This window comes from Mytilus edulis, chromosome 11 (assembly GCF_963676685.1).
Source record: "Mytilus edulis chromosome 11, xbMytEdul2.2, whole genome shotgun sequence".
Classification (NCBI taxonomy): Eukaryota; Metazoa; Mollusca; class Bivalvia; order Mytilida; family Mytilidae; genus Mytilus; species Mytilus edulis.
The window spans coordinates 3,632,116-3,695,367 of NC_092354.1; the positions used below are offsets into that span (position 1 = coordinate 3,632,116).

A 63,252-nucleotide genomic window follows, 5' to 3' on the forward strand; every position below is an offset into this window, starting at 1 on the left:
AAGTTTGGATTAATTTGGCCCTGTAGTTTCAGAGGAGAAGATTTTTGTAAAAGATTACTTACATTTATGAAAAATGGTTAAAAATTGACTATAAAGGGCAATAACTCCTAAAGGGGTCAATTGACCATTTCGGTCATGTTGACTTATTTGTAAATCTAACTTTGCCGAACATTATTGCTGTTTACAGTTTATCTCTATCTATAATAATATTCAAGATAATAACCAAAAACAGCAAAATTTCCTCAAAATTACCAATTCAGGGGCAGCAACCCAACAACGGGTTGACCGATTCATCTGAAAATTTCAGGACAGATAGATCTTGACCTGATAAACATTTTTACCCCTGTCAGATTTCATCTAAATGCTTTGGTTTTTGAGTTATAAGCCAAAAACTGCATTTTACCCCTATGTTCTATTTTTAGCCGTGGCGGCCATCTTGGTTGGTTGACCGGGTCACGCCACACATTTTTTAAACTAGATACCCCAATGATGATTGTGGCCAAGTTTGGTTCAATTTGGATTAGTAGTTTCAGAGGAGAAGATTTTTGTAAAAGTTAACGACGACGGACGACGGACGACGGACGACAGACGACGGACGACGACGACGACGACGGACGCCGGACGCAAAGTGATGGGAAAAGCTCACTTGGCCCTTCGGGCCAGGTGAGCTAAAAAGTGCAATGCATGGAAATGCGATATAAACATGATAAAGTAAATCCCTTCTTGAGGGAGGGCAATAGGGGCAGGGGTGTGGAAATGCTATGCCCGACTCGCCTGACTCGTATATTTAACTGACTGGACAAGCAATTTTTTTTTGTGTCTTTGTTGCCTGTGTACAAGTAAAAAAATGATGCTTGACATTTTTTTTTTGATATAATCACATAAAAAGGTCCCCATAATCCATTCACAAAAGAAGAAAAATATCAAATAACAAGACGAAAACAACATGTTTTAGTAAAACTCCATCAATGATCAAGACAGATTGTTATCAAACAAACAAAAAAAGTATGCGGATCCGGGTTTCATTCATATTCTGTGATTTTTTCCCATTGATCAGGTATCATTGATCAGGTTATAGCAACGGTACACTATACACCGGAAATGGTCATCATTAATTTCGAAGACTTCCAGAATGAAAGCTAAATGACCGGTCGATATGGATAAGCATCTTAAGATAGGTCATCGCTCGGAAGTCAAGAAACGGATATCAAAGGCGGCAAAGCGCAAATATCATGAAAAAAAAAGAAATAGAGGATTTTAAAGTTCTATAAAATTTAGATTTTGCTTAGGTATCTAAAAATTATCTCAAATTTACAATTGGTCCACCAAAAGTGTTTTGAGGGTAAAAGGAGGGGGTGCAAACAACAATTTAATAATTCATCAATTATTTGGTTTCCATTCCTTCATTAACTTTAAAACTTCGCACTGGCTCACAGTGACGAAAATATAAACCATGATATAATCTCCCAGGTTCATGTAAGCTAGCATTGAAAAACATTGCAATATTGGCCTCTAGATTCTTTAATTTATAGCTGTTTTTTGGTTTTTTTTATAGCTCATAGTGGTCTATACTCCACTTATCTTTTTATCATTCTAATATACAAACAAAGACCTTGAATACCATTTTCATTGTGTTTCAAAACTGTTTGAGAAACATACACGTTTACAGTAAAATACATCTTCCACTTTCCAAATTCATTAAGAAATACGGGCAAGTAATTTTTCTTCCGGAAAAGTAAAATTTATAATTTCACTTGCCTGGGGACAAGTGGTCATAACAAATATTTCCACACCCCTGACTAGGGGTCAGTTAACATGTTAACAAAACCTCGATTATTTGACAAAAAATGCAGAAATGCAGTTGCTGATAACAGTTAACAAAATGGGTTGAAAACAGTTAACAACTTAAAATGATCTCAGATAACAGTTAACAGCACCTTGAAAAGGGCCAGGTTAACACAAAAAGGTATTGCCCCCCCCCTTTCTTGTTTGAACAATTAATATAAGATTCCTTATATCATCATGTCGATGTTGATACCAGGCTGAAGCTAGCGAACAATAGCTAGCGAACAATAAGCCAGCGAACAATAAGGCGATATATCGAGAAACCCCCCAAAAAACAGAATAAGACAACAACGGCCGTTACATAAAAAAAATATTCAAAAAGGCAGAAAATCCGTTAAAATATAGCAATGTTACCTCAATTTTCAAATGGTTTTTATCCCATCTATTGATAAAACAAGTCACATCTCTTTTTATGCTAATATTCAGTACCACAATAACTCTGCATCTATCAACAGATTATTTGTAGGGCCACCAATACACCCTCTTCAATTTAGAACGTATGAAGTATGTAAGAGTAGTCCTATCCTGTAAAATATAGCACCATTTATGTCATTGTTTAATTAAACTAAAATACTTCTAGAAAAAAACAATGAGGGGTGTCAAGTGCTATGACTATAAAGGTCTTGTAGAGGAGAAACAAGTGCTTCTTTTGCGCTAGGTAAAATGTGGTTAGTATATTAATTGGGCAGTAATAGTATTGCTATAAATATGTTTATCATTGTTTTCATAATAGACAAACGGAAATTTATAGGGTGCAAACGGACTTTTGGTAAGAACGTGTAGGGTGTGAAAGTGAAAGGGGGTGAATTTGAATCAGATCGATCATGTTTTAAGGTGAACGGACCCGGATTCCCGATTCGTATGGGATTATTGCGGTCCTGTACAAGACGTCATACTGACTGATTTGTTAATTTTCTGTGTGAGAAAATATACCAATTTACAAACGTTCCAGTTCTTCATAGGCGTACACTTTTTGGTCATTTTTAAAGACATAGAAACAAATTTAATTCCTAGTAAGATCAGTCTTATGATGTTATTTGTATATATCTTAGACTTTTGGCAAGGTGGAATTTTTAACAGGGTATAAAAAAAAATTTTTAAATGTTTTTACTTTTCAGAGAAAAGTGACCTTGCGTCAGACTATCGGGCTGTCGGATTATAGGACTGTCGGACTATCGGGCTGTCGGACTAAAGGACTGTCAGACTATCGGACTGTCGGATTATGGGACTGTCGGATTATAGGTCTGACCCCGAAATTAACTCATCAGGACAAAAATACAAGTGGACGTCGTGGCCGTGAACATACATCCCAACAACAAATAGACACTTTAAACATTTTAAAATTAAAGGAACAGATCTGTGAGCATGTTTTTGAATGAATTTTATATCTCTTTTAATGTACAAATGCAGTTTGCAACTATGTTTTCGTCCTTTCAGTATTTTAAGCATTTGCATAGTTATATATAATGTCATAATCTATGTTAAAAGTGTCGGACTATCGGGGTGTCGGACTATTGGGGTGTTGGACTAATTGGGTGTCGGACTATTTGGGTGTCAGACTAATGGGGTGTCAGACTAGCGGGGTTTTGGAATATCAGGGCGACCCCCATGATTATATGTCAAAGGGTAGATTATACCTGAATTGAGATATAATCCACCAATTAATGGCAATTACTGTTTGTATTGTATGCACAATTTTGATTCTAAATGCATTTACAAGCGTTAGCCTTTCAAAAAGGGCTATAGTCGAATCTTAGCTGATGAAAATGGAAAGTGCTCTCGCTTTGTAGATTAATTTATTTACTAGAATAGCCACGTGCATCAATCAACAAATTTCACCACCCACGTGAGGTCACACGTTATGAAGTAGTATATAGTTTAGCGTTGTTGTTTGTTTTTGATGCGTTTTGTTATTTGAATTCACCATGTGATTATGGACTTTCCCAATTGATCTTCCTCTAAGTTCAGTATTTTTTGTGATTTTACTTTTTACTCCAGAAGATTCGACTATTTATAGATAAAAGTTACCTGTGTAAAATCTAATTGCTAAAATAGAGAGGACAAATCCGATATTCTACGGGATTGAAGGACATTTACTAGGTTTGGATTGTTCTAACCAATCGATAAACTTTGATTATTCACGTCTCGTAATATCTTCCAATCAGGTAGCAAGAAAAATTCACGCACTTACTGTGCATCGTTCAATTCTTAATATCGACTCCTGGGAGTCGATAAAAAAGTCTAAATGAAACGATCACGACAAGCTTTTTATAAAAAAGATACTTGTCACAAAAAAAAGTGACAAACATCAGCGCCGCCTGGTGTCTAAAAACTCTTCAACAGTTCAAATGCAACGCACCAAGTTTTACTGTCTTTTAACTTTCAAATTTGGTTTCATAAATACTTTAACCTTAAGAAAATAAAAATACTCAGTCAAATGTTCAATTGAAAATTTCTTCTCAGTCATCATTTAGAAAGTTTCGTCCTAACGCAAAGAAGAAGAGATATGGAAACCCGAAAATGTGTCCATCTACCTGTTACCTGGTTACTGTGTTCAAAATGTTAATAATATTTCTAAAATGAGATAAAATTAGTAGGGCCTATGTCATTTCTTCACGTGAGTCAGATATAACAGAAATTTTTAAAACTTACCCTTTAAAGTCATTGAAATGACATCTTCTTGGTTAAAAATAACTGTTTGCAGTTTGACGATAGCAATCTAAATTACGAGAAGAGCAGGACGTTTTTGTCAAAACGAGACACTCAATGACGGGATTGGGACAAGTCGGACCAGGAAAACTCGGACCAGTTTTAAAGAAACTCGGATTAGATTGAAAGATCTGATCAGTTTGTAACACTGATTGGGCCCATTTAAGGGCGATTCTAAACATTTTCAAAGATAAATCGGAGCAATGTGAAACACTGATTGTCAAATCCTCTGTTTGCTAAGAATTTATCTCCTGGTAAAAGCTTCGTTAACAGTCGACAATTTTCAGTTATTTTCTTGTTACGAGATCATCCACCCTCGCGTGCACCCAACCTTAAAACAGTATATAAGAGGGTCTGGATGGGGTAAACAGAATAGAGAATAATGGGAGGAAAAATAAAGAATAGAGTAAAATGGGGAAAACAAAAATAAAAATAGAAAATAATCTATGAATAGGTGCTAAAATACAATGTATAATGAATAACTGCAAAATTTAAAGAATTGTGTAAAAATATACTGATTACAGAAGAGAAAAATGTCCAGAATCCACAAGTAATTGCAGAATAGTCATTATTGTTAAAGATAAAGAATAACGAGCGAAACAAATAAAGAAAACAGAAATGAACCGGGACTCCCATTCCACACCCTCATATAATGACACAGATAAACAATTCAAAAACTGAACAGTTACTTGACCAGGTCTCAGCACGGGCAAGTACATTCTAAGGTGTCTAACACAGTGAAAAACAATGTTACAAAAACTTACCCTGTCACAGAAATATGTTACTTTACGCTGTCACAAAAATATGTAACTTTGCGCTGTCACAGAAATATGTAACTTTACACTATCACAGAAACATGAAACTTTACGCTGTCACAGAAATATGTAACTTTACGCTGTTACAGAAATATGTAACTTTACACTATCACAGAAATATGTAACATTACGCTGTCACAGAAATATGTAACTTGACCCTGTCACAGAAATATGTAACTTTACCCTGTCACAGAAATATGTAACTTTACCCTGTCGCAGAAATATGTAACTTTACCCTATCACAGAAATATGTAACTTTACGCTGTCACAGAAATATGTAACTTTACCCTGTCACAGAAATATGTAAATTTATGCTGTCACATAAATATGAAACTTTACACTATCACATAAATATGTAACTTGACGCTGTCACAGAAAAATGAAACTTTACGCTGTCACAGAAATATGTAACTTTACGCTGGCACACAAATATATAACTTTACCCTGTCACAAAAATATGTAAATTTACCCTGTCACAGAAATATGTAACTTTACTCTGTCACAGAAATATGTAACCTTACCCTGTCACAGAAATATATAACTTTACCCTGTCACAAAAATATGTAAATTTACGCTGTCACAGAAATATGAAACTTTACACTATTACAGAAATATGTAACTTTATGCTGTCACAGAAATATGAAGCTTTACGCTGTTACAGAAATATGTAACTTTACCCTGTCACAGAAATATGTAACTTTACACTATCACAGAAATATGTAACTTTACGCTGTCACAGAAATATGAAACTTTACGCTGTTACAGAAATATATAACTTTACCCTGTCACAGAAATATGTAAATTTATGCTGTCACAGAAATATGAAACTTTACACTATCACCGAAATATGTAACTTTATGCTGTCACAGAAATATGAAACTTTACGCTGTTACAGAAATATGTAACTTTACCCTGTCACAGAAATATGTAACTTTACACTATCACAGAAATATGTAACTTTACGCTGTCACAGAAATATGAAACTTTACGCTGTTACAGAAATATATAACTTCACCCTGTCACAGAAATATGTAAATTTATGCTGTCACAGAAATATGAAACTTTACACTATCACAGAAATATGTAACTTTACGCTGTCACAGAAATATGTAACTTTACGCTGTCACAGAAATATGTAACTTTTCGCTGTCCCATAAATATGTAACTTTACGCTGTTACAGAAATATGAAACTTTACACTATCACAGAAATATGTAACTTTAAACTGTCACAGAAATATGTGTAACTTTACACTGTCACACAAATATAAAACTTTTCCTTGTCACAGATATATGTAAATTTACACTGTCACAGAAATATGTAACTTTACACTATCACAGAAATATGTAACTTTAAACTGTCACAGAAATGTGTAACTTTACACTGTCACACAAATATATAACTTTACCCTGTCACAGAAATATGTAAATTTACCCTGTCACAGAAATATGAAACTTTACGCTGTCACAGAAATATATGTACTTTACGCTGTTACAGAAATATATAACTTTACCCTGTCACAGAAATATGTAAATTTATGCTGTCACAGAAATATGAAACTTTACACTATCACAGAAATATGTAACTTTACGCTGTCACAGAAATATGTAACTTTTCGCTGTCCCATAAATATGTAGCTTTACGCTGTTACAGAAATATGAAACTTTACACTATCACAGAAATATGTTACTTTACCCTGTCACAGTAATATGTAACTTTACGCTGTCACAGAAATATGTAACTTTACACTGTCACAAAAATATGAAACTTTACAATATCACAGAAATATGTAACTTTATGCTGTCACAGAAATATGTAACTTTACGCTGTCACAGAAATATGTAACTTTTCGCTGTCACAGAAATATGTAACTTTACGCTGTCACAGAAATATGTGAGTTTACGCTGTCACAGAAATATGTAACTTTACGCTGTCACAGAAATATGTAACTTTACACTATCACAGAAATATGTAACTTTACACTGTCACACAAATATATAACTTTTCCTTGTCACAGATATATGTAAATTTACACTGTCACAAAAATATATAACTTTACACTATCACAGAAATATGTAACTTTACCCTGTCACAAAAATATGTAACTTTAAACTGTCACAGAAATATGTAACTTTACGCTGTCACAGAACTCAATCCTGTCACAGAAATATGTAACTTTACCCTGTCACAGAAATATGTAACTTTGCGCTGTCACAGAAATATGTAACTTTAACCTGTCACAGAAATTTGTAACTTTACCCTGTCACAGAAATTTGTAACTTTGCGGTGTCACAAAAAAAGGTAACTTTCTGCTGTGACAGAAATATGTAACTTTACGCTGTCACAGAAATATGTAACTTTCTGCTGTCCCATAAATATGTAACTTTACGCTGTTACAGAAATATGAAACTTTACACTATCACAGAAATATGTAACTTTACCCTGTCACAGAAATATGTAACTTTACTCTGTTACAGAAATATGTAACTTTGCGCTGTCACAAAAATATGTAACTTTCTGCTGTCACAGAAATATGTAACTTTACGCTGTCACAGAAATATGTAACTTTTCCCTGTCACAGAAATATGTAACTTTACTCTGTTACAGAAATATGTAACTTTGCGCTATCACAGAAATATGTAATTTTACGCTGTTACAGAAATATGTAAATTTACGCTGTCACAGAAATATGTAACTTTACCCTGTCACATAAATATGTAACTTTACCCTGTCACAGAAATATATAACTTTACCCTGTCACAGAAATATGTAACTTTACACTGTCACAGAAATATGTAACTTTACCCTGTCACAGAAATGTGTAGCTTTACGCTGTAACAGAAATATGTAACTTCATGCTGTCACAGAAATATGTAACTTTACGCTGTCACAAAAATATGTACTTAAATATCGAAATACGCTTGAGCATTGAGAAATAGTTGATTTTGAACAATGGAATGGACTGCTGCAACTCGTCAGCTCCTATTTAAGGAAAAAAATATGCACCAAAGTAACCCTTATTGACAGAGGAATACACTGAGTATAAAAGATATGTGCTGCAATGACCATTAGAGGCGTTACGGAGGACCTAAATGCCAAAATACGAGTGAAAATTAAGATATAGCCAATTTTGAATAATGAAATAGATATTTTGAATAATGGAATGCACTGCTGAGACCTTTAGCCCCTAATTATAGATATACCTTATACCTCATTCGAAACCTTATCGAAAGAGGAACAAAACGTATATAATCAACATGTTCCGCAACGCATATTAGAGATGTAAAGAAGGACCTTAATATCGAAATACGTCCGAAGACGTACAATCGATTGTAGTCGGAGCCATCAATGGCACAGAAAAAGGTTGTTCAGCAGCGTCGTCTTACCACAGCCCGATTTCCCAATGATCAACCCTCTGATCGATCGCTGCGGTAGGAGGTAGTGATTACTCATCGTTGGGGCGTTGGCACTGTAGGAAATATCTTGAACGTTCATTTATTAAAATTTAATTTTAAATAAAATAGCGATGATTTTCGTAGGAAGACGGACACAGTTAACACCAGCGAAGGAATGACCTGCATCGGGCGACAGAGAAAGGTTTGGAACTGCAAGATGACCGTGTATGTTCAATTCGAGGTATAATTCTAAAAATAAGGCAGAGTATGCCGTATCTGTTGTTTCGTTAATTTCTAGTTCTGGGGGATATATTAATGGAACCCAATCAGACAAGTTTGGATTGTTATTGGAAAGAACATTATCAATATATCTGAATGTAAAATTAAATGACCTGGTTCTTTGATCTTCTTTTTTTTGACAAGTGTCTGAAGGAACTCCGACTCATAAGAAAATAAGAAGAGGTACACAGTTCGTTCCCATAGGAATGCCGACAATTTGTTGAAAAAGTCTACCTCCAAATTCAACAAATATGTTGTCAATCAGAAATTCCAGCATACTGATCACTTGTTCCTCTGTGTGCAATGTTTTACATTTTTGTTCACTTGAAACAAAATATGCCATATGGTATCCCACAGTAATAAATTTATAGCATATGCTACCATTTTTATGTTGAAAAGCATTGTGGAATGTTTCTTTTAGACGATTTTTCAATTTCACATGGGGAATGGTGGTATACAGGGTTGAAAAATCAAAAGTTTTGATAGAAATAATTTAAAAAAAAATAACAACAAGATGATTGTCAGGCAGATAATTAAGTGTTATGACAGAAGAACTAGACTATGGTCAGGTAGGTTAGTCGGTATTATTCCAAAAGTACAAGACGAAGTTTAGGCAGATCATTGTTTAATGGCAGAGCAACAAGACCCAGCAAGATCATTTGGTTTCATTACATAAATACAATACGATGGTCAGTCATATCAGTTGGTTATATTACAGAACAACAATACCGTTTTCAGGCATATAATCTGGTTTTATTTCAGAACAAGACAATGGTTTTCGATATATTACTTAAAATACAAAGCTTTGAATACATGATTTTTTTTCACGTGAGTGCTTTAGAAAAAATAGTCAACTATACATTGCATGGTTTTGTCGTACGAATTCTATGTGTACATGTATGTTGTAATACATTGATATTTTTATATCTGTTACCACCAGAGACATATATATTATCTGGTGGTAGGTAGTGTTATCAAATTTTCGTTTATTTTATTATCAAAATCCTTGGATCTTACGAAAAGATCTACTTATACTAAGTATTTTACATGGTTGTTTATTTTATCCAATAAAATAATTCCTAACGAGTGTAACACATACATCATTCATCAAAAACCGGTTAAATGTTAAAATCATATTAAACAGAAAAGCTATTAATAGGAGGAGGTCAAAATATAGAACATAAATAACTGTTAATAAGGACAAACACATTTAGAATACAAAATTTGTTATATACTTGGATCTAAACACCAACTGCTTAGTTTTAAAAATAAAAATTTAAAAAAAAAACACTGTATGTCAGATTCTAAAGACACATTGTATATGCAAAATATTTTCAAAATTATGAATAGAAAATGGTACTTACCATATAAAATATTCAATCAAGAGTTTTCAAGTAATCCAAAATCAAAACCAATCTACATATAAGCACGGTCAATTACAATGGCCTGCAACAACCTGGAAAAACATATAGTAAAATGTAAGCTGGTCAAATCAACATAAATTGACATTTTATTCATTAAAAAAAAATATTTTACAAATAAATTGATGTTCACATTAAAAATGAATTTAAAGAAAATCTGTTTAGAAGTGATGGGACAAGCAATTCACATGAAGTGACAATATGGATAAAAGATACAACCACATTTAAATACATAGATGAACATAAAGATTAAGAAGGAAGAGTTATTGTACCTGCTAGATACAAAATATAACACTAAATCACCCAAACAATTTGATAAACCAGTAACAAATTAAAAATGTTTTGAGATAATTGATATTTTTAGAAACAAAAACAAAATTACGAGACAATTTACTTGGTGTACATTTTTGTAGGAACGATTGAACAAACATTACCATAATTGATTAATCTTCGTTTTTAAAGAAGTACAAAAAACTAAACAAGTTGTGATATTTGACCTATTGTCCAAAAAACAATTGAACCCAATACACATGATACAGTGTCACTAAAAGTAAATACTGAAAGTTTATATAAAGGGCGGGGTTATTGTTAAATGCTAGTATCACGAACAATGAATAATATGACTAAAGAAGATGAAGAATATAAAAAAAAAATAATAGTCTAAATGCAAAAAAGAATTAACCAACTGTGATGATTTGGATAAGGATAGAAAAAAGATCATGTGGATATTTTGCAAACTGTGTACAAACTCCTCTATGCACTGTTGGAAAGGACAATGTCTATAGTTTATCACTTTGACTTAAATATTCCAGTGAAGCTATAGCGACACTTAGAAACATTATTTGACAAATATTCAAAAACATCAAATATGAAGGTACAATGTACTGTTAGTGGATGGATTGAAAAGAAGCACGATACATATACACAGCAGTCGACAATAAAAACCCTTTTCCTTGTGAACATTTAAATGATTGTTTTACTCATAACTTTCTACATATTATCAATTACATGAGAAGATGTTCGCAAACAGTTTTCAGGTTGTGTTGTAAATGTTGTAAAGAAACAGCTAGAAGATTAAATTTTTGATACGATCATCATAGATCGAAAAGTTGAGTATTTTGCAAATAGCCACAAAACAAATGTATTGCTGTGCACTACAAAATGTGTTCACTACCGTTTCGACACCAGTTTATCTGTGATATCAATATGATCCATACGCAATATTTAGTCGGATGACATTACTTAGAATTATTATACTTCCTGTACGAATGTTCCTCTATGATAAAATTTTAAAAGAAATATATAGCGTTAACTGCACTATGCGAAAATAGTATGCCTTGCTGTTGTAACAGACTATTCATTTTCACGTCAATCATTTTCAATTTCACGTGCACGGTGGAGCTTAGTTGCTTTGACAAACATGTGGGTTGGATTTATATAGCCTGAAAATTAATTAACTATTACAATTGAACACTAAGGGGAAAATATAAGTTATTATTTAAATTTTTCTGACATTTTAAGAGACTTTAAAATACTATAGTTTCTGTTAGAACGTTTTTGTTCTTTGTTTACTTCTGCTTACTGCCGTTGAAGTTAAAATTGTTTGAATACTTAAGAAGTCATGTATTACAGATAAATAGTTATGATCACATCAAGTTGTAAGTTATTGAGTACTATAGAAAATATTAATGACAATGAAATGAAGGGTTGTGGAGTAAACCTTGTTTAGACAAAATTCAAAGTAATAAAAGCTATGACACGATGCCTTTCTGGTAACTTTTTCATCTTTGATTCAACATGAGTTCAGGCCTTCAACCATGAGCAAAATATAGGTACCTCATAGCAAGTTTAAGACATCCTCTAGAACCAGCTAAAGCAGAATTCAACTTGTGTAATTAGTCAAGAATGATTTATATTCAGATAGAGTTCAAATCAACAATTTCATGTCAAAACACATACTTTTGAATCTATTTATTTGTAACTCTTTCTAACAGTCAAGTAGACAAAATCAACTTTCTTTAAGACAGCAAACATATATTCAGAGTTACATAAAGAGCTTCTTTTCATACTCATGATACTAGAAAGCATTTGTTTTACATAGAAATACACAGTTAGCACTATTTGAAATAGTAAACAGTCAGTATAATAATGATATAAATGTTGTGTTTAACATTGACTATGGAATATAGTAGCCAGGGTGAGAGACAATAGTTCACTTCCCTTCGGGTCATGCATTTTTATCTCTCATCCTGTCTACTATTTTGCATAGTCAATGTTAAACACAACATTATTATATAAATACAGCTATTGTCACGTGAAATATGACCACATATTTAAAAAGTTAATTCACCCTATTGTTTGTGTTATGGCTCCTCAGCTACAAAATCTTTATTTGTTTTCAACAATACATATCAAATGTACTTCTATTGAGTACAAACATGACATTTAAGTTAGATATTAATTAATTTGTAAAAAAAGGTTTTACTTTGCCATCAACTTCATGACGTTGGTGTTTTTTGTAAGGTAAAAAGCCTGCAAGGTAAATTATTTTACTTCTTGTTTGCTTCAATTTGAACCTAACATCACACATGCACTTCAAAAGCTCACATTAAGCTATCAGTAATAGTTTCCCCATGAGGACGCGGTGTGTCAGTATTAGATCACCCCGATGGCCAGAGGCCAGAAGGTGATCTAACACAGACACACCAAGTCCGAATGGGATAACTATTTTATATCCCAGCTGTTTAAGATTAGACGAAAAAACATTCACAATTCATAAAATATAGTTTAGAACGTGACGTCACACATACATTACTATATATTAATATATACCCTTTATGAACCCTAACACGATTTTTAAATATAAAACCATGTCAACTCGCCCCACTGGCCAATCGGCCAACACTAAATCGCCACTTTCTAAAAAATCGCACCACTCTTGTTTATCAACTCGCCACACTTATGAAAAAGGGTAAATCACATTAAACAATCAGTCTGACAACCAGCCTTATTTATGAAAAGTGTTAAAATCCCACTGAATAAAGGTGTGCCAACTCGACCAACTGATGAAAAAAACTAAATGCTTCCTTTAAATATGTTCAATAACTGAGAGTTCGTATCCAGTCGTCCTGGTGTAGGGGTATGTGTCGTAGGTTGATATTCTTTTATTAAAGCAATTCAAGCATGAGTGTTACTCTTTGTTTTAAATGGAAACAACAAGTGGGTGAAGACGAAGCATATCATGTAAACGGTCTAAACGAATATAAGTTATATATTTATCACACATAAACACACTATTTGCAATTCTGTAAACGTAGTTCCGGTTACACAAACATAAATGACCCTTTGTTATACTGTGGATTCATTATTATTCGTGGGATACCAATGTTCTTGAACTTCGTTGTTACAGGAATACCACGAATTTAAAGGTTCAACGAATTCTAATTTTCTGTAGGATTGTGTGCAGACTATGGCAAAACCACGAAATCAAAAATCCACAAAAATACATGTTCCTCATTTCAGGAAAATTGGTCCGCACAAAAATAAATAAATCATAAGTATAGAACATTAAGTATTTAAAAGAAGTATATCGGGTATCTTAACAGATGTAAAACGATTTTATAATTATTCATATAGAACTGTAAAAGAAAAGAGGGACGAAAGATACCAAAGGGATAGTCAAACTCATAAATCTAAAACAAACTGACAACGCCATGGCTAAAAATGAAAAAGACAAACAGAAAAACAATAGTAAACATGACGTAACATAGAAAACTAAAGAATTAACAACACGAACCCCACCAAAAACTATGGGTGATCTCAGGTTCTCCGGAAGGGTAAGCAGATCCTGCTCCACATGTGGCACCCGTCGTGTTGCTTATGTGATTACAAATCCGGTAAATAGTCTAATTCGGTAGGTCATATTCATGAAAGGGAAAGGGATTGTAGTTACGACGTTAGGAACATATCCGATATCATTTGTGAAACGGTTATTCCATAACGGTCAACCAACTCGTGATGGCGTCCGTAATATTTACGAAGGGATGATTTCAACTTCACCATTTGGAACTCTTGGTTTAATAGCTACCTTGTGAGCAGTAAACCTTGTCATACAGAAAAGAATACAGTGTTGCCTTATTATGTGCGTCTTACTTATTTTATCAAAATCAGGAGCTTCTATCTCACTCTTTTCCGGCGATCTGTATGAGACTCGGTATGCTCGATGAGATGTCTTAATGTTGGACAATTTGCCGAAATGTAGATGTGAAGAATACGTCGTGGAGGAAGACCTCTAACGACTGTGGTAGAATAGAATAGAGGCGAAAGATACTAGTGGGACATTCAAACTAGTAAATCGAAATTATGCTGACAATGCCATGGCTAAAAAAGAAAAATGACAAACAGACAAACAATAGTACACAAAATGCAACATAGAAAACGTATCTGATGTTCAGTAGTGTCGTTTGTTGATGTGGTTCATAAGTGTTTCTTGTTTTCGTTTTTTAAATAGATTAGACCGTTGGATTCCCGTTTGAATAATTGTACAGATGTTATTTTAGGTCCATTTATACCTTGCTGTTCGGTGTGAGCCAATGCTTCGTGTTGAAGACCGTACTTTGATTTTTAATGGTTTACTTTTACAAATTGTGACTTGGTTAGAAGAATTGTGTCATTGGCACTCATACCACATCTTCTTATATCTATATAAAGACTACACAAAGCAACACAAACCAGTAAGTATAAGAGCATTATGCAGTCTTTTCTAACAGACAGATGGCTTCTCAATGTGCGATTATGCAATCGTCCCGATTCTTAGAAAGTTATACCAAATAGAAAAGAAAGAATTAAATAATTACTATTACATCCCAATTTTCCAAAAGATACTTTAGGAAGGTGTACAGTAGCCTCTTTCTGAATTCGCGTTCATTTACATTTTGTAGAGACCATACAAAGAAAGATATCAACCCTGCAGCTTACAGTTCGACACATTTAGAAAGGTATATTTGACGAGAGGAAGCGACTAACAGGTCCCTGTTAATGAATCTAATATTTTACGAAGCATATTGACCTGTCAGTTAAATTTCATCAATCATTACAACTGGTTTACTTGTGTTTTTCAGAATATAAATGAAAAAAAAAAACATTACTATACTATGTTAAAAAACGATATTACTTATCCATTTTTGTAAATCAATATAGACTTTAATAATTGAAAGTATATTGACAATTATTTCCTTCTTTTGAAATCTTTCTCAATTGCACAACGGTTGCACTCGACTCCAATCTTAATTGACTAGAATTGTCAGTTTTCCTATCGAAGGTCAATAGTTTTCTCCGGGCACTCCGGTCTCCTCAACCAATAAAAACTGGTCGTCACGAAATAGTTTAAATGCGGTTCTTAAAAGTGGCGTTAAACACCAAAAATCAAATTAAATCTTTTGTGACAAAAAGTGAAAATATTGATACTGATAAACACAGATGTCTTATTACTTTTCTTCGTTTATCAAGTTTATACGAGGTTTTAAAAGGGAACAGTTGACGAAACATTTTTGTCGATATGATAGTGTGTTTATATATATATTTATAATGTACTTTATCAATAGAAAAGGACGAATATTAATTATGTAAATGTTGAAAGGAATACAATATTATGAATTACTTCACAAACTTAAAAATCTCTGAGATTGCATTATTATTTAGTGAGAAAAACTATACAAACTTTAAATACAAACTTTAAATACATTCTCAAACCTAATAAATTAATAATCGTCAATAACACATGGCTAAATACAAACTATGTGATAAAGAGAGACAAAAAAGCAGCTCTCTTTGCCATATCTCAAATTAAAACATTTAAATGACATCCGAATATAAAATGTGAGATTGTAGTGTTATTAGTCATTGAACTATCAATTACGCTCAAACAATGTGTCTGTTGTATATATATTTAAAATTGCCACACATGGATAAACTTGTATGGCTCTTTGTTAAATTGCACCTGGTGTATTTAGGAGAATTATTTGGGGTCGAAAACAATGACAAAGACTTTAATATTTGTTCACTCGATATATTTCCTGTACACTTATAACTTGTAAACTTATTTTGTTGATTAATCTATGCCTTCTATCCCATTGGGGTATAACTGTGCATTATTCAAAAAACTTATACAAAATTTTAACTTCGTTACTTCTGCGAGATGCAACACATTCACAGGCTACTTTTTTACAGCAGTCTATGGTTTCATTGCAGATTTTTTTTTACTTTGTACATTTGCATGTTTGAATCTCCATTTTTTTTGCGGATACTCCTTTTTTGTACAGACTAAATGTAAGTCAAGATAGATTTGTTCACAAAATCCTATAAAATCATGTCTTTTCCTAATAATTTGTTTCGGCAAGAACGTCAGTATTCTTAGATTAGATTTTACGTGACTAATAACTCTTCATGATCCGCGCAAATATGACATTAACCCTTGTATTAGTGTATTTTATTTATCTAGTACACATGCTTTATGGTCCGTTTAACTTAAAGCCGGGGGTCTTGGAGGCACCGTCGATAGAAAGGAATTCGAAAAGCAAAACAAAAATCAGATTTCCCTTCCGAAAAAAAGATCTAAATGATTCAATAAAGAGGGCAAGCATTAATTATTCTTTCCTTTTGTTCTCATTTTGAGAAAAATACCATGTTACCTTAACATTCATATCACGTCACTGTTACATATTCAGTAATACATGTATAAAGACATATTATGTGACGAAGAGAGATAGAAAATATGCTTACCTCAAGCTCTCAATTACATTTTTTATATATGAATATGTGTGTAATACATTATTATATTTTTCATTTACATTCCATTTAAAAGGTTATTGTACCCAATGTAGCGTCTAGTTACTAAGCAATCAATGAAAAACACGCGATTTTTCTATTTATTTAAAATTTTACTCTTAAAAAAACAAACATGATCTTTGTTATATTGTACCGAAAGTATTTAAAATAATTATATTATGTGTAGTTACATGTGTAAACAGACTTGTCATACTATTTATGAACATTTTATTGTGGTTGCATTTCCTAATTATATGCTAGCGATAACAAGTTTTAGCAATTTGAGGATCTTACTTCTTAACCTTTGCCGGCAATCATTTTGTAAATACTTTTTGGCCAGTAATTGGAAATGTCAGTGCTTTCGTTATCGATCATATGAATTAGCATTGTAATTCAGCTGTCAACCCTTTATTCAGTTTAACTGTTAAGATCGACATGTAATAAAATAAGAGTTGAGTGTACATTATTGAGGAACAAAACCGCCAACAGAAGCAACAACATGTCTAGATAAATTAAACATTCTTCAACAATAGATAGATGGCAACGTAATATTTCAAACTAATAAATATCAAAATTGTTAAAAGTTAGGAACCATTCAAAGAGAAAAAACAAATATGCCATATTAACCAACATTCAAAAACTTGGCTATGGCTAGGTCTGTAGTATCCTCTCTTTGTATTCACGTTTATCAACACTATACAGAGTCTTTATAACGATAGACCTGAACCATGAAGTTTATTATTCGACACAATTGTAAATGTGAAAATATTATATCAAAATAAACCATTAATTGGTCCAGTGTGTTATGCTTCTGGTCAGGTTTGGTAAACAAAAAAAAGGGGGAATTATATTGAAAAGCATGAAGCAAATATAACATGTTGTTTAAATAATTGTGATCTTTGAATCATATGAAAAACAAGATAAGGTGAAATAAAAGGTTAGAGGTAAGAAATACAAACATCAACTAATAATAAGAGCTACGATATAATGTTTTGTAAACTGTAGTCTTCCGTGAAATAGTATTTTCTAGTATAGGTTAAATAATTAAAGCTTGAGTGTTTACGACAACGTTTTATTCATTTTGATATCTACAAAACGTATTACACAGAATAGTTATCGTATATATAAGGATTGAATGGCATGTAACATGATACAACTGACTATCAACAATATATTCCATGTCATATAAAAAAGAAGATGTGCTATTATTGCCAAAGAGACAACTCACCACAAGAGACCAAATGACGCAGAAATTAACAACTATGTGTCGCCGTAGGGTCGTCAACAATAAGCAAAGCCCATACCGCTATAAAAGGCCCAGAAATGACAATAACTAGAAACTAGTAAGTAGACTATTTTACTGTTTTGTACGAGAAAATTAAAACGTGTCTACTAAACAGTCATTTATATTTCTTGAATGATAACAACTGCTTAATTTGTTATTGTGCAGTAGATAATGCAGATTTATAAAAACCTCAAAAGGGGGGCTGGTCTACAAAAAGTCTCATAAGTAAACTTCGTATCTGCAAGATTAAAAGGTCAAAAACAGGGCACGAAATCCTGAAAGGTTTGTTTTCCAAAAACAGATAATATGATATATTCCAGGGGTTAACAAATGAAAAGAAATCACAATGATTTTATATGTTAGTAACTAAACTGCATTCCATATTTAATTAGAATAAATATCAAACTATCGAAGCTTTTTTGATAATCATTAAACACATTATTTCCTACTATTGTGTTTTTATAATAGTAAAAACTTTTATAACATATTTCAATAATGAATACGAAAACAAAATATGAAACCTTTTCAACAAAACCCGATTTTGAAATAGTATATCCTAGCCTAACAATAGTGTCGTGACTGAACTATCGATCACGTACACATTGTGTGCTTTTTTGATTTTTGTTAAAGGTTCCCGCATGAATAAACATAAATGCCTAAGTTATATTGATATAGGAAGATGTGGTGTGAGTGCCAATGAGACAATGTACCTTTAGTATTTAAAAGAAGTATTTGGTTACGTAAACATTTCAGAAAACTTTAAATGATTTCAATCGAAATATTTTCTGTATACTTAACATATTATTTTTTACTTCTGCGAGTTGTAACGAATTCATAACGGCTGTCGATAGTCTTATTTTATAAAATTTTTACCCTGCTCTGCGGATGTTTCAAATCTCGCGCGGTACAGACTAAATGTAAATGATAAATAGATTGACAGACCGTTTCCCCTCAAAATAAGGTATTGCTATCTATATTGTAGTGCCACTTCCACTATCCATGGTACTTGTAAAGTAGGCATACAATAGGGATATAATTGAAAACATCCACTTCTTTTGAACTTTGGAATCATTCCACATATCCTTATTTTTATATATATATATTCTTTTGTGTTAGATTTATTTGTAATTGTTTCTGTTGTTTTATTTATCTCATTATTCCGTTTCAACTTCGTACTTCATTTGGCCTTTTTAACATTTTCACTGATGAGTCTTTTGTAGACGAAACGCGCGTCTGGTGCAAATATACAATTAAAATCCTATTATATATGTTAGTTGATCGACATTGCTGTGTTTATTACTAACATCTACATTTTAGACTATACCATACAGCCTAAAAACCTTCTAGACATTGCTCTGCATTTACATTAATTTGTTAAAACCATTGAGGGTCTGTGAATGCATTACGTTCCTACCTATTCGTATTCTAGACTTGAGGGGAAAAGAGGATGTCGTTGTGGAACTGATTTTTCGACATAGATAGACATACACTGAGGATGCAAAAATGGATCATGTTTTTTTTCTTCTACAATGAATCTTAAAAACTAAGAAATTATAAAATGTATTCTATAAAAAGAGAACAATCGACGATCAGCCAAAAATTCTGACTGACCGAATTATGTTATGAAACTTAAAGGAGGGTTTTTAATAGCGAAGTTTTCATAATCCAGACTTTTTACTTTTAGAAAAAAATTAAATTACATATCTCATTTAAATATAGATGACTTTCAACTTTTAAATATAAAGAAGTTAATGTTAAAGACACACTATTGTCTGAAGACAGAAAAAACATGTTCTTACCTCAAAATGTCTTTAATATCCGTCAAATATCAATATGCGAGTTATTCACTATCAAACCGTTCACTTATATCCCATTTTAAAATTCAAACTTCATACTACATAACGTCGCGTGTAGTTACTGAGTAAAGATAAAACAAACGCTATTTGTCTTTTTATTTAACAGATATCCGCTTGAACAGACATACAATGTCCTTGGTTATATTTTACCTTAGGTATTTAAAAAAGAAATATAATATGGTTACAGGTGTAAACAGTCTTTGTATGTATTCATCCGAATCGTGCGCACTGTCAAAATATAAAATAATTAAACTACTGAACTCATAGGAAAATTCAACACGAAAGTTTTTTTTATCAAATTACAAATCAAAACCTTTAACACATGAAACGACTGTAAATCAACTGTTATATTCCTTATTTATTAAAGACGTTCCCTTGTTTAGAAAATTGTTTATTAAACCTGGTTTATTACCTTGCTAAACCTTTCATTTGTATGACAGTTGCATACAATTCAACTACATTGACAACAATCTGTGAGCAAAACAAACAGACATAATAGGACAAATGTAAAAAAAATAGTTATAGCAGTCGACACTTTGTAACAGTGAAACATCTCAAAAACTGGCCACTCGTCGGACCACAGAAAACGGCCGCTTTGCAGGGCTGGCTGGTTAGTCTAAATATAGATCACTTAGAGTTACTTCCCTTATTGTATATGTGTTTGTATGACAGGGGGTGGCTGGTTAGTCTAAATATAGATCACTTAGAGTTACTTCCCTTATTATATGTGTGTTTGTATGACAGGGGTGGCTGGTTAGTCTAAATATAGATCACTTAGAGTTACTTCCCTTATTATATATGTGTTTGTATGACAGGGATGGCCGGTTAGTCTAAATATAGATCACTTAGAGTTACTTCCCTTATCATATATGTGTTTGTATGACAGGGGTGGCTGGTTAGTCTAAATATAGATCACTTAGAGTTACTTCCCTTATTATATATGTGTTTGTATGACAGGGGTGGCTGGTTAGTCAAAATATAAATCACTTAGAGTTACTTCCCTTATTATATATGTGTTTGTATGACAGGGGTGGCTGGTTAGTCTAAATATAGATCACTAAGAGTTACTTCCCTTATTATATATAAGTTTGTATGACAGGGGTGGCTAGTTAGTCTAAATATAGATCACTTATAGTTACTTCCCTTATTATATATGTGTATTTGTATGACAGGGGTGGCTGGTTAGTCTAAATATAAATCACTTAAAGTTACTTCCCTTATTATATATAAGTTTGTATGACAGGGGTGGCTAGTTAGTCTAAATATAGATCACTTATAGTTACTTCCCTTATTATATATGTGTATTTGTATGACAGGGGTGGCTGGTTAGTCTAAATATAAATCACTTAAAGTTACTTCCCTTATTATATATGTGTGTGTATGACAGGGGTGGCTGGTTAGTCTAAATATAAATCACCTAGAGTTACTTCCCTTATTATATATGTGTTTCCAGAGGTGGCTGGTTAGTCTAAATATAAATCACTTAGAGTTACTTCCCTAATTATATATGTCTTTGTATGACAGGGGTGGCTAGTTAGTCTATATATAGATCACTTAGAGTTACTTCCCTTAATATATATGTATTTGTATGACAGGGGTGGCTGGTTAGTCTAAATATAGATCACTTAGAGTTACTTCCCTTATTATATATGTGTTTGTATGACAGGGGGTGGCTGGTTAGTCTAAATATAGATCACTTAGAGTTACTTCCCTTATTATATATGTGTTTGTATGACAGGGGGTGGCTGGTTAGTCTAAATATAGATCACTTAGAGTTACTTCCCTTATTATATATGTGTTTGTATGACAGGGGTGGCTGGTTAGTCTAAATATAGATCACTTAGAGTTACTTCCCTTATTATATATGTGTTTGTATGACAGGGGGTGGCTGGTTAGTCTAAATATAGATCACTTAGAGTTACTTCCCTTATTATATATGTGTTTGTATGACAGGGGTGGCTGGTTAGTCTAAATATAAATCACTTAGAGTTACTTCCCTTATTATATATGTGTTTGTATGACAGGGATGGCTGGTTAGTCTAAATATAGATCACTGAGAGTTACTTCCCTTATTATATATGTGTTTGTATGACAGGGGGTTGCTGGTTAGTCAAAATATAAATCACTTAGAGTTACTTCCCTTATTATATATGTGTTTGTATGACAGGGATGGCTGGTTAGTCTAAATATAGATCACTTAGAGTTACTTCCCTTATTATATATGTGTTTGTATGACAGGGGTGGCTGGTTAGTCTAAATATAGATCACTTAGAGTTACTTCCCTTATTATATATGTGTTTGTATGACAGGGGGTGGCTGGTTAGTCTAAATATAGATCACTTAGAGTTACTTCCCTTATTATATATGTGTTTGTATGACAGGGGTGGCTGGTTAGTCTAAATATAAATCACTTAGAGTTACTTCCCTTATTATATATGTGTTTGTATGACAGGGTTGGCTGGTTAGTCTAAATATAGATCACTTAGAGTTACTTCCCTTATTATATATGTGTTTGTATGACAGGGGGTGGCTGGTTAGTCTAAATATAGATCACTTAGAGTTACTTCCCTTATTATATATGTGTTTGTATGACAGGGGGTGGCTGGTTAGTCTAAATATAGATCACTTAGAGTTACTTCCCTTATTATATATGTGTTTGTATGACAGGGGTGGCTGGTTAGTCTAAATATAGATCACTTAGAGTTATTTCCCTTATTATATATGTGTTTGTATGACAGGGGGTGGCTGGTTAGTCTAAATATAGATCACTTAGAGTTACTTCCCTTATTATATATGTGTTTGTATGACAGGGGTGGCTGGTTAGTCTAAATATAAATCACTTAGAGTTACTTCCCTTATTATATATGTGTTTGTATGACAGGGTTGGCTGGTTAGTCTAAATATAGATCACTTAGAGTTACTTCCCTTATTATATATGTGTTTGTATGACAGGGGGTGGCTGGTTAGTCTAAATATAGATCACTTAGAGTTACTTCCCTTATTATATATGTGTTTGTATGACAGGGGTGGCTGGTTAGTCTAAATATAGATCACTTAGAGTTACTTCCCTTATTATATATGTGTTTGTATGACAGGGGGTGGCTGGTTAGTCTAAATATAGATCACTTAGAGTTACTTCCCTTATTATATATGTGTTTGTATGACAGGGGTGGCTGGTTAGTCTAAATATAGATCACTTAGAGTTACTTCCCTTATTATATATGTGTTTGTATGACAGGGGGTGGCTGGTTAGTCTAAATATAGATCACTTAGAGTTACTTCCCTTATTATATATGTATTTGTATGACAGGGATGGCCGGTTAGTCTAAATATAAATCACTTAGAGTTACTTCCCTTATTATATATGTATTTGTATGACAGGGGTGGCTGGTTAGTCTAAATATAAATCACTTAGAGTTACTTCCCTTATTATATATGTGTTTGTATGACAGGGGTGGCTGGTTAGTCTAAATATAAATCACTTAGAGTTACTTCCCTTATTATATATGTGTTTGTATGACAGGGTTGGCTGGTTAGTCTAAATATAGATCACTTAGAGTTACTTTCCTTATTATATGTGTGTTTGTATGACAGGGGTGGCTGGTTAGTCTAAATATAGATCACTTAGAGTTACTTCCCTTATTATATATGTCTTTGTATAACAGGGGTGGCTGGTTAGTCTAAATATAAATCACTTAAAGTTACTTCCCTTATTATATATGTGTTTGTATGACAGGGTTGGCTGGTTAGTCTAAATATAGATATCTTAGAGTTACTTCCCTTATTATATATGTGTTTGTATGACAGAGGGTGGCTGGTTAGTCTAAATATAGATCACTTAGAGTTACTTCCCTTATTATATGTGTGTTTGTATGACAGGGGTGACTGGTTAGTCTAAATATAGATCACTGAGAGTTACTTCCCTTATTATATATGTGTTTGTATGACAGGGGTGGCTGGTTAGTCTTAATATAGATCACTTAGAGTTACTTCCCTTATTATATATGTGTTTGTATGACAGGGGTGGCTGGTTAGTCTAAATATAGATCACTTAGAGTTACTTCCCTTATTATATATGTGTTTGTATGACAGGGGTGACTGGTTAGTCTAAATATAGATCACTGAGAGTTACTTCCCTTATTATATATGTGTTTGTATGACAGGGGTGGCTGGTTAGTCAAAATATAAATCACTTAGAGTTACTTCCCTTATTATATATGTGTTTGTATGACAGGGGTGGCTGGTTAGTCAAAATATAAATCACTTAGAGTTACTTCCCTTATTATATATGTGTTTGTATGACAGGGGTGGCTGGTTAGTCTATATATAGATCACTTAAAGTTACTTCCCTTATTATATATGTGTTTGTATGACAGGGGTGGCTGGTTAGTCTAAATATAAATCACTTAGAGTTACTTCCCTTATTATATATGTGTTTGTTTGACAGGGATGGCTGGTTAGTCTAAATATAGATCACTTAGAGTTACTTCCCTTATTATATATGTCTTTGTATGATAGGGGTGGCTGGTTAGTCAAAATATAGATCACTTAGAGTTACTTCCATTATTATATATGTGTTTGTATGACAGGGGTGGCTAGTTAGTCTAAATATAGATCACTTAGAGTTACTTCCCTTATTATATGTGTATTTGTATGACAGGGGGTGGCTGGTTAGTCTATATATAGATCACTTAGAGTTACTTCCCTTATTATGTATGTGTTTGTATGACAGGGGTGGCTGGTTAGTCTAAATATAAATCACTTAGAGTTACTTCCCTTATTATATATGTATTTGTATGACAGGGGTGGCTGGTTAGTCTAAATATAAATCACTTAGAGTTACTTCCCTTATTATATATGTGTTTGTATGACAGGGATGGCTGGTTAGTCTAAATATAAATCACTTAGAGTTACTTCCCTTATTATATATGTGTTTGTATGACAGGGGTGGCTGGTTAGTCTAAATATAAATCACTTAGAGTTACTTCCCTTATTATATATGTGTTTGTATGACAGGGGTGGCTGGTTAGTCTAAATATAAATCACTTAGATTTACTTCCCTTATTATATATGTGTTTGTATGACAGGGGTGGCTGGTTAGTCTAAATATAAATCACTTAGAGTTACTTCCCTTATTATATATGTGTTTGTATGACAGGGGTGGCTGGTTAGTCAAAATATAAATCACTTAGAGTTACTTCCCTTATTATATATGTATTTGTATGACAGGGGTGGCTAGTTAGTCTATATATAAATCACTTAGAGTTACTTCCCTTATTATATGTGTATTTGTATGACAGGGGTGACTGGTTAGTCTATATATATATCACTTAGAGTTACTTCCCTTATTATATATGTGTTTGTATGACAGGGGTGGCTGGTTAGTCTAAATATAGATCACTTAGAGTTACTTCCCTTATTATATATGTGTTTGTATGACAGGGGTGGCTGGTTAGTCTAAATATAAATCACTTAGAGTTACTTCCCTTATTATATATGTATTTGTATGACAGGGGTGGCTGGTTAGTCTAAATATAAATCACTTAGAGTTACTTCCCTTATTATATATGTGTTTGTATGACAGGGGTGGCTGGTTAGTCAAAATATAAATCACTTAGAGTTACTTCCCTTATTATATATGTATTTGTATGACAGGGATGGCTGGTTAGTCTAAATATAGATCACTTAGAGTTACTTCCCTTATTATATATGTGTTTGTATGACAGGGGTGGCTGGTTAGTCTAAATATAGATCACTTAGAGTTACTTCCCTTATTATATATGTGTTTGTATGACAGGGGTGGCTGGTTAGTCTAAATATAGATAACTTACAGTTACTTCCCTTATTATATATGTGTTTGTATGACAGGGGTGGCTAGTTAGTCTAAATATAGATCACTGAGAGTTACTTCCCTTATTATATATGTGTTTGTATGACAGGGATGGCTGGTTAGTCTAAATATAAATCACTTAGAGTTACTTCTCTTATTATATATGTGTTTGGGGACATTCGAAAATATATATTACCTTAATCGAAATATATGTTTTCCTCCGTGAATTTTTGTTTTCTAAATTATATGTATCATAAAATACAGGTACAATTTCAACTTCATCTTTTTTCATTTTTTTTTGCAGGAATAATAGATAAACATATCATACAGTAATGGTATTTCTTATTTATAAAGTTGTTCAATTTAAAACGTTTTCAATATGTTTTACGAGTTATGACTACTTATGTGTAGCATGTGTGTTAATTTTGATCCGTCACAACATGATAAGCTTGGTTATTGAAAGAGGCACGACAAGTAAACCGTTATCAGTCAGCATGCATTTGTCCTGATTGCCAGGATTACCTTCTTTGTATGTAACACTTATATGCTCTAATCAGTGATTGTAGGTGAAAACGCTGGTTTTATGATGATACATTTAATTGATTGTTTTTAGATAGATTCACAAATTCCATTTATTATCTAGGTTTTGAGGTGTAGCCGGTTATAAAAGAATCAGTGTATATAAAGTGCGAATCCAGCTAGTTCATGTTCACTGTCATATGCGGGTATGTCTATTGTAGAATAAAGGATCATGGGAAAACTGTATTTGTTTACGTTTTGAAAATACCAAATTAATTGATTTGAAGGAAAGTTTTTACATATTTTCATTGTGATATGTCTTTATTATGTACAAACATAGCATTAAAGTTCAAATAAGTGTTATAAAAGCAACATAATATAGCATATCGATTTTTGAAAGCGATCCATTTTAACTATAGATGCGATGAATTATCACTGTTAGTGCAGTCATTTCTGATGTGGAACTTTTGAAGATGCGAGGAATTTTTATTGTAGAATTATGTGATAAATGCACTTGAAACAAATGAAAAAACTTAGTTGATGACTTTAGAATTTATGATAAATGTATTTTCAAATTGAAATACAAACTCCTCATTCATTCTTTATCAAATATATAGCTTTTCAAACTTGTAACAAAAACGCTTCTCAAAATGTCATATTGTATTCTTGAAATTACGTTTTTCCTTGATTTAAAAAAAAAGATTAAAAGATATTTCTGTATTTTTTTGAAGTCAAAGATTGATATTGCGGAGTTTAAGTGCAGTCTGTGTAAAATAGAGACGAGTACATTTGAGGACGTTATCTTCCACGCAATAAATACACTTGCGAACAGAGAAATATGCATCTTGAAACGCAATGGTGACAGAAAAGCTTATAAAAGATTAACTTTCCCCAGTTGTACCCTCAACTGCTTCAATTTCCATATTCTGAAAAAGACAGTTTTGGTAGAACAAATGTTCTTGACTCGATTGTTCCTTGCATGATTTTAACTGTATAAGGTGAAACGGTATGTGACATAAATTATCCACAGTCATTAAAACATGAAATGTAAGGTGTGGGTGATTTTTTTTATTTGCATTGGTACGTGAAGTAGAGCACCCTTGATACAAAAAAAAATATCCGTAATGAACAGCTCGATACCAGAGGAGGATTTAGGGGGACAGGGGGTTGCCCCCTTTTTGGGAAAACATTTGGTTACTTTTATATGGAATCACTGGAGCGGGCCCCCTCTTAGGTAGTCATTGGACCCCGACTTATAAAAATTTCTAGATCCGCGAGTGGATACTACCACAGAGGTCAAACAATGCCATTTGGGTAATTGTACACAACATGCATGCTACAATTCATGTTTGATGATCTTAGACCCTTTGGACCTCTATGTGGGCTAATTCGGTAACTTGGTAAAAATCCCCAAACTGGATACATGGTTAGATTCAGCATGTCAAAGAACCCCAAATATCCACAAGGTCTTTTGTCTATAAAAATGCATGCATGGGATACATTTGTTATTGAAGGCATGACTGTAACAATAGGATGAAGATAACATAAATATCTTATTCTGGGGTCTCATTGGCGGGGGGGGGTCTGATCCCTGATCCCGCTTACTGCTTTATCAGATTCCCGTATCCCGTTTATACTATGCAGTTCTCATTTTTTAAAATTTTCCGTGTCCCGCTATACTTTATTTCTCGTTTTCACGACACAATCATTTGACTATCACGTGTCACGCTTACAAAAAAAATCGGCAATTCCGCGTCACGCTTATACCCCAACGCACTATTCTACTCTTTTCTGACTCATATTAAGCCCATTATAAATATATTAAAAAAGTGTGTTTTTTATCCCATTTTATCCCGTCTCGTTTCGGATTGAGCCACAGATAGATACAAATGTAAGATGTCATATGTGACAACCCTTATGAAACTTAATTGATTGTCGCAAACTTGCAGCAGACTTGCTGCAAGCTTGTGGCAAACACAAAGTTTGCAGGAACGCAGAAAATAGTGTTTGCAGATGTTTGCCGCTAGCTGCAAACTTCCGGCAAACATTGCTGCAAGCTTACGGCAAGTTTGCAGAAACATCAATGTTTGCCGTAAGATTGCCAGAAAGTTTAAAATAATAAAGAATGTTTGCCGCAAGATTGCAGAAAACTTTGACCATTCAATATGTTTGCCGCAAGATTGCAGAAAACTTTGACCATTCTATATGTTTGCCGGAATTACACAATATTGACTGGGCATGCCTAGTTGGCACTTCCTGGATGCTAACAATTTGAAATTGTGGCTAGGTCATGTTGGTTGTGTTTGGAAATGCATTTCACATATAAGAGATCAAGGAGGCATTTTGGTTCAATAATATGGGATAATCAGTATGTAATTGTGTAAGTATAAAATGATTCATAGAACTGCATGTTTTAATAAAATAATTAATATTATCATCATACATAATTAAGTAAGCAACTATATATACATGTATGTGTGATTAAAAAACATAAGCTATTATATGTTTGAATTTGTTACTGATGTACTGCACCATCATGATCATGTTTATTAAGATTAAGTTAAATTCTGTAATGCAATTATACCTAGCTTTATACTCAATACATCTTGAGATTTTACCTTTTTCAGTTTTTAATACAGGTATATCATATATAATTATGTCATTTGAGAATGACTCCTGCCACTTTTTCAAAACTCAAATGCATGTATGTATTTCCTCACATCTCACGAGTTTGCAAGAATTCTTTCAATTGCTGTTTGTATAAAGACAGGAATTGACTTTTTAAAAATGTTGCTGTGTAATTTGAAAGAGATAAATTGAATGTGTCTACACACATGACATTGGTATATGTGTAGTTCCTGCAAGTTTGCAACAAACAATTGCCGCAAGCTTGCAGCAAACAATTGCCGCAAGCTTGCGGCAAATCTAATTTGCATAATTATGTTTGCCGCAAGCTTGCCGCAAACTTCATTTGCATGGTAAAATGGTTGCGGCAAGTTTGCAGCAAACGTTTGCTGCAAGCTTGCGGCAATGTTTGCTGCAAACATGAGGCAAATGTTTGCCGCAGGGCTTATTTTTCGGTAAGGGAATGAGGCAACTCTCAAAACGAGTCACAATTTATAAAAGTATACCTTTATACGTCAAAATACGGTCTTCAACATGGAGTCTTGGCTCACACCGAACAGCAAGTTATAAAGGGCCCCAGTGTAAAACCTTTTAAACGGGAAAACCAACGATTCAATCTTTATCAAGATGTACGTAATTAGTGGTGAAGTGTCATGGAAATGGACAAAAAAAAACAAGGATATGGAAATGGATAAAAAAAAACAAGGATAAAGATCCCTATACGATTCATAAGAAATTTTAAAAATGGAATACATTTGAAATAAATGTTATTTCTATTGAATTTATTTAGAGTGTTTTAAAACCAAACTTTCCTCCGTAAGTTAAATTTTATTAAATCCGTCTCCTACTTTATCTATTGTTTGAGCAAGTCGGCTAAATTAAGGCTTTACAGCTAATTTCCAAATCATGTAAAGGCATGTAAAGCAAAACTTTGGTTGACTTGGTTGCTTAGTTTGTATAATTGTTTATACAAACTTTGTAAATAAGATTGACATCTTTAAACAATATGTATCGGCATAGTTTAACCTGTATTTATATAATTATTATATTTGAATTAAATTGGGTGTTATCATAATGATTGTACAAAAAAAAAAGCAAGCACACCAACTAAAGTCTTGCTTTACATGCTTAAAAAAATACGCTGTAATAGATAAAAAAAATAAAAATATCATACAGTGAAAATGCGCCGCATATACAATACTAATGAATCGCTCTACAGTGAAAATGAAAGAATAGTATCATTATTCGACAATAAACATGACTCGCATAAAGAAAGCATCATGGTGGAATTCAGTTCAATATGAAGAAACTGAATAACAAAATCCATTCTACGTTATACAACTTTAATAATTGTGTTGAAATGAATATTTTTTCTGCAACAACATCTTACCTGTTAGTTATAAAACACCTGCACGATCTGTTCGTTAAATGTCCTAAATATTCACCTATTTTGGTATATATTTCACAGCTATTTGGATTTAGGCGCGAAAAAATCCCGTTCGCATCTCTTACTTTGTTTTATTAGTATTATGTGTTTCTTAACATGTATTTTTTAACTAATTTTCTTCATTTTCTTCAAAAATAAAAAAAAGTCGTCTGTTTATTTATCATTCTACATAAAAAATTTCTGGCATATACAGTGAAAATGATATTTTAGGATCCGTACTTTACATACACTGAGAATACAGGACAAAATATTTAAATACAAATTATCAGGTACTTTTTTATTCGGTAAGATGTTTAAAAATACTGAATTCCTAGGAAAATTAAAAACAGAAAGTCCCAAATCAAATGACTAAATCAAAGACTGAAACACATCAAACGAACGGATAACAACCACGCTTCATTCTGTATGTTGTGTCCGAAATCAGAAGGCAGTAATGAGAAATTGCCGTTTGTTGCTGTTATACATATTTGATATTCGTTCATTGTTTGTTCATAAACTAAGCCGTAACTTTTATCGTTTGCATTGTTTTACATTATTCTTTTCTGGGCCTTGTATAGCTGACTCTACGGGATGGGTTTGTTTTCATTGTTCAAGGCCGTACGGTTAATTTTAGTTGTTAATTTATGTGTCATATAGTCTCTTGTGAAGAAATGTCTTATCGCTTTTTTATACAACATCTTCTCGTTTGTATATGCATTATGTCAGGAACATAATGCTTTAATCATCTAATAGCAATTCAAGGTTGTAAACATCGTATTTCTTTATATTTGTGGCAACAACAAAATCTTTTTAAAGATTTAAGTAAAATTGAGAATGGAAATGGGGAATGTGTCAAAGAGACAACAACCCGACCAAATAAAAAACAACAGCAGAGGGTCACCAACAGGTCTTCAATGTAGCGAGAAATTCCCGCACCCGGAGGCGTCCTTCAGCTGAGGCGTCCTTCAGCTGGCCCCTAAAGAAATATATACTAGTCCAGTGATAATGAACGCCATACTAATTTCCAAATTGTACACAAGAAACTAAAATTAAAATAATACAAGACTAACAAAGGCCAGAGGCTCCTGACTTGGGACAGGCGCAAAAATGCGGCGGGGTTAAACATGTTTGTGAGATCTCAACCCTCTCCCTATACCTCTAACCAATGTAGAAAAGAAAATGCATAACAATACGCACATTAAAATTCAGTTCAAGAGAAGTCCGAGTCTGATGTCAGAAAATGTAACCAAAGAAAATAAACAAAATGACAATAATACATAAATAACAACAGACTACTAGTAGTTAACTGACATGCCAGCTCCAGACTTCAATTAAACTGACTGAAAGATTATGATTTCATCATATGAACATCAGGCACAATCGTTCCCGTTAGGGGTTTAGTATCATACCATCATAACATATATGAGAAGAACATAACCCGTGTCATGCCAACAACTGTTTTTAGAATAAATGTGTTTAGTTCCGATGCAAAGACCTTATCAGTGACTCAATACTAACGCCAAAATATGCAATCTTTAATGACTTGACAACAATATCGTAATTATATCCCTTCTTAATAAGTCTATTCAAAGGTTTTGTAAGTTTCTGAGGTGAATACTGACACCTTTGTGCTTTATAAAGAATATTTCCATAAAAAATTGGATGTGAAATACCTGAACGTATTAGAAGTCTGCATGTTGAGCTGTCTTTACGAATGATGTCTTTATACCGATGATAAAATTTAAGTGTCTATTTTATTTGAATAAATTAGTTTATGTGAACTGATTTAGTCAATAAACACGATCCGATTCAACCTCAAATATGAAAAATCGATCAAAAATGCCGAAAATGTCATTTTTCAGATAAACTTGTCTCCTTTATTGTTGTTGGCTTTTATCTCTGGTGATAAACTTGTCTCCTTTATTGTTGTTGGTTTTGATCTCTGTTGATAAACTGGTCTCCTGTATTGTTGTTGGCTTTGATATTCTCGTTGTCACATCCAAACAAAGAGAACAAAAGATTATGAATCTGAGGCAGAAATATCTGAATGAATATATATAGAATATATAGAAAATAATATATCATTTTAACGTTTATAAATTAAAAGAAAAAAGAAAAAAAGTATACAGCTGTTAAATATACCTTAATAGTCATGATTCGATTAAGCAAAAGCAACTATAAGAGTAAAACAACGGAATAACGGAAACACTGACCGGTAGAAAACGCCAAAAATACTGTGGCAATATTGGAATTAAGAGTTATTTATTAGCTCCCGTTTTAGCTTGAGCATATTTACATTTTTATATAATTACTATTGTTTACATGAAAACTTTCACCTGTGTGTATGTACACAATAACTTTACTCCTTTTCTAAACCGGTTATTAATAGTTAAAGGTAAGATGGTGTTGCTTAAATTGCAAATCTTATTTCAAGAAAGTACCATTTGTTAAGTCATTTAGTTATTAATTATAAACTGAATTCACATTTTATACATTGTCCAGAATTCATACTTTCCTCGAAGTTAACTATCAGTATTCATTACAGCCATGCTGTTTACTATTACTGTTCTGGACCAATTCGTCTCTTAAATGTTTTGGCTTCATTTTGGGTTTAAACTTTAGGACTTGGGTATAAAATGGTTTAAATGATACAGTTTAAAATCCCTACTTAAAGTAAGACATTTCACCACTTTATTTAACTTCTGTATTGTTGTACAACTAACTGTCATAATATTAGAATGTTTATTGTGTATTTTGGTATGAAATAAATATGATAATTAAGGTATTATTTCTTTAAGACTTCCCTTCCTAGAATGCTGGCTTATACTTGTCCAAATCATTACCCGGTCAAGTATTAGCTTTGTCCTCCCAGAGAATTGTCTGTTATGTCGGTTGTTGTAGACACTTGTCCCCAAGTGTGACAAGGTGTCCAGGGCAGAACTGGTCTTCATAGTTTATGTAAAGAACCTGGGTTTATTTGGTATTTCGTGGCTGCGCTAGCATTAAGTAAAAAGGTATCCGGAAAACGTTACTTTTACTTGAATGTTATATCAGTCCGTTCACATTTTGGTGCCGTGACCATACAAATTGCCCTTAACATTTCTGTTATTTTGTAAAATGGCATATTCAATAGATTACGCAAGCGGCATAAGCCAGCATGATAAAGCAAAAATTGAGCATTCTGATAGATTTTCAGATAAAGATGAAGTTAAGTATAGACATGAAAAAGATTTCAATTTTAGTACTCCATTAAAATCACTTGTTACTTTATCTGAAACCTATGATGATTCTGTAAGGGATAAATCTATATTGAAACATCCAGATTATAAAGTAGATAGAAAATTTACTCCAAAAAGATACCAAGAACCACATTTTAGTAGGAGACCAAGTTATGAATTGTATGATGATAGGGATAGATTAAATAAGAACCAAGGATCAGATTATCCCCCAAACAAGAGTTACGTTGATAAGGATACATTTTCAGAGGACTATCAATCCTTAAATAGGGATTCAACTAAAAAATACCCCAGTTATGATTTAAATAGGCATGAAGGGGTTAAGCACACATCTTCTCTTGATAACTTGCCAAAACCTGTTACCTTACATGAAAAACGTATAGTAAGAAGAGAAAAAGAGCCTCAATCATTTGATGGCAAAACTATTGACTGGCAAGACTATTTGGTTCATTTTGAACAAGTTGCAGAATGGAATGAATGGAATGATTTAGAAAGAGCTAAACAAATTGTTATGAGTATAAGAGGTCCTGCTCAGAAAATTTTGAGTACTTTAAGTAAACAAGACCTTGGAAATTATAATAAAATTAAAGAAAGTTTAAATAATAGATTTAATCCTAGAGAAAAAGAAGCCGCATATGTTTGCGAATTTGAAGCAAGAAGACATTCTAAAGACGAAACTGTTTCTGAGTATGGTCAAGCTTTAAGAAGGTTAGGTTACATGGCTTTTCCAAATGAAAAACAAGATTCTGAAATGATGGAAAAAGTTCTAATAAATAAATTCATTAGAGGATTAAATAACTTGGATTTACAAAAGCATGTCCAGTTTCAGCGTGCAAACACGTTGGATACTGCAATTTCATACGCAATTGAATATGAAGCATTTATTAATCCTCAAAATAATATGAGAAAGCCAATGCTAACTAGCAATGAAGTCCCCATTCAAGCAATTAAGGATAATAAAAAGGAAAGTACAGAGTTATTAACTCTTGATCAAGTTGCTAAACTAATTGATGAAAAATTAAGTCAACTTAAACATGTTAAAACAGAAACCGAAAATAGGAACGGATATTACCAAAATATGCCTCCTAGGTTTAATAATAGGGGCAGAGGAAGGTATTATAGGAATCAAAACAGCACGACTGACAGAGTCTGCTATAAATGTAATGAGATAGGACATATTCAGTACTATTGTCCATTAAACAATCAGGGAAACGGTTAAAGCTGATTTAGAGGCCAATAGTTCAGCTGTTAAAAATTTAGAAAGGCCACAAACCAAAATTGAAAGTTTGATATCAGATCCAATTAAGAGAGTTCAAATAAATTTAGTGAATCAAAATTGTCTTTTTGCTTTTTACAAAATTGATGAAATTGATGTTAAATTTCTCGTTGATACTGGATCACCAGTTTCTTTGATTTCTTTTGATACTTTTGAAAAAATTAAAACTAAGTTCTCAGTTGATTAGCCTAGATAGTATATTAACAACTGCCAATGGTAATGCTTTAAGTGTTAAAGGCAAATGTATTTTGAATATAGCAATAGGTCCTTTATTTGTTAAACAAGAAGTTATTGTAGCTGATATAAAAGGGTCATCTGGGATCTTAGGAATGAATTTCTTTGAACAAAATGAAATTAATATTCAAATTAAAAGCCAATGCTTAAGTATCAATGGTCAGAGTATTCCTCTTTTTAAAGAAAATAGTTCCCAGTGTTCAAGTATACAGATAGCTAGACAAGTTTCAATTCCTGCAAATAGTGAAATGATTATTGAAGCTTCTAAAAGAGATTCATTTGTAGATGGTTTTGGCATTATTGAACCATTAGAATGGGTGAAAAGTCAAGGTCTTTTGGTGGCAAAAAGCCTAGTTGATGTAGAAAATACAATTTACTTAGCTATCATGAATTTGAATTCAAAATCAGTTAAACTTAAACAAGGTGAACAGATTGCACACTTGATGAAAATAGAACAAGTTTTTGATGAGGATAATTCTGAGTCGCAAACAGATTCAAAATCTAATGACATATCAGAACAAGTTAATACTTTAAAAGATATTGAATTGCCCGAGCATTTAAAATCTATGTTAGATAAAGTATCATCAGACTTAAAAGATGAAGAGAAGCAAAAACTGTCTTCACTTATACATGAGTATAAATATATATTCGTTGGTCCTGATGGTTCTCTTGGGCGAACTGATAGAGTAAAACACTATATAGATACATGTAATGCAAAACCTGTAAAGATATCCCCACGAAGAGTAGCTTTGAAACAGAGGGATGTTCTTGAAGAAGAATTGAAAAAAATGATTGACAAAAATTTGATTGAACCCAGCTGTAGTCCATGGGCAGCACTAGTGTGCCTTGTTAAGAAAAGGGATGGGTCTATTCGATTCTGTGTGGACTTTAGGAAATTAAATGAAAGAACAGTAAAAGACGCCTACCCTTTACCGCGTATTGATGACACTCTTGATACCTTGAGCGGCGGAAAGTGGTTTTCATGCGTTGATTTAGCCAGTGGTTATTTTCAGGTAGAGGTTGCCGAAGAAGACAAATACAAAACTGCCTTTTCGACACATAAAGGCTTATATCAGTTTCTTGTAATGCCGATGGGTTTATGCAACTCTCCCGCGACATTTAGCCGGCTCATGAATCAGGTTTTGGGTGGTTTACAATGGCATCGTTGTCTTTGCTATCTGGATGACGTCATAATTTATGGAAAAGACTTTGAAACAGCTTTTGATAATTTGAAAACCCTATTTCAGTGTTTTAGAGAAGCAAATCTTAAACTGAAACCGAGTTAATGCTCGTTTTTTCAAACAGAAATCAAATTTATGGGACACATTGTCTCTGCAGAAGGCATTAAATGCGACTCAGAAAAAATTCAATCGGTTCAGAATTGGCATACACCATCAAATGTCAAAGAGTTTTAGGGTTATTACCGCCGTTTCATACCAGAACTATCGCTCATCCTCTGACACAGTTAACTCAAAAGAATAAATCATTTATTTGGGATGATAAATGTAAAATCGCGTTTGAGACGTTAAAAGAATGCTTAACAACTGCACCAACATCATCATTTCCAAGTGAAGATGGCGCTTACATACTAGATACAGATGCTAGTCAAACAGGAGTCGGAGCTGTTCTTTCGCAAATCCAGAATGGTGAGGAACATGGTATTGCATATTCCAGCCGAACTTTAAACAGAGCACAAAAACAGTATTGTACCACAAAACGTAAAATGCTAGCGGTTATTATTTTCTTGTGCCAATTCAGACATTATTTATATGGCCAAAAATTTACTTTACGTACAGATCATGCGTCGCTCAAGTGGCTCAAAAATTTCAAAAATCCGGAAGGTATGATCGCGAGATTGATTTCTATCATAGACACATACGACATGGATATTCAACACCGCAAGGGTTCATTGCATACAAACGCAGATGGTTTATCGCGGACACCAAAACGAAAATGTAAACGAATCAATTGTCCAGAATGTACCGAAATGAAAACAGCTATAGAATATTTTGAAAATGTCAAAACTACGGATTGTATTGATGACCCGAATACCGTCAAGGATGGCCATGCCTCCTGCTTAAGTATTCAATCAGTTATCAATGACACGGAAACTGATGGCGACACTGATAGCGTCAGAGGTTGTCTTGCGACCCATTTAGCTATCAGACCGGTCAATGTCTATACAGAAGAACTTAGTTTTGACATAACATCAAACTGGCTCAGTTATTGGTCGAATTCGCAATTAAGAGAAATGCAAGAGAATGACCAAAATATAAGTTTTATATTGAACAATTTGTTACAATCTGATAAAAAACCCAAAAAGTCCGAAATTCAAAACAAATCAAAAGAAACAAAAATTATTTATGGGTTATGGGAATCCTTGACCATTCAGAATAACCTGTTATGTAATTTTTTTGAAAGAGAAAATCAGGGGCTTGTTCATCAATTTGTAGCTCCGGAACAGATACGAAATTTCATTTTTCAACAGTTACATTGTACAAAATATTCAGCTCATTTTGGAAGAGATAAAACTTTAGATCTCATAAAGAAAAGATTTTATTGACCAAATATGTCAGATTCTATAAAGTTATGGATTAATAGTTGTGATGTTTGTGCTAAAGGGAAACCTGGACCAGGGAAAGGGAAAGGGAAATCACCTTTGAAATCCAGTGTTTCTACGTATCCTTTAGACAGAATAGCAATTGACATCATAGGTCCTTTGCCCATTACTACGGGTGGAAATGAATACATTATGGTAGTGGAAGATTATTTCACTAAATGGACAGAATCTTATGCAATACCAAATCACCAAGCTCTTACAGTAGCTGACAAACTTGTTACAGAATTCATTTGCAGATTTGGCTGTCCATTCCAAATTCATACAGATCAAAGCCGAGAATTTGAATCTGGCCTATTTGCCGCCATTTGTGACAAATTAGGAATTGACAAAACTCGAACATGTCCATACAGACCCCAGTCTGACGGAATGGTTGAACGTTTCAATCAAACTTTACAATCTATTCTACGTTTATTTGTTAATGAACATAGAAATGATTGGGACGATCACATTCCATTCATTAATATGGCATACAGAGCCACTCAACATGCAAGCACAAAATGCTCTCCAAATCTCTTGATGTTTGGACATGAATTAAGATGTCCAATTGATGTTATGTTTGGCTTACCTCAAGGATATAAAAGTATACCTTGTCCAATTGCATATGTTGAGTGGGTTCAAGAAGCTCTTAGAAATGCATTCCAGTGAGCACATGCACAATCTGGTTTAAGTGCAAATAGACAAAAAGAAAGTTATGATAAAACTTTGAAAATAAGAAGTTTTGAAGAAAACTCATTTGTTTGGAGATGGTATCCTCCAGAAGCAAATACGAAGCTTGGATTAGGCTGGACTGGTCCATACAAAGTTATTTAGAAAATTACTGATTTGACATACAGAATACAAAAAGACACAAGTACTAAACAATTAGTTGTACATGTACCATGAAACCATACTAAGCTGCACATACTCCAACTGTACAAGAGCAAATCGTTACACCACACGAAAATGTACAAACGTTAACTCCACTAGTGACATCTCGCTTTGGTCGTGTTATTTAACCCCGACAAATATTAACACTGTAATTTTGTTTTATTTTTTCGCTCATTTACTTTTAGTACTTGTCTACATTACTGTTTGTGATGTTGTCAAAGGGCCCACACGCCATCATAAATGGTATTGTTAGAAGGTATGTATATATACATAATGTTTGTGTTTGTATATAATATATACAGGAATAATGAATATTTTTTCTTTACTGTAGATTGTTGCAGATTAAAGTCAGTGACTTAGATATATATAATATATATATATATATATATTACTGTGAAAAGATTTATTGAAAATAGACAAACTTATATGTTTATTAATTATATATTTTCAGAATGGAGTTACAATTACATGTGTGTGATAATGAATATAAAAGTTTTCTAAATGATCACTTGAGAGATTTATGGCCAGCTGTGGGGGCATATTGTAATATAGAAGAATGTGGAAAAAACAAATTCTTCCGCTCATTTAACGAGTACAAGTCACACTTTGGTAGTGTACATAAAGAAAAGCTGACCTTATATACCTGTCAGATATGTGATTTGTCTAGAAGGAAATTACAGGTACTAAAGAAACATCTCGTTAAGGACCATAAATGCTCTGAAGATAGATATAGGTGTATAGAGGTTAATAACAAAAAAATCATTGATCCGAAGGATGTTTTGCCATACCATGTCGGCGACGTAAAGGAAAGGGAGGAAGCAAAACAAACGAGGGAGAAAGTTGAGGAAAGGAAGAGAAAAGCCAAGGAAGAGGCTCAAGAAACACGTAAAAGATATGTGAATTCGGGAAAGAAACCAAAAGTAGAGGACACACACTATAATTCGAGGGACGAACATTTGAAATTTAATTTCGACAAGTATACTTTGACAAGGACAGTAATAAAAGCAAAGAAACATTAACGTTAGGTGACCAATTTTTGATTATATTACGTTTATATATTTATGGATATTTTGATGCGTATTTTTTAAAATATTTTGATACATACTTATGAACTTTTGTATACATATTTATTGAACATTTTGATATATTTTTTATATACATGTACTATTACGTTTACAGATTTCTTCATTATTTTTGTTAGAAAAAATGATGACATTTGATCTTTAAGTGGGGAGGAATGTGGCAATATTGGAATTAAGAGTTATTTATTAGCTCCCGTTTTAGCTTGAGCACATTTACATTTTTATATAATTACTATTGTTTACATGAAAACTTTCACCTGTGTGTATGTACACAATAACTCCTTTTCTAAACCGGTTATTAAAAGTTAAAGGTAAGATGGTGTTGCTTAAATTGCAAATCTTATTTCAAGAAAGTACCATTTGTTAAGTCATTTAGTTATTAATTATAAACTGAATTCACATTTTATACATTGTCCAGAATTCATACTTTCCTCGAAGGTAACTATCAGTATTCATTACAGCCATGCTGTTTACTATTTCTGTTCTGGATCAATTCGTCTCTTAAATGTTTTGGCTTCATTTTGGGTTTAAACTTTAGGACTTGGGTATAAAATGGTTTAAATGATACAGTTTAAAATCCCTACTTAAAGTAAGACATTTCACCACTTTATTTAACTTCTGTATTGTTGTACAACTAACTGTCATAATATTAGAATATTTATTGAGTATTTTGGTATGAAATAAATATGATAATTTAGGTATTATTTCTTTAAGACTTCCCTTCCTAGAATGCTGGCTTATACTTGTCCAAATCATTACCCGGTCAAGTATTAGCTTTGTCCACCCAGAGAATTGTCTGTTATGTCGGTTGTTGTAGACACTTGTCCCCTAGTGTGACAAGGTGTCCAGGGCAGAACTGGTCTTCATAGTTTATGTAAAGAACCTGGGTTTATTTGGTATTTCGTGGCTGCGCTAGCATTAAGTAAAAAGGTATCCGGAAAACGTTACTTTTACTTGAATGTTATATCAGTCCGTTCACAATACATAGCGGTTTTTCTATTCATACGACTTTATGTATACATATTATTTGGTGTTTATGGAATCAAAGCTTTGCTTGAGTTTATCAAATTGATTTGCAGATTTTTCTAGATTTAGGTCTATTTATTAATCTAAAAAAAAAAGGAAGTGTGTTTGCTAACTAGAAAACTATCCATATTGGGTAAAAAATTAGCAAACGTTAACCGTAATCGCAATGTTAGTTTACAAAGAGTAAATAGTATTACGTTTATCTTCCATGGAGGGTATAACATTGTTTTTTAATTGTTATAGGTCGAAATTAAATGTATAATGGAAGAACTGAACGATAATGCATCAAATTCAAATTTTATCGAAATATCTGCATTAAACAAGTTTCAAAACAATTAACGACGAAATCAAAAGAATCTCTTGTGGTCAAGTAACATTTATATTGACATTAATAAGATGATGTTGAATATAAATAAAGGCAACAGTAGTATACCGCTGTTCGAAATTCATACATCGATAGAGAAAAAACAAATCCGAGTTACAAACCAAAACCGAGGAAACGCATTAAATACAAGAGAACGACGACACAACACCAAAATGCAACTCACACAGAAACGAACTACAACATAACAATGGCCATTTACCTGACTTGGTACAGGGCATTTTAAGACAAACATGTGTGTTGAACCTGGTTGTGTGGCATGCCAAACCTCCCGCTTTATTGACAATGTTAATTATAACTTTAAAATGACAACTTTACATGACAGGACTATAATAAAAATAAAGAGGAGAACATATAGGACAGAGAAACAAAGATTAATAGCCAACAAAGGGTGCTTTGTTAAGATTGTAATACGCTAGACGTGTGCCACGTCCACACAAGACTTACCATCGACGCCCAGATGAAAAAAAGTTTGAAAGCCAAAAAGTTCGATTGCCAAAAAGACAACTCCAAGTCACAATGTAGAAAACATGAACAATAGTTGTTCGAAGCACGACCTTCAACAAAGATCCTTGGTTCACATCGAAAATGTGTGTAAGAAATATATTCAAATGATTACCTGTCATTTTTCGTCCTTAATTACATAAATCTGAATTACGGCATTTTATTTGGTCTATTATCTGTGGAAGAATCAAACAGCGGGACATGTGTTCTTAACGGGTTCTGGCATATCTGAAATATGAAAAAAAGAATAAATGATTTTTTCAAAATATTGTGAACCAGCTTATTTTCACGAACTTCATTTCGCGTTTAGCCTTTTCTATATTTTTTCGCGGAGATTTAATTTCGCGATTTTCAAATTTTAATGTTGTAGTTTGAAAAAGTAAAGACCGAGGTTAAAAATTTAATGCGACAATTTTTATTCGAGCGTCGTAAAAATAAATCGCTCGCAAAAAATATTTGGTTTACAGTTTACTCATATAATTTAATGTACATAGATAATAATACATGGAAAAATCCCATGCCGTATCATCGCGAGAAACCAATATAAATAAGAGTTTTTTAACTTTGTAAAATACTTCATGAAAGTTTGACGTATATGGATTTTGTATTGAAATCAAAAAGATGTGGTCCTTGTATATAGGAAGATAAGTGAATGATCATGTGCGTTCTTGTTGACTTTCTGTTTGCGGTAAGTCTGCAGGCGTGTGCATTTGTATAGTTATCTTCAAATCAAGAAACAATTATGTTTGAAAAGAAAAACAGAAAATGTTCATGACCATATGTAGTTGTAATTTAGAAAAGTTGGTGGTAAATCATATTTTCGAGTTTTTTGTTTGTTTGTTCTACTACTTTATACAATTGTTAAACACACATCTTACCTGAGTCGGAACACAGCCTAGTTCATATCGTATATATCTTCTGTTGTTAATATATATTTCTTCCTCCTTATAGTTGATCTTTCTGTAAAGCAAAATTACTTAAAAAATAATTTTAGACAGAATTTTTTAAATGAACTGAGTTTGGAGTCTTTGAATATTAAATATTTCAAAATTACAATTTACAAAATTATGAAGATTTTTGTTTCTTAAAAACTAAACCAACAATATGGCAGCTATTGAATATAGGAGGACCGACGATCCCACAATTGCGTCCGCCTTTTTTTTCTTTTCGATGTTGTCTATTTAAACTCTATTTATTCCATTTGAATAAAGGAATTAATTTACAACAGGAATATACTTTTTAAAATGTAAAAATCACGTTTTGCCTGTTTTTTTGTCATTCTGTTCTTATCATCTGTGATATTCAAACACGACATTTACCACATGGTACCACAAGCGGGAGGGACCTCATGTGAAATGTACTTAAACTCGCTCACAGGCGGTAAAATGTATTGAAAACTCTTTTAATTTTAACTCATAAGTTAGAAGATGTGAATATTTATGTGAATCTAAGATATATGTGATATAACATTTGGTGATTAAATATGTCATGAATGGTTTATAAAAAGATTGGTCGTTTCTTAATGACCATTCATTGCTTGAATTGCAAGAGGAAGAAATAACATGATAGAGTTACTTGTTTTCAGGTTCAACTTTGCAGAAATGTGCAGATATGTCATTCTAAAAATCTTCATTCAGTTAGTTCATTATACAATCATTATAATTTTATCTTTGATGAAAAAGTAAAATCACAAGAATCACCCTATCCTATATTGTAGAACAAGAAATATAACCCGTGGAACTATTTTTAGTCATCTTTTAAAAACGTGAACAAGTAAACATTTAAGTGGGACTCCCGTTGTGATCTTTCAGTGATATGAATTCTTTTAATGTCATTATTATGTTAAATTACTGATACTAACACGGGTATTGTCAAAATCGTATATACATCCGCTGTACATTCATTTACCTTGATCTAGATAAATATTAAGTAAACAAAACGTCACCTAAACCTTAATCACATTTTTAGTTTGACAATTGTTTAAACAATGATATCTATACTACTAAATGAAGAATCCAATTTCATTAAGCCGCAACTCCTCAGAGATGAAAACATTTGTGATATGACGTTCACATGTTGTGTTTTGAACTGCATAACTGTATCTATGAAAACATTTTTTTTTTCACAGAAAACGCCAATTTTTTTTTAAGTATCCGAATTTTTATATTTTTATATTATTTTTTTACAAACAACGGTATATTGCTTGGTCTTCCCGGTGTTCCACGAAGCCTCTTTCTAAATTATTAACATCCATTGTATCAGCGATCAAAGCGAGGCTACAAAGTTATTGTGAAACTGCCTATTCTAGTTAGCGTGAATCAGATGTGGATACTAAAAATAAGATCTTTTAGAGTACATACAATCTAACTCTCTTTCATCTTGCAATATTATTAAAACATTTGACTTTTCTACACTTTACATAAGTATTCCGTATTCCAAACTAAAAGACAAAATGAAAGAGTTGGTATTGCTTTGTTTCATAAAAAAGAATGGCCAACGTAGATACAAGTATCTAGTCTTGGGGAGGGATAAATCCTACTTTGTCAAGGATCACTCAAACAAAACATTCTCTAAAATTGACATTATCAAGATGCTTGATTTCTTGATTGACAACATATTTGATACGTTCAGAGGACGTGTTTTTCAACAGACTGTCTGCATTCCAATGGGAACCAATTGTCTCCCTCTTCTTGTCGAAATGTTTCTTTATTATCATGAGACTGACTTCATACAGGAACTTTTTAGGAAGAAAGATAAGAAGTTAGCAATACCCTTTAACTCTACTTTCCGCTATTTAAATGATGTTCTTTCAATAAATAATGCAAAATGTGGTGACTAGGTTGAACGCATCTATCCAATCGAACTAGAGATAAAGGATACAACAGATACAATTAAGTCGGCCTCATATCTTGACTTACATCTAGAACTTGACAATGAGGGTCGGTTGAAAACGAAACTTTACGACAAAAGAGATGATTTCAGCTTTCCAATTGTGAACTTTCTATTTCTAAGTAGCAACATTCCAGTAGCACCTGCATACAGGATATATATCTCCAAATTGATACGATATTCCCGTGCTTGCAGTTCATATCATGATTTTCTTGATAGAGGGTTGCTGCTCACATGGAAGCTAAGAAACCAAGAGTTTCAAATGGTGATGTTGAATTCATCCCTTCGTAAGTTTTGCGGACGCCAGCACGAGTTAGTTGATATTTATCGAATAACCGAATTAGACTATTTACCGGATTTTGTATAACATAAGCAACACGACGGGTGCCACATGTGGATCTGAGATCACCCCTAGTTTTTGGTGGGGTTCATTTTGCTTATTCTTTAGTTTTCTATGTTGTGTCATGTGTACTAGTGTTTGTCTTTTTCTTTTTAAGCCTTGAAGTTGTCATTTTTTTTTTCGATTTATGAGTTTGGCTGTTCCTCTGGTATCTTTCGTCCCTCTTTTTCGACTTAAACAGTATACCAAATTATTACTTTTTGGTGAATATGTCCCAAATAACACGTAATTATTTAAAAATATATTTGTCTAGAATTAAGCAGATGGACATCAAAAACTGGGGGTGATCTCAGGTGCATAAACTTTATTTTTCGATATCTTTTAGAGTCTTTTGCTATACAGTATTCTTTGGAATTATCAGATATTTTATTTTTATTTGTTTCGTTTGGTTGCTGTCTCGTTGAAGTATATAGTGTAACAAACAATAATTTGTTATGTATTCATAACTTATCAAACATAAGAATTGATAAAATAACCTTCATAATTACCTATGTCGGACATTTAAATATGAACGTATAACTTTTATTAACCGTTAAGATGACAAGCGATAAATCTTCTAACTTTCAGACCATAACACATGCAATGAGAAAACTAGATATTTAAAATGAAAGTTGATTATAAGATTTTTTTTATTTTCTCGGTCTACCTGTTAATTTAATATAAAATTTTGTTGAACAGGTACAATGTACAGTAGTAATTGAGTTTAAATATATATCGTTTAATATTTCCTTGGTACTTACTTAACAACGGTGGTTTTATTGACAACACGATAAAAACCGCCTTGGAGATCGACAAACAAACATTCTGTTAATTCAGGTAAGAAACAACACGCTTTAATTTTAAAGAAATAGTAAATTACAAATGGTCCATTCAAAAACGAAAATGAATATAAAAGAGTAAAGAATGTTGCATTTTATCATGTTCATTAAGATACGCCTCGCTAAAGACAATTTTCATATGACGAATTTTTGACTCTTTTTTTATTTTATTGACAAGTTACCGTCCCTGTGGTAGGACATCTTTGTACTTAGTCAGAGTAAATATTTATTTAACCTTTATTAAGTGCTTTCTATACATGACTTAATCATAAGTAAACAGTAAACATTCACCCATAATTGAACAGACTTCAAATTTGATTTAACTTCTTTAGGTGCCTCGAATTTGATCAAAACTCAAAAGTCGGTCATATGAAAATGTTCTATTGTCTTCAATAGCTATATTTGTTGTCCTTTCCTTTGATTGTTTTATCATTTGATTTTGCCAATTGATTAGGGACTTTCCGTTTTAAATTTTGTCGGAGTTCCGTATTTTTGTGATTTTACTTTTTATATAATTTATTCTAGGTACAAAGTCTAAACACGGAGATGTTTGTACTCCCTGCTTTGCAAGACATAAAACAAAACCTGCTGTACACGGGTGTCCATCATGTGAGGAATCACTGTAGCAAATGTGGTAGTCATCATATGAAACTGGATGTATTTTGTTCAGATCATAGCGAGCCCTGTTGTTGGAAATGTTTTTCAGAAAATCATTCGAAATGTCAACAAAAAGGTCCACTCGGTAAGGTTGTTAAAAATGCCAAGTCTTCTGAATCATTTAACACGCTTGTAGAAAGCGTACAGGGCATTATTAAAATAACTGACAATTTAAGGAAGAAAAAAAAAGAAAACTATAAACTGATTAAAAGTCGAAAGAATGACATGGAAAAACAAGTAAAAGGTTTTAGAAAAGATGTAATAAAATATATGGAATTATTTGAAGAAAAAAAAACTTCTGGAAAATGTAACGCAGACATTTAATGTCTGCCAAGGAAAAATGCAAGAAACGTACAACAACCTCAATGCTTTCTATAAACAATGTTCTGATATTGATAAAAGTCTCACAAATATGAAAACATTTGCCTCCGATTTGCAAACTTTCCTCGGAGCCAGGTCTCTTCGAAACAGAGTCACGACTATCGAAACCGGTATTTAAGGTCTACGAAAACAACTAGGAGATTACAAACTTGAATTCAAGAGTCCTTTAAATGTAGACAATTTCATATTAAAGATGGCTTCGTTAGAAGATATTAAGATAGTACGTGATGAATACAAAGAGTCTTTCAAATTTAAGAAAATAACGCATGCGCCAGCAATGTTACAACAATCACCGAGAGAAGTACACGAAGTTATTGCAAATAACAAAGCAGACATAGATCTTGTATCAAGATCCCGGATTTCCGAAGATTTATATCACAGATTTCAAAACATCTCTCTTACCCCTGAACTAGTGATACAACAAATAATTGTACTATATCACACAAAAGACTACATAAATATTAACGGCTGTGTCATTCTGTCAAATGGCGATTTCTTATTCACTGATTATGATAACGAGAACCATTAATTCATGTCTTATCTTTATCGATGTATTACACATAGGTTTCATTAAGTGCATGATCTTATTACAACTACACAATCAGTTTACGCCTTGTATTCGGAAGTGTCAGCACAGAATGAGAGTGCGTAAGTTTTATTCGTGTTCAATAAGACAATGTATGTTGTTGATACATTATGTAAAAGCTAAGACCACAAGTTAGAAACAAACAACATAACTCAATCACGTAATTTATAACAGCTTTGATATGTAACATACATGCACTCTTTAATAGTAACGTCAACCTATTTATAGCTATGTCTTGTTTAAAAGGTTCAGAACTCTGTTAATTTAATACGAAAATTATCTGTCGTGTTTTTTTTTTGGGCTTTGACCATTCATAATCATGATGAAAATTACGATTTTACTAATATTTCTATTTATGCTACTCATTCTGATAAAGTTATATATGACGCTGTGAATTAATACAATAGAGGCAACAGTAGATTATCGGTTTTTGATATTTTGTTCCACAAGATGTCTTTTCCTTCTTCTTTAAAAGATCTAAAATCGCATTGAGCCAAGACCCACACATCATGTAAGTCAGTGCATTCGTGATTCTAATCGTAAAACTTAGGAATTTTTTAAGTTTCCTGAATACATTATTGAATAGTTTTGTGTGTCTCACTAATCAACAAATTACGTGTACTACATACTTCGATCGAAAGATACTACCAACAAAAAGACCTTATGTTTACGAACGGTATTTCCAACTGCGAACACTCAGTAACACACCAAGGTAGAGGTAACACTTTTACAAACAAAAATGCAATATGTACATACATGTAGATATAGGAAGATGTGGTATGAGTGCTAATGATACAACTCTCCATCCAGGTAACTATTTATGAAAGTAAATCATTATAGGTCAAGGTACGACATAAAACACGGAGCATTTGGCTCAAACCGAGCAGCAGGCTATAAAGGACCACATAAATAACTAGTATAAAACCATTCAAACGGGAAAACCAACGTTCTTATCTATATAAAATCAAGAAACGAGAAACTCGTATCTACTTCATAAATAGACGAAAACCACTGTAAATCAGATTCCTGACTTAAGATAGGTGCAAACATTTGCAGCGGCCTTAAACGTTTTAATGGTACTAAACAACAGTATAACATCACAACATAGAAAGACACACTAGAAGATATCAATTTGAAGGCTTAACTTAATTAAAAAAAACGCAAATTAACACACAATGAACGAAAAATGTGTGTGATACCTGAATGCAAATACATAGTTAATAACAACTATAAGGGATAACTAATTAGGTCAATAGTAAGTAAACAGTTTAAACAAATTTAAAGTATGAAATGTCATACAATATTTAGTAAATATTTAGTAAATCATCACTTTTTAAAAAAAACCTGCGTAATGTTATCCATAGGAAAATGAAAAAATTGTGTCTTTATCTTCTGTGTGTATAATCCTCCGTTGATATATCAACTTCACAACTAATACATAATGGTCTTGATGTATAAATTCTGCGTACTGTTTATCATCTTAACAACGTGTTATACTGTTTTTTAATTTGTCTTTGTTCTATTATTAATATCACTTTTACTGTTGGATTGTTTTATGAGATATCCATTTAATTTGGCTCGGTACTTAAAAATCCCGTCTATTTGTTTGTATTATCTTTAATCTTTGCTAGTGTGTTTTGTATATGCAACTTTTTGTGTTTCTTTGGTTATTATAAAGTGACCCTGTACTGTTAACGATCCTGCCAGCATGTTATTGTTCTATAATATGTCATTATGATATTTTTCTATTATGAATTAAAAATACTTTGAACCACAAACGTCAACATTATTCAATCGCGTAGTGGAATGAAATATTTGTGGATTCTTATAAATTCTTTATAACTTTTGGATTATTTTAAATGTCGGTCTATTTCTAAAATTAATTCTTACATACATTTGATGTTTTAACCTTGTATGCTAACATTGCCCATGTGAAATTTTAAAATGGTTTGTATAAACATTGAACGACAAAACTGTGTGACGTATAAAATTTTCTGACGTCAGTCGACACGTGAAGCAATGAATGTGTTTGTAGATTTTTGTGTTCTGTTAAATTGTTCCTTTTAAAATTGTTACACGATGATGACTGCTGTATATTTTGACTATTTTATTTATTATTAGTTTACGGCTCATTTTAAATATAACGGAATTTGATGAGACTGTCAACAACGTCAGAGGTTCAGCGCTATAAAACCAGGTTAAGAACACCATTTTCTACATTTCAAAATGCCTGTACCACGTCAGGAATATGACAGTTCTTGTCCATTCGTTTTTTATGTGTTTTGTCGTTTGGTTTTGCCATGTGATTGGGGAATTTCCGATTTGATTTCCCTCTGAGTTCAGTATTTTTGTGATTTTACTTTTTACCAAGAATAGAATATTGCTATCTAACTTTTTTTCATTTGACAGCATTATGTTTGATACTTGGTGGTTTGTTGCTTTTGTCGATGCTAGTCAACATAACAAGTAAATATAAAATTGTTACTTTTCATTTAAAACTGAATATGAATGAGAACCAAATTTAAAAGGAATTTTTAGACTTCTAATTTGAAAACAAAATGACAATAATATAGCATACACTAAATAGCGGTCAACCAGCTCGAAATGGCGTCCGTTTACATTTGAAAGGAATTATTTCAACTTTAGCATTTATATATCTTGGTTCGATAGCTATCTTGAAGCCGCAACCATCTATCAAGGAAACCATAATAGGAAATGCAATCGCTGAAATATCGTTTCAACTGTAAAGTGGATACTTAATATGCACATACTTCTGAAATGTTGCAACATAGACATTATAATTCACAATTTGAGAGCTGAAATGAACCATGCTTTTTAGTAAAGTTTTGTTCTCAACCTACACTCATTGTCAGTGTCATTTTAACGCAAGCCTTGTTTTACCGAAAAATAATTTTCTACACAAAATATTTTTAATTATATGACTGATTTGCGGTATCCACAATTTTTATAACTGATGAAATGTCACCGCTTATTCAACATATCTCAATATTTGTCTTTGTCAAGTAAATTAAACACTACTATTGAGGGAAACTTGATTTCAGATTCTTTGTGTGCGTGTCTGAACTTTTTTCATTTCTTTTTGTGTGTTTAATTCCTAAGAGGGTCGTGAGGGTTGTGTTTCAGATTTGTTCCATGTACCTCTATGTGTACATTAAATTTATATTTACAAATTTGATATGAAAATATAAAAGAAGTTCAACATATAAACCAGTTATTTTTTCGAATATTTCTCATTAAAGTTAACATCATGTTATATCAAAACATATTGAAACTCACAATACTTGCAGCTCTGTTAAACTTTTGTCATAGTGTACTTTACTGTTTACGAACTACCCTCGGCAAAATAGTTCCACTTGCTTATATGAAATTTCTAATACTGTATACATTCGTCAGTTTTATATGCAATGTCCAGGTATAAATACAGTGACAAATTTATTTATTTATTAGACAGCGAACGAATATGTTTTTCATGCAGCGGTATTACACAGGATATACTATGTCAACATGCTATCAGTTGTGACAAGGATGAGGTAAGTATTCATTGAAGTAGCAAATAGTTATGAAAGGTACAACGGATTATAATTTAATCATCCAAACGCGCGTTTCGTTTACACAAGACTCGTTCGTGACGCTCAGATCAAGTAGTTATAAAGCCAAACAAGTACAAAGTTGAAGAGTATTGAGGATCTAAAATTCCAAAAAAAGTTTTGCCAAATATGGCTTATTTTAAGGTGATCTTTGGCAGGGAATATTTATTATCATCATGCAATCATTTGTCTTACTATGTATAAATTTCGGTATGCTTCAAATAAGTGAAATTTGAGTAAACATCGAGTGAAAAACTGTACTGAAAATATGATGATGAATCAATCAGGTTGAAAAAAAAACAATTTAAATAAAGCTTTTTTTTTTAAACCAAAGAATTACAAATGAAGGTCAACTGTTTCTCAATCAAAACTTTAATTACAAAAAAAGATACTCATTTTAGTTCCAGCTTATCTGATCTTTTCATTCGAATTTCATTTCTCTGCATGTATATTGATTGTCAATTATTGAACACGATGCTTAAACATATTATTTGCACATTCAGAACGAGACCGATACTCGTGAAAATATCAACTGTCGAAAGTACGCATATCCGTCCACACGTCACTACATAAAAAATGATGAGAGACACTAACCCAACTCCAAACGGGTGACATTTTGTACCATATACTGTTACTCAACATAATGTTCATATGTGGATATTTAAGTTATCCTTCAATTTTGATTTTCAGGTGTGTTTTGTACAGAAATACTACACACATGGAAACGAAACTAAATACGATGTTGGTTGTACATTTCAGGAGGTAAGTATTAATACAATATACCGTAAAGCAACTTATTTTCGCGAAATAATGTATTTTGTTCTGATCAACAATTATTTGAGCCGTAGATGCAATTGAATGCAAAGTACAGACACTGTGACCAAAATGTGGTTACACTTAAAAAAAATCAGTCCTGAAAATCAAACAAATCAAAATTGGAAACCATATCAGAATATTATTGAACCTCACCATATGATTTTCGTTATTATTGCTGGACTGGTAAATAGCATAATAGTTTCAAAAAGAGAGGCTCAGACAGATACTACACGGACATTCATACTCAAGGCCGAAATAAACTGACTCCGCCATGGCTAAAAACTATTAAGACCAACAGAAAAACCAATATACACAAGCAGAACATAGAAAACTAAAGACTGAGCCCAGAAAACTTGGGGTGATCTCAGGTTCTCCGGAAGTGTACGGTTTTCATCTGTCATCGTCTTTAATTTGATTATTCTTTACTACTTATCTTGCATTGTACATTTTTTTAACATTGAGTTAAATTTACAGATCATGTATTATTATTATTGTTTATAACTTTTTTACACTTTTTGTTTAGATGTGCCAAACGGATGAAACAGGACATGTTATAGGAAGGAGAAATGAGCACGCCCATATTATATGCCAGAAATGCTGCAATGATTCTAATGTATGCAACCATGATCTTTCCTGTCAAAATACAAAATTAGGTAGGAAGTTAGATTTGTCTCTAATTTTTAATCTTTATTATTAATGCTTATATGCTTATCCAAGTCTAGAACATGTGTATGTTAAAAGAAAAAAAGAATAACAGATTTAACTGAATGAGCTAATGGTTCTTTCGTACATTACATATTCAATATGTGGAGCAGGATCTGCTTACCCTTCCGGAGCACCTGATATCACCCGTAGTTTTTGGTGGTGTTTGTGTTGCTTATACTTTAGTTGTATATGTTGTGCCATGTGTACTATTGTTTGTCTATTTGTCTTTTTTCATTCCTAGCCATGGCGTTGTCAGTTTATTTTCGATTTATGCGTTTGACTATCCCTCTGGTATCTTTCATCCCTGTTTAACATAAGATTTTTTGTATTTCCAGTCCTTCGACAGAAATGTCTATCTTGTGATAATGTGGACAATCCAAAATCCTGTAATAGTTCAATGACATGCGCAAAAGACGAGGTATATCAAATTAAATAGCTATACTCACAGTATCGATATTGACATTAAATCAACTTTAAAAAGTTTTTTTTTTATAGATTAGACCGTTGGTTTTTCTCGTTTGAATGGTTTCACACTAGTAATTTTTTGGGTCCTTTATATATTGCTGTTCGGTGTGAGCCGTGGCTCCGTGTTGAAGACCGTACCTTGGCCTATAATGGTTTACTTTTATGAATTGTTATTTTTATATCTATTTACAATAATTAAACGCCGTATCAATATAGTATTCAAATGTTACATAGAACGCTGACCTAGAATATTTAAATGATAGAACAATCATAGTTGTATACTTAATTAAAGTATATAACGGTGTATGAGTGTAGATGAAACACAAAACATTTCGGATTTATGGGATATTTATAGCTTATCGTTTATAATCTTTAAGAGATTGGTTGTCTCGTTTGAGCCGGAAAGGCGAAAAGCAATCGAGTTTAGATGACCAATGATAATCTGTCTACCTATTAGTTTCTAGCGATAATTTTCATATCACTCGACTCAGATTAGAAAGGATATTATCAGTCAGCGAGATCAAAGGAAAATATGGGGTCAGTAAATTCCTTATTGGATGGGAGCATATTAGGCCAAAGCACGTTTTGTAACAAACTTATCTTGATTTTAATTGTACCATCATTTTATTATAGGTGTGTTTCCTCCACAAATATATGACTGAGACACAACATGTGAAGTATGATCTAGGGTGTAAACACTCAACGGTATGTTCAAGCTCTTTGTAAAAGTCATACTAATAATGAACAATTTGCGTTTAGATATTTCGATAATTGCCTCTTGAATTAACTGAAACAGAATTCAATAAAGCAATGTTGCCACATATGACAAAAATCGTATATATTCGTTCTTTTTAGCATTAAGTCAGCTTGCCTAAACTTCTGATTATGAACGAAAGAGGTTAGGAATTCCTTATTCAATGAAGTCGGGTGTGAGCCTTTGTTTTTGTTGAAATTTAAGATCTACACGAATAAGAACTCGGGAATGAATGATTTATCCGTTGAGATCTGGAAATATATATTTTATTTATTTCGAAAATTTGAACTCCCTCGTGTAGCCCTTCACTTAACTGTCAACCTCTTTACAGTTGTGTTTTCATGGATTGAATATATTTGGGCGCCGATTATCTGCTGGCAGACATTTTACATGCGACAAATGTTGTGGAGGAACAAACCATTGTAATGTTGACCTGCAATGTGGACATCAAGAGCGTAAGTATCCAATCCACAAACAATCCATTAGTACAATGTGATGTAATATCTATGTAGCATTTTTTTTCATTGGCTAAAAGTTACCGTCATTTGCGTCAAATAGGACAATGTGATACATAAAGTATCGGAATGAGTTTTACTTTTAAATCGACTTGTGATTTTAAATGTAATTCATTTTCAAGAAGAAATAATTTTAATTCAAATCATATTTAGCATAAGTGTAACTGACGCAAGCACGAAGTCCAGTTAAGAGGTATAAAACGAACATGGTGGTCATATTTGGAATAACGCTAGGATTTTGTTCGAAAGACATGTATGGCTAAATGATCTCTTATAAGTTATATGTCCATGTATATAAAATGTCATACTGATATAATACATGTTTCTTATATCTTCTTTGCATTGATTGAATGGAAGTAAGATATTTGCATAATACAGTCAAACAAATTAACAATAAATACAATAAGTAGGTCCTGTCGTAATAGCGGCCATTCGAGATGATGGTCAGGAAAATTTAGACTACCACTGAAAAATTATGGTATATTGGATAGGGACAGTAATTTGGCCTTGCAACAGGCCATCTATGGACCCCTCCAAAGGTTGTTGCAAGGGTTCTTAACATGCAAAGAGCATAGCACTCTCTGTACACGAGGCATTGGATTTAACGTTTCCATTTTCTCCGGACGTGACTGCGAACTTGATACATCCCGCACAACCAAACGGACGCCCCACTTTGTCAAGCGTCTTACTGTCGGTAGGGAGAAGACCAAGTGACCATATTCCGTTTCCAAAGTCACCATTGGGGGATATTTTCTATAAAAAAAACACCTCAAAAACAGTTAACTAGTACATTAAAACATCATTGCAGGGATCCATATAAATATATGAAAAGACTTTTCAAAAAAAATATAACATTTGATAAAACGTTTATATTTCGGTGGCACATTATGAGATATTGATTTTCTAGTATAGTCAAATAGATGCGCCCTTTGCATATCGTAGGTATCATGAGTTTCGCATTAACAGATTGCTCTCGGTTTTTTTTTATCCCGTTGTCAGTATTTCGGTTTTGACATGTATATCAATTAGGTGGTCATTTAAAAAGTTTCCTGTTACAAAACATTGAATTTTTGGAAAAACTAAGTATTTTCTTATCCCAGGAATAGATTACCTTAGCCATATTTGGCACAACTTTTTGGAATTTTGGGTCCTCGATGCTTTTCAACTTTGTACTTGTTTGGCTTAATAACAAATTTGATCTGAGTGTCACTGATGAGTCTTGTGTAGATGAAACGTGCGTCTTGAATTATAATACTAGTACTTTTGATAAGAAATATTTTTAATTCAAAAAAAAAAGTAACTGGAATTATAACTTCAATGTTATAACAGCTGCATAAATATAAAAAAAGTGAAATAAAAAAAACCACTGAACTCAGAGGACAATTTAATTGGAAAGTCTATAATCACTTGGCAAAATCAAATGACAAAACACATCAAAAACGAATGGACACAGTAATATTTTAGCTGCTTACAAAGGATTAGGGTAATAAAATAAAGACGCAGTGTACTTGCTATCAACTGCAAAGAGCGATATTATAATATATAAAATTTGAGGAGTACAAGAAGACGATCTGCTTGCCATTTTACAGAAACACTCACAACCTTTAAACATGTTAAAGTTCTGAAAAATACTCGAGAAATTAACATTCGATACTATTGCAACAACCTTTGTAATCACAAACACTGTCAGAACAAGTTTGGTTAAAATTACCTACACACGTTATTAAAGCATATAGAAACAAATATTTCCATATGCGAACAAACGCATATATGTACAACATATGGTGAAATAGAGTTGTTAAATTGTAGGTCAAAAGTAGTATTTTTAAAAACTGTTTGTCCCGTACATCAACCATTTAGTGCACATAGTCTTTCCACTTATCCCCTCGCCACACTTAACCTAGGTTTGGAAAAATGATTGATCAATAGAGATATATGTAAAATCGATGTCAAATAAACCTAACTTGCAGCAATTTTACCCCCTTTCTAAAGCACAGCACCCTCACCCAAAACTATTTGATTTCAGTTTTTTATCCTACATAGATCTTTAGATGTCGTCCCTAAAATAATGACTTATTCAATCTCTTCAACAGAGGAAACCACATTAGTAGCGACAACAGTTGGGCAGACGACAACAGTTGGGCAGACGACAACAGTAGATCCTAGATTCTCAGCATGCAAAGGTCCTATTACAAAAAGTGAGGAGAATTTATATATTTTTACATCCAACGTTGGTTCTTTTTACATCCATTAAATTGCTCTGTTATTGGGTTGTTGTCTCTTTGACACATTCCCCTTCCCTTTTCTATCCAAACCAGTAGAACAAAGTAAAATCACAAAAATTGCTTCCAAGAAATTTTGAAACGGAAGGTCAAATTACAAAACAAAGAGCTCAAATACACCAAACGAATGAATAAAACCGTCATATTCATGACTTGATACAGACATTTTCTTGCTTAGAAAATTGTGACTTGAACCTAGTTGTATAGGTAGCTTAACCTTTCTCATGTATGGCAGTCGGATAAAAAATTCCATTATATTGACAACTATGTGTAAATAAAACAAACCGAAATCATACGTAAAAAATGTACAATAAGCAACGTTGCGTCATAATCTTAACACTTGAAAAACAAACAAACATGTAACAAAGAAGCACAATAATGAGGTTTATTTTCAACTTCCAGTCTCTTTAAAAATCTGTTTGTATATATTTTTTTAAGTCCGCAATGCTGCTACAATAAAGTTTACTTTTTGGTGTAACTTACTTTCCTAATGACACTATATTTGATTTTTAACAGATACTGGAGAGTTTTACTTGATGCGTAACAATGGTTTCCTGAGTTTTATGTCAACTTTTAAACTACATTTATCATCGTCTAAAGTTAAATGGTTAGTTATATACAACCCTGATATCGGACTATGTCAAAACATATCGATCTTTAATACTTCACAAGTAATCGATATTCCATCAGAATTCAAAGTCACCAGAAACGAAATTGAGAAGAAAGGAGTACACATACTTACGTCCAGCAAAACTGATTTGTATGCATTATATAAGGATTCGATAACCAATGAAGGAGTTTTTGTTTTACCAAAAGAAAAGCTATCAACATCGTATGTTATTCCGTCTTTCGTCCCTTCTGGAGGTGGGGAATCATTTATCGGAATCGTTGCAACAACCGTTGATACAGACGTCAATATAACATTGAAACTACTCAATAAGAACGAAACGGTTAGTTATAACAATACAAAGTATGGAGATGGTGAGACAATTTCCATTCACTTAGCAGAAAGGGGAACCCTTGAACTTTCCAGTAATACTGACCTCACAGGAACGATAGTACAATCAAACAAAGATATAGCAGTGCAGTCTGGGGTTGATGGCGCGAAAGTACCCGTGAATAGTGGTTTAATGAATCAGTTATTGGAAATGGTGCCTCCAGTTAAAGAGCTAGGAACGGAATTTATTATACCACCATTATTTGATAACAAACCATTTATATTACGTTTTATCGCTACACATCCAAATACATCGATCACTCTCCTCGGCAAACAGTTGAAACAAGCTACCAAAGTAGTCGACAAAATTGGGGGTTACATAGATATCAACAGCAACGCCTCTATAAAAGTAGAATCTGACAAACCAATAATGGCAGTGTATTATCAGCAGGGTGAATTTAAACCGGTCGTACCTTTTATGGTTATAATTAAACCAGAAGGGAAGCTGGAAGGAGTTCAAGAGTTTACCATTCCAAATGATGGGTTAAGACACCATATCCTTATTACCACGAAGAGTACTGAATACGCTTTACTTCAGATGGACGGGAAAAGCATTATTTATAAAGACAAAAATGTTTACGATACGCGAAGTTTAAATTCTTCTTATGTTGTTGTAAGGACAGATATCGGTCCTGGACATCATACCATTGGTTCGTTATACCCGTCTGTTTTGACTGTCAAACTGGGAATAATCATTTACGCCGATTCCGACAATGACATTGCTTATGGCTACCCTGTGTAAAAATGTCTAATACATTTTAATTTACCGTATCACGAAGTTAAGTTTATACTATCAAAATAAAAGAAGTTGTGATATGAGACACTAAACGACACATTAAAAGGTTAACGCACAGCCTTGAAGAATCAGCAAAGCACATACTGCATAGTCAGATATAAAAGGCCCCGAAACGACAATGTAAAAGTATTCAAACGTGAAAACTAACGGCCTAATATGTAGGCTATAGTAGTAATCCGTGATATTTTTCAAGCTATGAGTCTCTGAAAATTGCCTGCTTAGAATAATCATGAAAAAACACATTTTTGTGAATACAAAAAATGCTATGAAATAAAATAGAATCTGAAAATAAATTGTGATAAGATCGATCTATTTTATAATATTTTGTAAAAAAAAGAAGGAAAATGGTGTAACCGAACGTTTCTTCTTCTTTGCTACAAATACAAACTTAAAATAAATACCTATCAGTCCAGTTTAAAGAAGTAGGTCCGGTAAGGGCCGGTTTTGGCCTCAAATTTCAAGTTCATCTGACGAAAGCTTTTGGACACTTTTTAAACACTTAAATGTCTATTTCTTTTGATTAAATTTGTTTTTGTAAAATATTTAAACTGATTCACTCATTAAAAACGCTCCGATTCTAGCTTTAATATGAAAAATCTATCAAATATGCCAACAACTGTCACTTTTCAGATGAAAAGTTTCAAAATTTCAGCATTTTAGTTAACCTTTAGACGGTTTCCATCAAAAATGAAAGTGGCCGCATCCGTATTCATCCTCGACCTTTATATATGTTATGTATTATCATTAAACACAACTTACATTTCAATATAAAGAATAAACACGAATGCGGCGACTTTCATTCATGACGGAAACCGTCTAAAATTGAACTAAAATGCTGAAATTTTGGTAATTTAGCATGGATTCCTGATGCAAGAACCCGATATATGTGTATGGTAATGCAAAAAACAGCCCATATTTATGTAGCAGAGGCATTATATCTTCCGAAATTATCTAGATTACCTTAGCCATATTTGGCACAACTTTTTGGAATTTTGGATCCTCAATGCTCTTCAACTTTGTATTTATTTGGCTTTTTAACTATTTTGATCTGAGCGTCACTGATGAGTCTTAGGTAGACGAAACGCGCGTCTGGCGTATAAAATTATAATCCTGGTACTTTTGATAACTATTATCTCCTCTTAGATGGTATAGTGGGGACACAATCTTAAACGCTAATGTTTTGTATTTGATTCAATATTTTGTATAATGCAATAAGTCAGCATGTTTTCTTCATATAGATAAACAGTTAAAACAAGAAAGTTGCACATCTGTCTTCAAATTAGCAGATTTTGGCAAATAGCTTGACTGATTGTGTACTGTAATAGCACAAACCAAAATTTACGTAAGGTACATTGTAATGCTTCACCTGAACTAGCATTTTGATTCTAAGAATTTTCTTCCCAAGCTTTAAACACTAAGGGGCAACCAACATTTATAAATTGATGAAAAACAGAAATCAGCAAGGCACTATTACAACAGCATAGCAAAATAAATCCTCAGCATTGCAAAAAAAATCATCAGCATTCCATAAAAAATCATCAGTATGGCATAACAAATCATCCGCATGACATACAAATCAACAGCTTGGCATACAAATCAACAGCTTGGCAATTAAATTCAACAGCACCGCATAGGGCAAAAACAACATCAGCATTGCAAAACTTGTTGGCACAGACAATAAACATCCACGTGGCAAACATCATTCTATTTTCTGCCTTTCAAATTTTTGTCATCTATATAGAAAAAAAAATGAAAATTGGAGATGTCTCACATTCATGTGTAAATGATTCTGTTAGTGGTCAACATACTTTTAGAAACCCATACATGAAGATGTAAAAACCTTAAATGGCTTCCCGGATTTCAGGGATACGTGAAGTAGTTATCAAAGTTACCAGAATTATAATTTCGTAAGCCAGATGCTCGTTTCGTCTACATAAGACTCATCAGTGACGCTCAGATCATTATAGTTGTAAAGCCTAACACGTACAAAGTTGAAGAGGGATCATATATTGTTTTTCATATGGTAAATGCCATCAGTAGGGCAAACAACAGTAGCATGCGAAGAAATAACAGCACGACACAAGACATATGTCTGGCATAACACACGTTAATATGACATTTTAACATAAGCATCAGCAAGGAAAAAACAAAAAACAATAACGGTACGGCAAACAAATTAGTATTGCAGATATACGAAAGTTGAAAAAGTTGCACAATGAACAGAAAAGTAAAAAAATGGGCTCAAATGAAAATTACGTCTGAATTTCTTCTCCCCTGAAGACATCCGATGGTGTGCCAGATTACGCATATATAAGAAACACAACAAATGAAGATGTGGTATGATTGCCAATGAGACAACTCAACACAAGAGCCCAAATGACACAGATATCAACAACTATCGAAAATTGGGAAATGTTTGCGTCGATATATTTTGGCGGTTTTTCTGTTAAACAGCATGAGTTTTATTTGGTGTGTGGAACAATAGATGTGGCAGGCTTATTCATGTTTGATCTTATTTAACCGTTTATTGACATAACTTCATTGAACTGCTCAGTCTAGAAACTTGACAAAATTCACATAATTAAAGAATATGATACGGATGCAATTGCAAATGATTCCGTATATTGTGGTTCAAAGCTGAAAAAAATATATACATAGTTATCAAAGGTACCAGGATTATGATTTAGTACGCCAGACGCGCATTTCGTCTACATAAGACTCATTAGTGACGATCATATCAAAATATTTATAAAGCAAAACAAGTACAAAGTTGAAGAGCATTGAGGATCCAAAATTCCAAAAAGTTGTGCCAAATACAATCTTTAACATTAGACTTGCTTTTTAAATAGATTAGTATTTTTCTTAAAATATCCTATAAAGATCTCTATTGCAGTACATGTGAATCTTTTGACGATCAATGATTTTTAAATTGTAATCCATGTTTAGTAATTGAAGATGAATGATTAAAAGCAGTTTTGATACCAACAACGGCGTCTAATCAGCAAAAGCCTGGCATATTTATGACATGTGTGAATATAAATTCATGTTGCGTTTTCTTTACAATTTCCGAAATTGACAATTAATTAAAAATTGTATAGTAATATTTGTCATATTATATCAGGTATTTATTTGCATATTTGGCTTGTAGTAAATATATTCATTAACCATTAACATAACGATAACGTTGTACCAGTACGGTATGTTTATGGCGTTTCAATTTTTAGTGTTTGATTTATATTCGTGTGTTTAATTTTGGCACTTTGATTGGAGGCCCCAAAAAAACCAAACTAATACTACAACCAAAATAAATATAGATCACCGTACGGCCTTAAACAAAGCCCATAACACATATTCATCTATAATGAAAAAAAACCATAAGAACGAATTATGAAAAATCTATTGCAAAGGGCTTCCAATTTTTTGCATATAAGGACTATTATAGCTGACAATACGGTATGGGTTTTGTCATCGTCAAAGGCCATAATGTGACCTACACTAGCTTGAACACAGATTATGTGGATCTTGTTGGATAGTTGCCTTGATAATCACATCCCATTTCCTTATTTTATTCATAGCAAGTGTAGCTCTTTATATGATATTTTTTTACTGGCTTATTTTGATGAAAGATTTTGTTTGTTTATTTTACTATCAGCTGGGCACAGGATATCTTTTAAACGAACTACCGATAATTTTAATGAATGGTGTCCTTTTTAAATATTTTATTTATTGTTTCTGTTTATTTAAGGTGTAATACCACCAAATCATGGTACGTCACATCCGGTTGTATACGAAAGTAGGTCTAAAAAATTATTCACTTAAACTTGACCGTTGTAGGTAATTTATCCTATATTTTATTGCAGTAAAACTATTTCTGTGTCATAAACATATGTCTTGGGTATTTCAATACTCCATTATTTTTTATTTGTGATTTCTATAGAAAACTTTGTAATCTTGTGGTTTTATGGTGACTAAACCTTGTGCACAGATAGAATAAGGGAAGACATGTTATTGGTTAACTTCCAATGATGGTTATTTTCTTATATGCAATGAACTGTTTATGTGAAAATTTTTCTATTGAACTGGACAGGATAAAACTTTACTCATGCCAAGTATTTCTTTATTTGAAACAAAGATAAATTCTGCACAATTTTTTTAAAAAGTGCAAATTTAACAATAGGGGAAAATCAATGGTGGTATTACACCTTAACGCATAAATGTAAATGTAACGGAATTTGATGAGACTGACATTTAAGTGAAAGGGTTGGAGGCTAAAGAACCAGGTTTAATCCACCATTTTCTACATTTGAAAATGCCTGTACCAAGTCAGGAACATGACAGTTCTTGTCCATTCGTTTTTGATGCGTTTTGTTATTTGACTTTGCCATGTGATTATGGACTTTCCGAATTGATTTTCCTTGAAGTTCAGTATTTTTGTGATTTTACTATTTAGCTAAAACAGGTTTGTTCCATAAAGGAGTAGGTTCGGTAAGGACCGATTTTGGCTTCAAATTTCAGTTTCATCTGACG

General features: G+C 32.8%; 2 protein-coding genes and 1 long non-coding RNA gene across 4 annotated transcripts; 2 read left to right on the forward strand and 1 right to left on the reverse strand.

Annotated features, from left to right (window-relative positions):
• Positions 1-33,946: 33,946 nt before the first annotated feature.
• On the forward strand, positions 33,947-36,861 carry LOC139495381 (uncharacterized). The gene is made up of 2 exons (XM_071283688.1): positions 33,947-35,178; positions 35,529-36,861. The coding sequence occupies exons 1-2, from the start codon at positions 33,947-33,949 to the stop codon at positions 36,859-36,861; spliced, it is 2,565 nt and encodes an 854-aa protein (XP_071139789.1).
• Positions 36,862-42,177: 5,316 nt separating this feature from the next.
• On the reverse strand, positions 42,178-47,724 carry LOC139494731 (uncharacterized). The gene is made up of 3 exons (XR_011657127.1): positions 47,604-47,724; positions 42,935-43,016; positions 42,178-42,284 (listed from the first exon to the last, which is right to left on the reverse strand). It is a non-coding gene; the product is annotated as an uncharacterized lncRNA (long non-coding RNA).
• A 2,241-nt stretch (positions 47,725-49,965) lies between these two features.
• On the forward strand, positions 49,966-58,757 carry LOC139495049 (uncharacterized). 2 transcript variants are annotated; one of them, XM_071283203.1, is made up of 9 exons: positions 49,966-50,253; positions 51,256-51,338; positions 52,086-52,157; positions 52,735-52,864; positions 53,252-53,334; positions 54,015-54,086; positions 54,467-54,590; positions 56,744-56,848; positions 57,449-58,757. In XM_071283203.1, the coding sequence occupies exons 1-9, from the start codon at positions 50,235-50,237 to the stop codon at positions 58,669-58,671; spliced, it is 1,911 nt and encodes a 636-aa protein (XP_071139304.1). In that variant the 5' UTR covers positions 49,966-50,234; the 3' UTR covers positions 58,672-58,757. The 2 variants fall into 2 exon arrangements, with proteins under 2 accessions (XP_071139304.1, XP_071139303.1); XM_071283202.1 differs by lacking the exon at positions 49,966-50,253 and having other exon boundaries at positions 51,123-51,338.
• The last annotated feature ends 4,495 nt before the right edge of the window (positions 58,758-63,252 follow it).

Bases quoted from the DNA above. Each gene is read 5' to 3' on its own strand.
- LOC139495381 (XM_071283688.1), top strand. From the start codon at position 33,947: ATGGCATATTCAATAGATTACGCAAGCGGCATAAGCCAGCATGATAAA. The intron at 35,179-35,528 runs GTATTATAGGAA...TCAGTTGATTAG, and splicing joins AATAATAGGGGCAGAGGAAG to CCTAGATAGTATATTAACAA.
- LOC139495049 (XM_071283202.1), top strand. From the start codon at position 51,213: ATGTCCAGGTATAAATACAGTGACAAATTTATTTATTTATTAGACAGC. The intron at 54,087-54,466 runs GTATGTTCAAGC...ACCTCTTTACAG, and splicing joins TAGGGTGTAAACACTCAACG to TTGTGTTTTCATGGATTGAA. The intron at 56,849-57,448 runs GTGAGGAGAATT...GATTTTTAACAG, and splicing joins CAAAGGTCCTATTACAAAAA to ATACTGGAGAGTTTTACTTG.